Source organism: Lactuca sativa, chromosome 2 (genome assembly GCF_002870075.4).
Source record: "Lactuca sativa cultivar Salinas chromosome 2, Lsat_Salinas_v11, whole genome shotgun sequence".
Taxonomy (NCBI): domain Eukaryota; kingdom Viridiplantae; phylum Streptophyta; class Magnoliopsida; order Asterales; family Asteraceae; genus Lactuca; species Lactuca sativa.
In genome coordinates, this window is record NC_056624.2 from 212,687,599 (window position 1) to 212,746,823 (window position 59,225).

Here is a 59,225-nt window from a genome sequence, read left to right on the forward strand (position 1 = left end):
ATTAAGTGACCGACTTGGCGAGTCGGCAAGCGGACTCGGCGAGTCTGGTATGGGTTTGGAAACCCTAATTCCGAGACTTGGTGCCCTATTTAAGCATCCTATTCTCCTCCCTAGGGTTTCATTTGCGACCTCTAACGCCCGTAGATTAGGGCTAGTCAATTTAGAGACGATAAGCGTCAAAAATGAATTTTTGATGAAAGATTATTTAGAATGAATAATCTTAACTAAGTTATAATATATGTTACAAGGATTTCGTACATATAAAGAACGCCGAAATCCGAGTTATAACGAAGAAGTTATGACCTATCGAAGTTTCGCGACAGAACCGGCACGACGCTGAATGACGTAAAAAGTGAAATTTACGTTAGAGCGATATTTAGCCTTAGTGATCTAAACGAATGTTGTAGAGTTTGTTAAACCGAAAGCGTGCATAAAAAGATCGCCCAAATCTGACTTCGTATGAGGAAGTTATGATTTTTCGAAGTTTCGACTTAGCGGTATGCAGCCCGAATACTCGATTTGAGATCGAGCGGTTTTTAGCCGAAACAATCTCAACGAGAATCGAAGATCTCGTTAATAGTAGTGAAACGATAAAAAGACAGGCGGAAACGGACGTCCGATGAAGAAGTTATGAATTTATAACGGAGTTTTCCTGTCCCGGCCTACTAAAAATAAATAATAAAAAATAAATTCAAAATTAGCCTACGGAGTCTAAACAAAAGTTGTAGATCATAGTCTCACCTACGCGGGGATATAAAGAACGTCGAAAACAGAGTTCGTATGAGGAAGATATGAATTTTTGAAGTTTATTAAATAATTAAAATATTAAATTTAATTATAAATTCCGGTATTATACAAAGGGGGGGGGGAGTCAGCGATCTTATCCGGGTTACGCCCAGCGTAACTAGGATTTACGCCTAGCGTAAATCGAGGATCTAGACCCTATAAAAGGGAGTCGAGGCTTCTGAGTTTCTTTGCTCAATTCCTCTTCTCTCTCTCTCTCTCTCTCTCTCTCTCTCTCTCTCTTTCTCTCTCTCTCTCTCTCTCTCTCTCCCGTTTTACCTTGTTATTCATGCAAGAATTATCCTGAAGCCCCGGTATCCTTCCCGAGACCCGAAGCAAGTCCCGAAGCCCCGAAGATCCCGAGAAGTGAAATTCCCGAGCCGAAGCTCTGCCCGCAAGAAGCCGGTTTTTGTGAAGATCTTCCAAATCTACCGAAGAATACTACTTTTACAAGTCGTAGTGCTGTGAGGTCATTTTCTGATCAAGTGAGTGTGTGGTTACTTTCTTCTAACACATAAATATAAAGTATTAGCTATTAAATACGTGCTATGTGTTATATATTATTTGTCTATTTGAGATGGGCTTGGAATTGATTTTTTTATACGGGTGTTAAATGATTTAAACCGCGTTTGTATTTATATCTACAAAAATGTTGAGTAGAACATGGGAAGAAGGAATAGTTGGTGACGATGCGACTTCGTGCCTATTGAGTAAGCCTTGGTGATAATGCGACTCCGTGCCAATTGATTAAAGCCTTGGTGACGATGCGACTTCGTGCTTATTGTTTAAACCTTGGCGACTATGGAGTTAGCGCTTATTGAGTAAACCCTGGCGACTATGTGACTTAGTTCCTATCGAGTAAACCTTGGCGACGATGTGACTTCGTGCCTATTTGATAAACCTTGGTGACGATGTGACTTCGTGCATGTTGTGTAAACCCTGGTGACTATGTGACGTAGTGCCTATTGTGTAAACCTTGGTGACTATGAGACGTATTGCCTATTGTATGAACCCTGGTGACTATGAGACGTAGTGCCTATTGTGTAAACCTTGGTGACTATGAGACATAGTGCCTATTGTATGAACCCTGGTGACTATGCAACATAGTGCCTGTTGTATAAACCGTGGTAGCAAATGGACTTTGTGCCAGTTCCTTAGGTAAATCTTTAGGAATGAATGAATGAAGGATAGTTGGTTCTTAGGGTAAACCCTTGAGAAAATAAAGGAGATATGGGGATGTGTATTTGGGTTGATTGTTTGATAATTGAATATAATAAATGTATTATTGTGGGTTGAAAACCATATATGCTCATCAGGCTCCCAAGCCTGACCCACTTAGTTTTCTTTGCATTACAGGTAATGGCACAAGAGTAAATTGGTGGACTTGACGAAAGATTTTGGATTATAGATCAATAGTTATAAATAACTGTTGTAAAGTCTATTTTATATTGTTTATGCTTTTGGTCTGTATCGGAACATGACATCCCAAGGTTTTATTATTTAATGAAAACACATTCTCTTTGAGAAACGTTTTGATAAATTTTATTTTATTTTGGGAACAAATTCCGCAACTCTTTTAATCAAAGGGTTACTCTGATTTTATAAAACAAAGCATAAACAAATCGGTCTTTTCTGGCCGTGAAAATGGGGATGTCACAGTTGGTATCAGAGCATTAGTTTAAGCGAACTAGGAATTTGTAGGATTTCTAGACTTAAACTTAGAATGCTAAGTGAAGATTGTGAGATGAGTGTCTGCCATATTTTAGGCACGAGCACTAGTATATTTTAGGAAAGATGCCTAAAATACTTTTATGTGCTAAATGATATATGTTTGCCATATATGCTACTATTTGTTCGGATCTATGGTCTGTTGCCGACCGGATCTAGAAACCTTATATGTTTAGGATTCTAAGCGTTTGATACGATATTAGAACTAGCATGTAATTTTTCGGAGTAATAAGGAGGATTACACGTCTAAACCTTCCTCTATCTATTCTTGCCCGGTACACCGAACGTCTGCTTGGGTGTACAAAACGTTATGGTGAAGACTCGTAGAGAATTGACTAAATGAAGGAAATGAATGACTTATGATAGTGAATGTGTAACACCCCAAAGTTTGGAAAGCCAAGAAAAGAAAGAAAACCTCAAGTTTAGGGGAGACTCGGCGAGTCCATGGAGGGACTCGGCGAGTCCGAGCGGGATCCGGGTTGTGGTGAAAGCGACCGACTCGGCGAGTCGGCCAAGGAGACTCGACGAGTTGGGTCTGATCGAGGAAAACCCTAAATCCGGGACTTGGAGCCTATTTAAGCGTCTCATTCACCTTCCTAGGGTTCCTTTACTGCCTTTCTACCTCAGAACACCAAACCCTAGCCGCCATATCCGTTTTTGAGCTAGATCTTGCCTTGAAGAGTGCACTAAAGCTTGGAGGAGGAAGAAAGACCTTGGAGGTGCAAGAAGGGACTGTAGATCTGGGATTGGGGAGTCATTTCAGACCAATTGGAGGTAATAAGCTGTTGCTTGGACTCCCTTTGCATCTAGATCTATTCTTATGTGTGAGTTTTGGTCATTATTGGTATAATATGTAACCAATTCGAGTTGGAGGTTCAGATCTGAGGTTGCTACCTCAGATCCATGTTGATTTTGGTCTTGAATCCCCTAAAGTATCAGCCCTTGGTATGTTGAAGAGGCATGTTTGCCATAAACCCTAGTTTAGTGTGTTTTGAGCATAGATCTCTCAATCTACACGTAAAGTTTGCCACTTTACGTGGGGAATAGGCCCTAGAAGTATAGATCTATGAGTTGGAAGCTCTGTTTGGCTCGAAAAGCCACTGCATGGATTGAGGACTGGATAGACTCGGCGAGTCCTTCGAGTGGACTCGGCGAGTAGCTTGAAGATGAGGAGGAACTCGACGAGTAGGATGAACAGCTCGTCGAGTCGGATGAAGTTAGGCATGGACTCGGCGAGTTGGATGAACAACTCGACGAGTTAGTTGAAGATTGTCTAGGGCTCGGCGAGTCTGTTCTTGGACTCGGCGAGTCAGATCGCGAAACCCTAAACCCTTTGAGTTGAGACTCGAATCAGTGAGTCGGGTGGTGACTCAGCGAGTTGGACAGGTCAGGACTTGGAACTAGTTGGACTCGGCGAGTCATGGACTGACTCGGCGAGTCGGGTCGCGAATAAGAAAGACCCTGAGCTTATGAACTCGGCGAGTCTTTAGGAAGACTCGGCGAGTAAGGTTGACCTGGAAGGTTGACTTTAACCAGAGTTGACTTAGTTGACTGTCAGATTAAGTGTTATATGTATATTGATAGCTCGGAGAGCTAGAGGAGCAGCGGTTCAGGGGATTGTCGAGTAGCAGCCAGAGGTTTATCAGCAGGGCTCAGCAGTTCAGGTGAGTTCCTTTTCAGTAGATACGGGTCTAAGGCCACAAAGCCGGCCCGTTTAGCTAGCAGTAGTATCCGGATTCTTATCCGATGCAGTAGTTAGCATGTTTGATGCCTTCGTGACTCAGACAGGGTTATGTGTGTTCATGTTAAGTGATACGTTTATGTTATGATCAGTCAGCTTCGGACTTCGGTCCGATGTCAGCTTCGGACTTTGGTTCGATGTAGGGGACAAGGTCCCAGTCAGCTTCGGACTTCGGTCCGATGTCAGCTTCGGACTCCGGTTCGATGTAGGGGACAAGGTCCCAGTCAGCTTCGGACTTCGGTCTGATGTGAGCTTCGGATTGCGGTCCGATGTAGGGGACAAGGTCCCAGTCAGTCAGCTTCGGACTTCGGTCCGATGGAGGGGGGCAAGGCCCCAGTATGTGCTTGATATATATGTTATTGTATGGTATGTGGTAATTTGGGGGAGCTCACTAAGCTTCGTGCTTACAGTTTCAGTTTTGGTTTCAGGTACTTCCGCTTGTAGAGGGAAGAGCTCGGGATGATGGCATCGCACACACCACAGCTTCAGCTTTTATCCTGGGAGTTGATTTGGTTCTTGATTTTTATATGACATGGATATGATACAGTTTTCCGCACAGTGTTTTTATTATTATTTTGAGATACATCATGTATGGTTTATGATATGACACTCAGATTATGGTTTTTGGTTATGTTGAAAAACGAATTTTTTGGGTCGTATTTTTGGGTCGTTTCAAGTTGGTATCAGAGCCTTGGTTTGAGGGATTCGGGCGCACTCCTGAGTGTTTTTGAACTCAAACTAAGGAAGTGGTATATAGTTTTCAAAAGAAAAATCGTAGTTACAAAAGAATTTTGAGAAAAGAAAACAATTTTTAGAAAAAGCAAAAAGAGTTTTGAAAAGAGAAATGGGTGTGGTGCATGCAATCAGCCGAGCTCAAGTAAGTACTCCCAATTTACCCATACAAGTTATATTATGATTATCAGTATCGGTTTCAGTTTCAGTTTCAGTAGAACAGCATGCTAGAATAGGACTAAGGATCTAGGATGATGCCTTATGTGCCTGCTTTATGTGTTCAACTTTATGAGAATTGCATGCTAGTATTGAGTAGACAGCAGTAGGATAGCCTGTTTAGGTTATGCCTGGTAGCACGAGCTTAGCATTGTATGCTAGTGTAGTTTCTCGTTATGAGAATAGTTTTGCCTGAGTATGTCTCCTTTATCCGAATGCTGCTTGCTTTGTGCTCTGTGGGACTCCAAGTGGTGGGAGTTAGCCATTAGGTGAATACGTCACATCACATGTGAGCAGGGTTGAATAATCTCAGAGTGCTGGATTTGGCCCTACTGCGCAGCTCTCGTTTGAGTCCAACCGTTGTAGGGACGAGACTTTTACTCGAAGGATTATCCGAGCCTCATTACATGTGATGGTATTCAGGTGGTGGCTAATTGGCATAACAAGGAGGCCTTCAGCAGCTGAGGACTGGTTTGAGTAGAGTCAGAGGTTCCCTAGGGCAAGCCTAGGATGAGAGTAGCAGAGATCAGTTGAAGAGTAAAGGGGACTTGGTGGAGTTGAGGTAACTCTTGAGGAGAGTACGGATAGATGTGGAAGGTAGTAGGGGCCCATACTACTGAAAGCAGAGGATCCGTATTTGATTCAAGAGGGGCCGAGGCAAAATCAAGGAACTAGTAGAGTATACGAGAAATTCCTCAGCAGTAGTATGTTAATTGATCAGGATTTTGTTATATTTTCAGCATGGTGACGTTGCGCGAGATACCAGTTAGCAGTTCAGGTGTCGAGGAGGGGTCTGGCTCGGGCTTCAGAGTCGGGCAGCTTGATGATCAGATGAGGGATTTCATTTCCGCAGAGATTACGCGCAACATCATTGATCAGACTCCAGTGATTTTCGGTTCGGTTAGAGAGGCCATTGTGGAGCTCATGGACAGTCATCTTGAGGCCTTTAAGGCCGGGTTAGTTTCAGGACAGATTGGGGCTCGTCTAGGTCCCGAATCTTATGGGGTTCAGGGATCCATCAGGGAGGGAGATCCCATTTCTAGTTCCTGCCATCAGGGGGCAGGGGTGAGTGGGGAATTCTGTCTCCAAGAGAGACCATTGCATGATTGGATAGTTGAGGAAGTTTCGCGAGCCATTCGCGAGGATCTGCCCGACATGGTCGTGAGGATCACTGATAGATTGATAGCGAGGCTTCAGGGTCAGACATTTGTTGTTCAGTTAGCAGGCGTTGCCGTTGGGGTAACGCAGGAGCGAGAGTCGGGCAGGGAGTCAGAAGGGAAAAGGAAAATTGATGAGACTCAGGTAGCCACAGGTTCGGGTAAGAGGCCCAAGGGTCCAGATTTGAGGACGAGGAACTTTCAGAGCCGCAGTCGATGCGGGAAGTGCGGAAGGACGCACATGGGTGTGTGTAGGCGTAGAAGTGGTGGCGATGCTGGGTGTTTCAGGTGCGGCCATATTGGTCATTTTAGCAGAGACTGTGTTGTTACCATCGCCCAGGGGCTTGATCCGTTATGTTTCCATTGCAGTCAGAGGGGCCACAAGAAGGCCCACTGTCCGAGTTTGTATCCAGCAGGGCAGGTGCCAGCTCCTGCCCTTGGGACTTCGAGTACCGCCAACAGTTGTCGAGGCCGGGCAAGGGTGCCTACGGCTCAGAGTCGAGTTTTCCGGTAGATTTCAGCAGGGATTCGAGCAGCACTGAGTAATGAAGGTACGTAACTTTTGTTTTTCTGTCAGCTTATGTCATGATTATATTGTTATGGTTCTGCATCAAATTGTGGTATAAGTGTTGTGTTATAGTGTGGCTTGCTTGTGATTATGTTATATGCCATTTGCATACCTCGGATAATTGGTTGGTAGTTAGGGGATGTGCTCTTATGGAGAAGGTTTCGGAGGATGCAGTAACTGTAGCATGGTTGAGAGAGATTTGGTTCGTTTCACTAGTTCGGAGTGGTTAGTGATTGGGATGGATTGGTTAAATTCCTACTTGGCAGGCTTGGGTTCCCTAGTAGATGTTCCGGAATGGTAGTGAAGATCAGGATCTCTTTTGAGTGTGAAGCAGCAAGGGGTAAGTAGGATCGAAGTGGGGGAGAACCCTCTGAGTATTCATGGATAAGAGACACGTAGACCCAGAATGAGTGCGCAGCCTCCGAGAAGAAATGGTAGTAGCACAGCGATGGATGGATTGAGAAGTTCAGAATTGGGAGTTCGAGAACTTTTCCCAGCAGCTAGTTCATGTAATCGAGATGGTTAGAAGCTGGTTGGGAATCCAGGAATGGAGGACCACCTGTCGGACGCATGAGAGTCGGAATGAGGATCCTGAGAACGGGTATCAAGAGATGTTTTCGTATTAGTAGCCAGTGTCTGAGGCGGCATGCAGGTTGTGTAGATTCGGGAGTTGGGAGGTTGGAAACTTCCCAACAATAACTTCTTGTATCCGGACTAATAGACGGTTGGTTTGGGAACCAAGCCGAAGAATTCCTCGACGAAGCGCTAAGTATATCAAGGATATAAGATGTCGAGGATGATGCAGAATTCAAAGACTGAGGGCTGGTTTGAGAAATCGGGATGAGGAATCACTAGCGGAACTAGGGATAGTCAGGATGTCCTCGGGATAGAGTAGTAGTAGTGGTGTTGTAAGTCTGCGGGGGTAGCCGTAGCATTCACTAGTAGCCATATAGTACTAGAGAGTTGTAAGTCCGCGAGCGTAGTCGCAGCCTTTATCAGATTGGTAGGTGGCATGAGCGAGTGTGGACGCGGAAAAGTAGTAGTACCCACCAGTTCTAGTGCAGCAGTGAGGATATGGGAATCCACGGGTTAGATTTCGGATTTCCCAAATGGTTCAGTGATGGCTAAGTCAGCAATTTTGGCTATAGAACGTTGCATCAGTTATGAGATCAGAGTAGTAGTGGACCGTTGGGGTTCGGGTATGTTAAGGGCTACCGTCAGTCTGGGAGCCATCATGATGTTAGTCGTGAAATTGATGATGTCAGGATGTGACGTATGGACCCGATCGGTTGGATCGGAAGATTGTTAGAGGCGCAGTGACAGGATAACTAGTGAAAACTAGCTCCAGAGAAAGATTTTGTTCAGAAGTCGTAGAAGCGACTAAGTGAGGAGTCCCTTGACTCCACAGTTGGGTTGGAGTTCAGTGTTTCAGGCAGCTCAGTGTTTCAGCCAGTTCAGTGTTTCAGGCAGCTCAACGTTTCAAGCAGTTTAGTGTTTCAGGCATGTTCATTATTGCAGGCAGTTCAGTGTTTGGAAGGTTCAGGGTTTTGGGTCAGTAGTGTATTTGTGTTGGAATGCAAGTGTTGACGGTATAGTTGGTTGATTTGGAAATGGCAAGTACCTCTCAGCAGGATCAGTTGAGCCTTTTTGCCGAGTATAAATGATCTGTAAGGATAGCTAGGCAGGTAGCTTTTCATTCAGGAGGGAAGGCTCGAGTTAGTAGGAGATGAGTAATCAGGTGGGATAAAAGCAAGCTGGTTCCAGCAGCATCGTTTCTGTATGAGCGGCAGAATGGATAGAACAGTTATAGATAGTCAAAGTATCTTCAGAAGTCGCTGGAAGAGACTAGGAGTTTGCGATGGAGTGTAGTGACCGGTGGGAGTCCGGTAACTCAGATATCGGGAGATTGGTTAGACCAGAATAGTCTCAGTGCATCCGGTAGGCGGATGAGAGGCAGCAGGATTTTCAGTCGGAGGATGTAACGTTGAGGAAATTATGGAAAAGAGAAGGATCCAGTATGTTCCATCGGTAATGATCGGCATGGTGAGTGGCTGGAGTGTCGGACAAAAGGGTGTTAGATTTTCCAGACAGAGAGTTGGAGGCAGTTCGCAGGCAGTTGATCATAGCAAACTTCGAGGACGAAGTTTAGTTTAAATGGGGGAGAGTTGTAACACCCCAAAGTTTGGAAAGCCAAGAAAAGAAAGAAAACCTCAAGTTTAGGGGAGACTCGGCGAGTCCATGGAGGGACTCGGCGAGTCCGAGCAGGATCCGGGTTGTGGTGAAAGCGACCGACTCGGCGAGTCGGCCAAGGAGACTCGACGAGTTGGGTCTGATCGAGGAAAACCCTAAATCCGGGACTTGGAGCCTATTTAAGCGTCTCATTCACCTTCCTAGGGTTCCTTTACTGCCTTTCTACCTCAGAACACCAAACCCTAGCCACCATATCTGTTTTTGAGCTAGATCTTGCCTTGAAGAATGCACTAAAGCTTGGAGGAGGAAGAAAGACCTTGGAGGTGCAAGAAGGGACTGTAGATCTGGGATTGGGGAGTCATTTCAGACCAATTGGAGGTAATAAGTTGTTGCTTGGACTCCCTTTGCATCTAGATCTATTCTTATGTGTGAGTTTTGGTCATTATTGGTATAATATGTAACTAATTCGAGTTGGAGGTTCAGATCTGAGGTTGCTACCTCAGATCCATGTTGATTTTGGTCTTGAATCCCCTAAAGTATCAGCCCTTGGTATGTTGAAGAGGCATGTTTGCCATAAACCCTAGTTTAGTGTGTTTTGAGCATAGATCTCTCAATCTACACGTAAAGTTTGCCACTTTACATGGGGAATAGGCCCTAGAAGTATAGATCTATGAGTTGGAAGCTCTGTTTGGCTCGAAAAGCCACTGCATGGATTGAGGACTGGATAGACTCGGCGAGTCCTTCGAGTGGACTCGGCGAGTAGCTTGAAGATGAGGAGGAACTCGACGAGTAGGATGAACAACTCGTCGAGTCGGATGAAGTTAGGCATGGACTCGGCGAGTTGGATGAACAACTCGACGAGTTAGTTGAAGATTGTCTAGGGCTCGGCGAGTCTGTTCTTGGACTCGGCGAGTCAGATCGCGAAACCCTAAACCCTTTGAGTTGAGACTCGAATCAGTGAGTCGGGTGGTGACTCAGCGAGTTGGACAGGTCAGGACTTGGAACTAGTTGGACTCGGCGAGTCATGGACTGACTCGGCGAGTCGGGTCGCGAATAAGAAAGACCCTGAGCTTATGAACTCGGCGAGTCTTTAGGAAGACTCGGCGAGTAAGGTTGACCTGGAAGGTTGACTTTAACCAGAGTTGACTTAGTTGACTGTCAGATTAAGTGTTATATGTATATTGATAGCTCGGAGAGCTAGAGGAGCAGCGGTTCAGGGGATTGTCGAGTAGCAGCCAGAGGTTTATCAGCAGGGCTCAACAGTTCAGGTGAGTTCCTTTTCAGTAGATACGGGTCTAAGGCCACAAAGCCGGCCCGTTTAGCTAGCAGTAGTATCCGGATTCTTATCCGATGCAGTAGTTAGCATGTTTGATGCCTTCGTGACTCAGACAGGGTTATGTGTGTTCATGTTAAGTGATACGTTTATGTTATGATCAGTCAGCTTCGGACTTCGGTCCGATGTCAGCTTCGGACTTTGGTTCGATGTAGGGGACAAGGTCCCAGTCAGCTTCGGACTTCGGTCCGATGTCAGCTTCGGACTTCGGTCCGATGTCAGCTTCGGACTCCGGTTCGATGTAGGGGACAAGGTCCCAGTCAGCTTCGGACTTCGGTCTGATGTGAGCTTCGGATTGCGGTCCGATGTAGGGGACAAGGTCCCAATCAGTCAGCATCGGACTTCGGTCCGATGGAGGGGGGCAAGGCCCCAGTATGTGCTTGATATATATGTTATTGTATGGTATGTGGTAATTTGGGGGAGCTCACTAAGCTTCGTGCTTACAGTTTCAGTTTTGGTTTCAGGTACTTCCGCTTGTAGAGGGAAGAGCTCGGGATGATGGCATCGCACACACCACAGCTTCAGCTTTTATCCTGGGAGTTGATTTGGTTCTTGATTTTTATATGACATGGATATGATACAGTTTTCCGCACAGTGTTTTTATTATTATTTTGAGATACATCATGTATGGTTTATGATATGACACTCAGATTATGGTTTTTGGTTATGTTGAAAAACGAAATTTTTGGGTCGTATTTTTGGGTCGTTTCAGAATGACACTATCGGAAGATATCGTAAGAGTGGTATCTTGCCTTTAATTTATGTCTGATAAAATAACGGAATGTTTAGAGGAGTACGGTACGTCCGAAGTACACCTTCGATTAGCAGGATGATGGAACAATTAGTGTAGTTCTTGAAGTTGTCCCATAATCTGGAATTTCCATCACCAATCGAGTTGAAGGATGATTGATGAGTGAAGATGCGCATGGAAGAAGTCCTAGTAGAGTCTAGGAAAATTTTATGATTAATTGGGCCACTTCCAAGGCCAATCTGAGTATTGAGCCTTTGAGGACGAAAAGGACTTCAGATTTGGGCATTTCTGATCTTGAGGAGCTATGAGTGGGTAGCTTTATCCATCTATGGCTCCATTTCATGCCCTAGACCTTCATTTTAGCTTGGATTAAGAGTTTTAGCTCCATAGCAACTTGCATGCACGCAAAGTTAGCAACTTTACGTGCAATGCTAGCATTAGAAGTCCAGATCTATGGGTTGAAGGTGTTGGAATGGACTGTAATCGACAGAATAGAGATGTCACAAGGTGGAATCGGCGAGTCAGTTCAAACCCTTCTGTTTGTGATTTGGATCAGTGAGTGGAGTTAGTAAAGGATTCAACCAGTCTGGGTCCGTAATGGACCTGAAGATCATAGTACTCGACGAGTTCGAAGAGGAACTCGGCGAGTCCAAGGTAGTCTTCTTAGTTATGAAGATGAACTCGACGAGTTCAAGGATGAACTCGGCGAGTCGGTTGAAGATAGTCCCGAAGTGTTAGATGAAGGAGAACTCGTCGAGTTCTCGCTAGACTCGACGAGTGGAGTTGGGGTTGTTTTGGGACTTGAGGAGCATGAACTTGGCGAGTTGGTAGAACAACTCGATGAGTCGAGTCAACTGGAAGGTTGACTTTGACCATGACTTTGACCAAAGCTGACTTAGTTGGATTCTTGAGGACAGTTAGGCTAAGTGTTGCTATTTTTGGTATTGGTAGCTCAGGGAGCTAGAAGAGCAGCAGTTCGGAGAGTTTTTGGATAGGAGCTAGAGGGTTATCAGTAGTTTCAGCAGTTCGGGGTGCGTCTCCTCACTGTGTGCATGGGTCTACAGCCACAATGTCGACCCATTATGTTCATGTTCATGTTTATGCTTACGTATAGAAGGAAGACCTGGGGGTTAGCCCTAGGCACTTATTGATATATGTTCCGGGTTACGACCTGATGTCGGGCGAGGCCCGAGGAATGTTAGGATGCTAGAGGTCTTTGTGAATCTTGCATGTGTCGGTATGATAGGATCCGGACCGAGGGTCCGATGCCGGGGTAAGCCCGAAGTACGATAGATAATAATATGCTTCCGGGTTGGGGGTCCGATGTCGGGGTATTCCCGAGGAAGATTCTTATGTAGTGCGTTATATTATACTTGTTGTCTTTGTGATACTTGTATGTGCCTTGTAAGGAGGTGAGTGTGGGCGAGATCCCGTATCTCATCACTAGCTGAGTATGGATGGGGTTCCATATCTCGATGGTAGCAGAGCAGGGGCGATGCCCGTGATAGGAAGGATGTGAGTGTGGGCGAGGGCCCCTATCTCACTATTAGTAGGAGTGTGGACGGGGCTCCAATACTTCAGTAGCAGACCAGGGGCGGGGCCCAAGTTAGGCGAGGCCTTAGAGCAGGGTATGGTTAGGGAATGTTTATGTATGTTTCAGTATGTTATTTAATAGTATGTATGTGTATGGCGGGCGAGGCCCACAGTGAGGCGGGGCCTAAAGGAAACATATATATATATATATATATATATACCGGGCGGGGCTCGATGCCAGGTGGGACCTGATGCTAGGCGGGGCCTGATGACGGACGGGGTCCGATGGCGAGCGAGGCCCAATGCAATGGGCGGGGGCCCAGTATGTGGTTATGTGCTCAGAATTATGTATGACATGTATGGCTTAGTAGATATGTGTGGTATGTGGTAGGTTGGGGAACTCACTAAGCTTCGTGCTTACGGTTTTCAGTTTTGGTTTCAGGTATTCCCGAGAGCGGAATGAAGAGCTCGGGATGATCGCATGGTACACACCAAGAAGTTTAGCCTGGGATGTTTACTCTGATAAAATGAATAAGTGTTTTGGAAAAGATACTCTGATTTATCATATAACCCCTTTTTGTATGTCTGAATGACTTAATGCTATGGATTAGTGATGTTTTTAAAATAAATTTCTGGTTATGATTTTTGGGATGTTACAGACAGTTCGGGAACCTGTCAACCAGCAGCTAAAGTTTTATCCGCGGGACTTCAGCAGTGTCAAGTGAGTCTTCTCACCATACCAATGGGTCTAAGGCACCGACCCATTTTATGATATGTGGTACACTAGCTGTGGTAGAGATATGTGGTATGATAGTTAGCTTTATGCTAAGTGGTATGTGACATCCCTAATTTCACGGCCAGAAAAGACTTATTTGTTTATGTTTTGTTTATAAAATCAGAGTAATCTTTTAAAGAAAACAATTGCGTAATTCGTTCCCAAAACAAAATATGATAAGAATTTATCAAAGCATTTCTTTAAAGAAATGTATTTTTATTATATAACAAAATCTCAGGATGTCATGTTCAATACAGACCAAACGCATTAACAGAACAAAATAGACCTTACAACAGTTATTTATAACTACTGGCCTATAATCCAAAATCTCTCGTTATGTCAGCCAACTTATGATCTCGTGCCATAACCTGTAATATAAAGAAAACTGAGAGGGTCGGGCTTGGGAGCCTGGTGAGCATATAGGGTTTTCAACCCACAATAATATAATTATTATATTTAATTATCAAACAATCGATCCAATTACCCACCCCCATTATCTTCCTTTATTTCATAAAGATTTACCCTAAGAACCAATTACCCTTCTCCCGTTCATCCCTAAGGATTGCCCTATATGGTAAACTCATAGTTCACAATAATTAATGAACACCTAGTTCAAGAACATCCACTGAACACACTCCGTTCAATAATGCCTAATGAACACCTAGTTCGAAAACACTTAATGAACACTTAGTTCAAAAACACCTAATGAACACATTGTTAAAAAACACCTAATAAAACACTTAATGAACACTTAGTTCAAAAACACCTAATGAACACATAGTTCAAAAACACCTAATAAAACACTTAATGAACAATTAGTTCAAAAACACCTAATGAACACATAGTTCAAAACACCTAATGAACACTTAGTTCAAATATCCCTGGCGAACACATAGTTCAAAACATCTAGTGAACACTTAGTTCAAATATCCCTGGTGAACTCAATCACCTAAGGAACACAGAGTACGAAAGCTCTTAGTTCAAACCACGTGATAATAATGTATATCTCGATCCAGCAAAACCACTAATATTATTAACACATATAAATCATATTTCTGAAACAATCTATCTCATCCCGTCGATCCCCACATACTGACCCTATACAATGATCTTACGAGATCTAGCCTAAGGAATCGATATGAACAACAATTGACGAAGCTGCTTCGGAAATTCCCTGGAAGCAAACGAGGACCAATAAAGACATCAAATGATGGGAATGAAATAAGTTTCACCACGAACCTTCGTTCGTAAAAGAAAGAACCACAAGACAGTTAAGTCAGGGGTAGTTATCTAGATAACAATGCCTAGGCGTGGTCAGACTGTCATGAGGTATTATACCCCCAGACTCTACCTATCCAGACATCGAACTTTGCCTAGCAGTGGCCTGAATACATGAGGTATTTCACCCCCAGATGCACCCTATCCAGCAATATAACACCAGGCATACCTAGCAGTGGTCTATTACCGGCACACTTTATTAGGCAGTCTACGAAGTTCCCTTAATTACTTCGTGAAAGAAAATGCTGACATATGAAGCTCAATCGATCACTTCATAAAAGAAAAGTTAACTCCAAAGCTCTCTCAACATAAAAGTATGGGGAAATACTACTAGAGTACTCTTGTACGCTCCCGTAACCGATACACAAAATTGTCAAAAAGACTTTGTACATGATAATACTTCTGGTACATTATAGTACTCTGGTATGCGAAAGACTCGTACTCGAGAACATAATAGTACCCTGGCACAAGCAGCACCCAAGACACAGAGCTTTGAAAAGGACTTCGTACATAAAGTGTACTTTTGTACGTAGGACGTACTCCACCGATCATCAATCTTGCAACGCACATACTCTTAATAAGAGACTATCCAATGTCCAAACTTAATTGAAATAAACATCCCATTTAAGTCTTAACCCATCGCTAGGCAAACCTACAATGTTTATAATCAATTTTTTTTATACTATCTCCTTTTAGGCAACGCCAACTAGTGTATACTTAATACAAGGTTTTAAGTAATAATATCATATATACACATCTTAACACCTATTGAACCATATCTGATTCGCACGTTGTATATCATCAAATATATCTAACACGTATTTCGGACAATAACAAATACTTCACATACATATGTATATTTCATACTTTAATCAATACTCGTATTAAAATCACGTTCCTAAAAGGGACTATACACATGATACCTTATCGAATGATCACATAGTTCAAAAATACATAATCCGTACTCCCAAAATCTTAAATATGTCTCATTACCTAATCCATATTCCCGGATTTAAAACTAACCTCTTGATCTGATCCATACTCTCGGATCTAAAACTAACCTCTTGACCTGATCCATACTCTCGGATCTGAGGTTCATACTCTCGGATCTAAAACTAACCTCCTGATCTGATCCATACATCCAGATCTAAAACAAGGTTATCTCTTTATCCTTTTATCTCATGGTCCAACCCATCTATTATCACCTACCAACAACCTCATCTACCCAACATATTTGTAGATACAAAATACATATACAATTTAACTCATTAAAACTTATATAATTCGTCCATTCCACAATCATCTCAAATAAACAACAATATATTATACACATAGCACGTATTTCATAGCAAATACTTAATATTTATGTGTTAGAAGAAAGTGACCACACACTCACTTGATCAGAAGATGATTGGACAGCACTACAACTTGTAGAAGTAGTATTCTTCGGTAGATTTGGAAGATCTTCACAAAAATTGGCTTCTCGCGGGCAGAGCTTCGACTCGGGAATCGCACTTCTCGGGATCTTTGGGGCTTCGGGACTTGCTTTAGGTCTTGGGAATGATACCGGGGCTTCGGGATATTTCTTGCACAAAAACGAGAGAGAAGGAAAGAAAATTGGCAAAGAACTCGACTGTCCTCGCACCCTTTATATAGGGTCTGAATCCTCGGATTATGTTGGGCATACCGAGGCATTACGCTGGGCGTAATCCAGATTAGACCGGTGACTCCCCCCCCCCCCTTCGGTTAATATCAGATTTTATATTTAAATTTAATATTTTAGTTATTTAATAAACTTCAAAAATTCATATCTTCCTCATACGAACTCTGTTGTTGACGTTATTTATATTCACGCGTAGGCGAGACTACGCTCTACAACTTTCGTTTAGACTTCGTCGACTAATTTTGACTTTATTTTTATTATATTATTTTAGTAGGCAATAACAGGAAAACTCTGTTATAAATTCATAACTTCTTCATCCGACGTCCGTTTTCGTCTGTCTTTTTACCGTTGCACTACTATCAATGAGATCTTCGATTCTCGTTTAGATTGTTTTGGATAGAAATCACTCGATCTCGAATTCGAGTTTCGGGCTGCATACTGCTAAGCTGAAACTTAGAAAAATCATAACTTACTCATACGAAATCATATTTGGGTGTTCTTTTTATGCACACTCTCGGTTTAACGAACACTATGACTTTAGTTTAGATAACTAAGGCTAAAAATCACTCCAACGTAAATTCACTTTTTACGTCATTCAGTGTCGTGTCGGTTCTGTCGTGAAACTTCGACATGTGATAACTTATTCGTTATAACTCGGATTTCGGCGTTCTTTATATGTACGGAATCCTTGTAACATATACTACAACTTAGTTAAGATTATTCATCCTAAATAATCTTCTATCAAAAAGTCATTTTTGATGCTTATTGTCTCTAAATTGACTAGCCCTGATCTACAGGCGTTACATGGTATGCTAGTGATTATGTGATATTGCATGGAAGACCCCGGGGGGAGCCCATGACAGTTGGATATAAGACCATGTGGGGGAGCCCATGGCATTCCTAGGTAAAGACCATGTGGGGAGCCCATGGTATGATGGTATAAGACCCTGGGGGGAGCCCACGACATCCTTATATATTTATGTATATGTTATGTAGTATGATAGATACTTCTGTGATATATGATATGCTATATGATTATGTATGTTATTGGATGGAAGACCCCCGTGGGAGCCCATGGCAGTTGTATATAAGACCATGTGGGGGAGCCCATGACATTCCTAGGTCAAGACCATGGGGGAGCCTATGGCATGAAGGTATAAGACCTTGGGGGGAGCCCACGACATCCTTATATGTTAGTATGCATGACTTATGTGATATATGTAACTTTTATAGCTAATATGATATGTGTTATGTGGATTATGTGTGGGGTATGCTCTGGGGAACTCATTAAGCTTCGTGCTTACAATTTTGGTTTATGGTTTCGGGTATCATCATTTTAGAAAGGAATGGCTCAACGTGATCGCAGTGCACACACCCGTGATTTCCGCAATATATGATTTTGGGATGAACTCTGATGAATGTTTATTAATTATGTTTTTGGAATTTTTGGATTCAAAGATATATACATTTTGACTGTATTAAAAATGAAATTTTTACCCTTAATTTTTGGGTCGTTACATGTTGGCCGAGGCCATCAATAGGGATGGTTAGCAGAAAATCCTGAGCATGAGGTGCCCGAAGACACTAAAAAATTGCTTTCTGTCTAACAGTCATGTCGAAGTCGACTTCCATATTTTTGAAGATTTTGCTAAAAAGGGCACACACCAATGCTTTTTGGGATTTATTAGGGGCTTCTTATTAGTGAAACCGCTACAGTCGAATCCCGAAATCGTATCATGAAGACGAGTCAAAGCACATAAGTAATCAGAGTTCATACCACATATGCCACTGTCACGTAAGATATCGTCTTGTAATGTCCAAGATTGGGCCCTCGAGGCTACAAATGTGTATGAGGAAACCTCGTATGCTAAGTACAAACCCAAACCACCGAAAGGAATAGGTAAGGAAGTCAGACGCCACTGGATGTCTCCAAAGAAGGGGCCTCCACATACCACCATATCCTCGATAGACCCGTGCAATCCTTTGTCAAAGAACAAAGTTGCCTTTTATATGTGCACCGGTTGGAATGTCCTTAAACCAAAGAAAAGTTTTGCAGTGCCCATACATGATCGAAGCAAAAGAAGCTTACTTTGAGGGTCACATAGTTGTAGAAGAAGACTCATCAAATCAACAACATTGACCGCTCTTTTTATGACCAACCCGCTAATAAACCCTATGTCTCTACTAATAGCCGCCCACCCCCCACAGGAGTTTCACCTCCTAAGAAGGTCTCCCTATATCCATGGGGAATAAATCGACACGAAGCTTCCTACCATCACATGAGGGCCAAAAAATCTCCGTTTTCTTGATGTTTAACTCAAGACCCAAGTCTGGACCATTCACCCGAATAATATTCAACACTCTAGTCACCTCCTCTGAATCCCCAATGACAGTCCCATCATCTAAATACCAAGCATGGAGAAGGAGAAGATTTCAATAATGAGTTTTTTAAGCACAAAATATAATGTACATATTTTTCTTATTATTAAGCTATCAATTTTAATTATTTTAAAGTTTCCATTCATGAACACATAATAAATATAGTAGTTCATACAAATCATACAAAAATGAAATTATAATAAGGCACGTAACTCAAAATAGATTGGAGACATATATTTAACCCACCTCAAATGGTATTATCTTTAACTTCTTGAATCCATTAATAACACGATGATTTTAGATTCTGAAGTGATGATGTAATGTGTTGTTTGTTTTTATGAAGCGAAAATTCATAAAGTCTACGGACCACCTCTGCAACTTTTTGCAGCAGAAGACGTGGAACAAACGACTGTAGCCTATAATAAGAAACATGTTTGTTTTTTAACATCTGCAGTAAACTGAAAATTAAATAAACTAATTTTATTAACTGGAAATAGTTCTAGACGCCGAAATTATAATAATTTAGTTTTAAAACATTGAAAGAATACTAAAAAGAACAAGTAAAAAACAAAAATATAAAACTTCTAAAAAAATCTAAAAAAATATAAAATAAGCTATCAGTTTTATTCTAGAAAAAAAAACTAATTTTAAAAAACATAAAAAAGGAAATAATAAAAAAAATGAAAAAGTATTGCAAACGATGTCTACAAAACTCGTAAAAAATATACACGTTAAAAAAGATGTAACTGAAACTGAGAATATTATGAATAGAAGTTTAAAAAAATCAAAGTTTATAAAAACCACTTGGAAAAATGAAAGTTGAAGATTTAAAGATGCAAGTCAAGTGTTGCACCACGCAGAACACGCGGATGTTTTGTAGTCTGAAGTCTTCCAAAAAACAAATTGATGCGAGAAGACAAGTGTTGCGCGTTGCTCCGTCTCGCAGTAAAAAAATGGTTTGAAGTTTTTTTTCAAAGAGCACCTTATTGTTTCAAAAGCTTGATTATATTCACCGCAAATCACGTGAACTTCGAATTGAACATAAGCTTCATTTTTTTTTAAATGGATGAAATTTTCAAATATATATTAGAAAAAAAAAACACTAGCAAGAAGACATGAGCTTCAAGACAGTAGACTACCACCAAATAAAATTTGATTCATATTGAATTTACTGATATATCATGTAGATCGGGATTTGTTGTGTTTCATTTTTTTTTTAGAGATTTGTTGTGTTTCATTTTTTTTTTCAGATTCCTCAGCATAAAGTGCAAAAAATGAAATTTTGAAAGTAAAAAATAGTTTATCTTAAAAAACAGGGGGACCACAACCAGGACCATTTCGCACCCCGTTAGACCATCCGTTATGCCCACCACATACCACATATGTGGTGGGTGTCACGTCAACACCATATTTCCTACCACTAACCAAAGGATACCTACCGCTAAACACACTACTCCACCCCATTTTTTTAATTTAAATTTAATTCAAAAATACATTAAAATCATTTTTTAATACTAGTTTTCCATAAATTAAAAGACCAAATTACATTAAATAAAAACTACATTAATTGAAAAAAAAAACTAACAATAAAAATAAAAATTACATTACTTAAAATTAAAACAAAAACATTAAAAAAAAACTAAAAATTCCAATCATAAATAAAATAAACTACCCCATACGCCTACGTCGGGCTTGAACCGACTCTTTCATCGTGAGGAAAAGTTCAAAGTCTTCGCCCTCGAGGTCGTCCGCTTTCATTTTCAAGATTTCCATATCGGTTTTTATTTGGATCGTCGCTTGTGCCTCTTGAAATGATGTTTGTGCTTCAATCATTTTTTGCTCCATCCGAGTCATCACCTCAACCTCCGTTTCTTGAAGTTGCACATATCGATCAAATTTATCGCCAAACATATCCATAACACTAGAGTTCGAAGATGTTGAAGCCGTTTTTTTTGTTTTATTTCTTCCAACAGGCCGACGAAAAGGTTGGTCGTTTTCAAGATCTTGCTGATCGTCGTTGAAGTCGGTGTGTGTTCAGCCGTTTGATTGTTGAGAAGTTTCATCGGGGTTTCTCGAACGCTTTGAACCGGAAGATTGCGAAGTTCCTTCCGTTTGCTCTTTCCATTTTGGAGCCTCTTTCAATTTTAGTCACAGTTTCATATACGGAAAAGCTTTGTGTGTTAGCGTTGTTTTTTCAAATTGCTCCATGGCCACCTTGAAAACATCAAAATCGTTCGAGCCGCTTTTGCGTATGTTTAGGAGGTTGTTGTAGATTCCTCCAAACTCGGTGCATTTTAGTCGAATATCTCGCTATTTCGATGTAATTTGATCGGCATTTCGAGTTTCGCTTTCCATTAACTCGTAGAAAATGGCTCGGACTTTCTCCCAAAAACTTTCGTAAGGCTGACTATCTCCTACAATTGGATCTTCGGAAGCCGCCACCCATGCCTCCGCTAACTTTTCTTCTTCTTCTTCTTTTGTCCATGGGGCCCTTTTTTGGGTGGTAATGGGTTGAGCCGTTTTTTTTTTCCTTTTTTCTTTTTTGGTTGAGGTGGTGGTGAAGGTTGCGTTTACGCAACAAAATCCGGCGAAACTGGTGGTTGTGAGCTTAGTGGTTGTGAAATTGGTGGTTGTTGTTGTGATGATTGTTGTTGGAGTTGTTGTAGTTGTTGGAATTGTTGAAATTGTTGGTATTGTGAAATTTGTTATTGTTGGAAAGACGGAAAATGTTGATATTGTTGTTGGAAAAGTGGTGTTTGTTGGATATTGAAGTAGATTGATAAAACCGCCTTGAGGTGACTCCATAATCGGGAATTGGCAAGGTGTTGTATCTAACGCAAAAGCGTTATCGGATTTGCGATTTCTGTAGTTTGGAGGAGTATTTTGGTTGGGATCCATGGTTTTTGGTTGTGAAGATGTAGTGTGTAGTTTGTGTATAGAGAAAGAAAAGAATCGTGTAAAAAATAATGAGTAAAAGTGTTGTATTTATAGGTAAATAAATTGGTTATTTTTTTTTTTAAAACAAACTAGCCGTTGAACGGCTATAGAAAACGGTCAAGAAAAGGCTTCGATTTCATTGGTCGTGCAAGTCCATTGTGTCGAACACGAGAGTAAATGAAAACGAGCAACCACGAAACAACGGGGGTAGTGTGCACGCCTGTTGTTCTTGGCCAGCTCAACCACGAACACCCTCGTGGTAAGTATACCACTCGGCCTTATACAATTTCTCAACCCGTTTATGGGATACGATGTTGTTTTACAAATTTTACGATGTTTTACAAATTTTCGCATATAGCATGCCTTCTTAGCAGATGCCATCTAGCTACAAGAAAGGTGGCTATTTTGAGGATTTGCTTAATTTTTGATCAACTATTGAAAATTGGTATAGGATATTATTCTCATTTGTCATTTTCTCTTAAAAATACGTATCGTTGAGGGGAAAATCAAAAATGGTCTTAACTACATGCAATTACTCAAAGTACAATAATGAAGGACCAAAACCAAAGAGAACCAAACCACAATAATGAAGGAACAAAACCTACAGATTGTACTTAACTACATGCAATTTACTCAAAGTACAATATATGACTTCCAATAGTCTAGAAGAAGAACTTTATGTTACTAGAATTCCAAAAGATCCCATAAATTTGGACATCAAACGATTGCTTTTCATATTCCTAACCAGCCTCATCGTCCACCTTTATAAGCAAAGATTCGATCTTTATTTTTGACAGGTTCCAATCAAGAAGCAAATCCCCTAGAAAGAACAAAAAATGGCAGACTCTTCTTCATCTTCATCAAAAGTAAGCTTGAAGCTTCTGATCGACACCAAAACAAAGAAAGTTTTATTTGCAGAAGCCAACAAAGAATTCGTTGATTTCCTTTTCTACATCCTTTCTCTCCCTGTTGGTACTGTGATCAGGCTTCTAAGCAAGAACTCAATGGTGGGTTCACTCGGAAAGCTCTATGGCAGCATCGAGAGCTTGAGCGATACGTATATCCAGCCACACCAAAGCAAAGACTCTGTTTTAAACCCCAAGACCGTGAACTATGGGGCTAATGTCCCACTCTTGCTAACCGATGATGACATCCAGATGGATCAGAGGTTCTACAAATGTCAATACTGTAATTCAGATCATGTAACCAATGATCCTACTACTTTGTGTCCTAGGTGCAAAAACAGAAAAATGAACTACGCGATTGACTATGTGAGGGGTAAAGGTGCAGAGAAGGAAACGGAGGAGGGTGGTGGTTTTGTGAAGGGGGTGGTGACTTACATGGTTATGGATGATTTGGAGGTGAAGCCCATGTCCACCATATCTAGCATTACTATGTTGAACAAGTTCAATGTCACGGAAGTCGGTGGTCTTCAGGAAAAGGTTGTTTCTTTGGAAATGAAAGAGGTATGCTTTATAGTCTTGTACTGTACTACTCAAGGATACTACTTATAATAAACTCGTAACAATATAATAGCAAACTAAACTCCTGATTTTAACTGTATAAAATGATAATCTAGTACTCCATGCTTACTGTGTGATGATTGTAGGGTCTGATGTTACTGAAGGCCTCATTGCAGTGCAAGAACGTGCTTACTAGTGTGTTTCTCTCATAAGGGTGTATTGACTATTGACTGAATAAAATTTGGAACATTGTTTGTTTTCAAAATTGAGTGTGTTCGGTTTTAAATTTTTAATAATGTCTCGTTTCTTTATATGTTAATTATGTCCTTGAGTCGTTTATCTGATGAAATGTTATGGTTGTTGGTTTCCGGTTACATATGGGTAATTAAGTGTAGCAAAAGAGAACAGTGATTCCATGTTGGGCCTGAAATTATTATTAACGTACTTGCTATATATAATCAAGAAAGACGTACTAGTTACTACACAATTAAGAAGTCATTTTTATAGATCATATTTGTGGTTCTTGGTGGTTTCTTTTTTCAATCATAGCTTCTGGTCTTTCTTCCTTTTGCAAGACCATGTGCGCAAATTAAGTATATATATGAATGGCCTAGGGCATACCAACAGTGTCTCAGAATTTAACACTTTGTAATAAAAAACAAATGAGTTAGACCCTATATATGTCCAGAAGCTGACAAACGACAAAGCCCACTAATTAACGAACAAAGATGCATATTGACGACTTGGCATGTATTGTAGAAATCAAGGGAAAGATAAGAAGGTATCAGGACCACAAAAATACCGTAGGAAAGAGTACCTCTGGCTCTGACAACTGTCCAGTCAAAAGAGAGGTGAAAACTCTCTTTTAGATATTTACAAGGATGATCTTATCTTAGGCCGGACGGAGGGAAAGGAAGCAGCACTACAAAAAAAAATAGCCATTTAATGGCATACAAAAAGTGCCACAAAAAATCTAAAAAGTGCCATTAAAGACCCTTATAGGAATGAACGGCACACAAAAAAAGTGTCACTAAAATCGACACCACTAAAGCCTTTTAGTAGCACCTTTTGGTTTGCCACTACAAACATTTAAGATTTTAGTGGCACTTTTTCCTGCCACAATAAATAAAAAGGCTTTTGTGGCACAAGTTTTGTGTCGGTAAAAACTATTGTTATTTAAAAATTTATATCAATTTTAATGGCACATAGTTTTTGCTACAAAAAAACGTTTTACAAACTTAAATGCCACTATAGACATTTATCACATTAGCTTTGATTAATTAAAATCATTATTTATTTACAATATAAAAGATAAACAAAACAACAAAATGTAGAAATCATAATACCATCATTTCAATTAAAATTTAAATCGTGTTCCAAAAACATTCGCAAAATTTGGAAACAAATGGCTACAAATGTCAATTTAAGTCTAAAAATCTAACATAAAACACAAAAAATCATTACGCTCTTGAACCTCTCTCAAAATCTTCATGCGAGTAATGTGATCCTCATGTGAACTCTTTCTTAGCAATAATACTAGCGGTTACCTGTTAAAAAAACAAACACCTTTCAATATGCATCCAATGAAAACATGATTCAAAATGCACGTAAAAATATTGTCCACTACATATGTGAAATTTTGAAACAATAAATTATTTACCATTGTTATCCTGACTTCTTGTTGGTGACATCTGGTTAACTGATACAGATTTGTTAGGGACTGAAGAAATACTAGGGACCTAAAACATATTAATGAAAACAAATATGATTAATAAATAAAATATAAAGTCAGTGCATGTAATTACCTCTATGTTCATATTTCAGTACAAGGACCTATTTTGTAAATTTCATGGGACCAAATCTATAAAATCAATTCAACAAAAGGACATGTAGTTGATCATTAACATATCAGCAAAACGACAATTTCTGTATAAACAAGTCTACAAAAACATGGTTATTGTTAAAAAAAATTGTTAGATAAAATCTAATTTAATGAAGGTTTTAATAATATCAGAATTTGAATAAACTGTGAAACCTAAAGGGGTTAACTGAAAAGTTTGTAAACCAATTATGAAAAGAAATGCAGAATGAAGGGTTACATGGGAAATAAGAGTCAAAATCAGGGACCGATAGTGTAACTATAGAATTGAAAGGCAAAAGCAAATATCATATCATTTAAGCAGAAACAAAATCACGTCCTTCATTTTATATGCCTAATGACCAATAAACTTCTGTATTTATATGGACATTATACCTCTGTTTCTTTTATAATTTCTAACCTCTATTTTTTGTAATGACCACTATACCTTTGTTTGCTTTTAAATGTCATACTCATGTTCTTTTATAATGACCATTATAAACCTCTTTCCTTTTATATTTCAGTCCCCTGTTCTTTTATAATGACAGTTAATCTATTATAGCATATGGTAATTTTGTGTTGGAGTAACTAAAATACCTTGTTCATTTGCACCTATCCCACACTCAAAAGATTGTTGGTTTGATTGTTGATTAATAGACTGACATTCTCTAGAATTTGATTGAACACCTTATGTTTCAGTAGCCCCATGGTCTTCTATAAGCTCGCTGATTTTGGTAGAAGTGATACATAGCCACTTTAGTCTTCTTCCCATACTGTTATTTCAAAACACATGAAATGCAAACATCAATATTTACAACTTATATTATATTAAAAGAATATGCCATAAACAAAAGATACATTCCAAGTATCCTAAATCTAGAAAAATATGTCTATTATTAGATTCCATGTTTAAACAGTTTGTACATGGTCACTTTATCATCCCCCCCCCCCCCTTAAATTGACACTTGTTCTCTCAAGTGCAAAATTGAAGAAGCTTAGCACCCCATCAACAAAATTTTGACTTGATCTTGGGGCAAGATACATCCAAGATCTGTTCATGACTTAGAATGAGAAACAAAAGATTAACTATAACTAAAGAAATAGTGTTAGTATAAGATACTTCTCAAATATTTTATCAGGCATGAATATGAGTAATTACGCCTCACAATCAAAAACAGAAACGACAGTAGACAAACCACTGCAAAAAAGCAACAACAAATAAAATAGAATGAATACCTGCAAAACAGCTAACTCCTATGGAGGAAAAATGTAGTCGAGAAAAATCGTAGCTGCAACAAGGAATCAGTTGAATCGGTAGGCTTAGACCATAGATTGATGGTGATACCTGTAATCGAATGGTTAGTAGGAACCGGAGATCGATTGAATGTTAAAAGGTGTTAACGAACCCTAGTGAATGTGAAACTTAACCTGGAGTTCGGCCAGTAAGGTTGGTTTGCTGAAACTCTTTGAAGGATACGGAAAGCACGAATATAACCATTTAAACTAGACAAAATTGCAAAAATGGTCCCTGTGGTATGCAAAATTTTAGGGTTTTAGTCCAAACAGTGACTTTTTTGGTTTCATAGTCCTTTTGGAGTGGTTTGTATGTGAAAATGGTCCCTCTGAAAACTGAAATGACTATAATACCCTTGGGGTATTTATTTTTCATTTTTCTTTCATTATTCTTAAAATTTAATATTTATTTATTTATTTTAACAATTAAAAAAGTTAAAAAAGGGTCCATCTCTCTCTCTCTCTCTCTCTCTCTCTCTCTCTCTCCTAGAAGGGCGTGTCTTTGATCGCTTTCTCCAAGCTCTGTAAGAACTACCAGGGAAGCCATAGCCAGTAGCTCTTGGATGAGCTTGACCAAAACCTCCATTGTTGTGTACACAAGCACCACTTATTCCCATGGTTTTGCCTTCGTTTTCAGGGATAAGAGACAATGGTATCAAAGATGAATGTGAAACTGATGAGAAAGCCATTCGATTTTCAAACCCCTTTGATAAATATGGTACACTGCCATCATCAGTTCCAAATTGATCCATGGATCTCGCTCGTTCTTGCTTTATAGGATCCATAAATTGGGGGGGGGGTCGTTTCCCCGAATTTGACATATATTCTGATGAGAGCTTGAATTATCACCATCCCTGGAGATGAATCTCGATAAAATGCGTTCCGTTTCGGGGTATTATGCCCGAGGGTTGAAGAATGGGTCAGCATCTTCGTCTTCATACATGTCACTGTTTATCAAATTTGAGAAATACGAACTTGGTGTTGATTTGTATCGCGTCAAACCGGAGTTCATAGTTTGTTGACCCTGCCCCTGCTGTTGCAATTAATGTTGATGTTGTTGTTGCCGTTGATTATGAAGATCTGAATCCATTAGAACCCTAGAAGTTGCTCCATTTGCATATGGTGTTGTTTATGCAACTGTCGGAATCGATGGGTCTATATGGATTTGGGGGAAATCAAAACAGGGTAAATTATGTAAGGTTTTGGAATCGGAATCACAGAAGTATCTGGGTGATATATGTATTCCTTTAAGTTGAAAGTCCATTATGTGTGCGTTTTCTAAATTTTTAGTGTTTATATATATGAAATGTGTACAGATGAAGAATATGTGATGACGAAGAGAGAGAGAGAGAGAGAGAGAGAGCTGGAGCAGCCTCCCTCACCACCACAACACCCCCAGCTGCTGCTGCGGATTTTCTTCTGCTTGTGCGCTACTGGATCAACACGAAGGAAACCAAGGGAAGCCGCTGGAGCAGCCTCCCTCACCACCACAAACGACGACCGCTGCCTCCACCTCCCTTTCTCATTCATAGTTCACCAACGAAAACCTACCCCTTCTTCATTCTTTTTAGTCGATTGGAGCTACCAAACACCCCTAAATGTCGAAAGTTTTAGTTGTTTTGTTTCTCCCGGTTTATTGTTGCCAGCGAACAGGTGAGAGGACCAAGGAAAGCTCGATAGATATCGACTCCTTTCCCCTCCTCGGTATTTACCGGCCACACCAAAACTGTCATCGACTGCAATTACTTCACCTTCCTCGATATGTGGCTGCCAACGATGAAATCAATAAGGCCAAGGAGGAATTGTCGGTCTCGACAAACTCCTTCTCCCCTCGCCGCGATCTGTTTGACCCCCACCGGTGCCCTCGATTTTTTGACTAGTTTCGTTCGTGTCCATCCCCGATCGTTCGTGTTCAAGGCAGGACCTGGTTTTAGAAACCGAGAGAGAGAGAGAGGTGGGCCCTTTTTATTTTTTTAATTGTTAAAATAAATAAATAAATATTAAATTTTAAGAATAATGAAAGAAAAATGAAAAATAAATACCCCAAGGGTATTATAGTCATTTCAATTTTCGGAGGGACCATTTTCACATACAAATCACTCCAAAAGGACTACAAAACCAAAAAAATCACTGTTTGGACTAAAACCCCAAAATTTTGCATACCACAGGGACCATTTTTGCAATTTTGTCTTTAAACTATAATTTCATAGCAGGAGTTTTCAATGAAGGGATGGGAAATTTCCTTGGCGGTCAATTTACACTTTCAATGGAGGGAAAATGAAAATTTCATCCGATGCTGGAGGGAAAGGGGAAGTCAAGCTAAAATTTTCACTAGATGCAAAGCGAAGGGAAAACGAGCCCATGATGAAAGTTAGGGCTAAATTAGTGGCACATTAAAAGTATTTTATAATCCTTTACGACATTATTAAAAAGTGCATATATCTTTCGTTTAAAATAAAGATAATATACTTTTTTTTAAAGACTTTTATATATATACATATATATATATATATATATATATATATATATATATATATATATATATATATATATATATATATATATATATATATATATATATATATATATATATGTTTTGTGCCATTATTCTATCTATATATAATGAAATAAAATATAAAATGCCACTAAAACTAGTTTTTAGTGCCATTAAAAAGCTAAATTAGTGGCACAAAATCTAAATGCCATTAAAACTGTGTGCCACTGAATGATTTTTTTTTTTTTGTAGTGCAAACGCTTCCCGCCCGGCGGAACACCGCACCGTTGGTGCGGGGAAGGTGTGTGCGGGAAACGGAGAGGGGAGCTTCTCCCGCTCTCTCTCTCTTGCTGTGATTGGCCGATTTTCCAATTTTTTTTTTTTTTTGAAAAACTACCGTTGAATAACGGTAAAAAGTGATTTTTTTTGTGGCTGTAACGACTACTTTACTTTTATTTTTATTTTTATTTTTTTTCTATTATTATTTTTTTTATCTTTTTACCACTGCTATAAATATATACATATAATTTAAAAACATCACACTATTCTCTATTTTCTCTACTTTATATCAACAAAAAATAAAATGAATCCCGACAAGCAAACCCCAAGTTCCGATCGACGGAAAAAAAGTCATGGTTTGAGTATAAACATCCCTCCTCGCAACATTTTTGCTATCGATTAATCCCCGCAAGGAGTTTACCGCTCCCAACTCGATGCTCCCATTTAATCCCCACTACAATTTCAATACCAAAATGTTGACCAATATTACCCGATGCAAGTTCCAAATGTTCCGTCGCAAATGTTTTCAAACTTTGTTGTGTTTCCGGATCAACAATCGCCAAATCAACCTCAACCCCAAACTCAAACTGAAACTCAAACCCAAACCCAACACCACCACCAACTTGTCGATGAATCAGATGACGCGGAAGAAGAAGACATGGTTCCCGAAACTCAACCAACACCACCACCACAAAGACATAAAGGGAAAAAACAAGTGTGCGAGGGTGTCGCACAACCGGGAAGAAAAAAGCCGACACTATGGGTTTCACATGAAGAGATAGTTTTGGTCAAAGCTTGGGTTGATATTTCTGAATATTCGATTCAGGGAAACGCACAACCGGTATAACATTTTTGGTTTCGCATTTTACAACGATTTCGAGAGGAGCTAGGAAAATGTGACAACTACCGTACTAAACATCAACTTAACTCGAAGTTTCATGAAATAGCAAAGGGAGTTTCAAAAATTAACGGGTTGTACAACAACCTAAAAACCCAACGAAAAAGCGGCAAAGGCGACGAAGAAATACTTCAAGAAGCGTTGCAGTTTTACCTTGAGGAAGTCGGAAAACCATTCAAGTGACACGATTGTTGGAAATTATTGGTCCGAAGTCCTAGGTGGAAAACATACGAGCGGGATTTTATTTTTGGAGTCCAACAATCAAAGCGAACGAAAACGGGCTCTAGTGGTTACACAACCTCCTCCGATGCTCGGGTCGGTCTAGATTTAAATTAAGACGACGAACTCGAGCTAGAAAAAATTGAACGCCCAATGGGTAAGGACAAAACGAAGAGAAAGTGAGGGAAGGTCTGGATTTAATTAATGAAATGCTTTTTATTTTTAATTAAGAATATGTTTAGTATTAACTTAAAAGTTATAATTCATAACAAAAAAATTAATTTTATTTAAAAAAAAAAAAAAGTGAGGGAGGGTTTCCCACCCAATAGGGGTCGAAAATGACTTTTCGACAAAAGATTATTAAGAATAAATAATCTTAACCAAGTTGTAGAAGATGTCACAAGGTTTACGTACATATAAAGAACGCCGAAATCCGAGTTATCACGAAGAAGTTATGACCCGTCGAAGTTTCGCGACGGAACCGACAAGGCACCGGGAAGCGTAAATAGTGAATTTACGATAGAGAGAGATTTAGCCTTAGTGATCTAAAAGAAAGTCGTAGAATATGTTAAATTAAGAACATCGATAAAAAGAACGCCTAAATCTAACTTCGTATGAAGAAGTTATGATTTTTCGAAGTTTTGGACTAGCAATGTACAACCCGAAATTCGAATATTAGATCGAGCGGTTTTTGGCCGACACGACCTAAACGGGAATCAAAGATCTCGTTAAGAGTAGCGTAACGAGAAAAAGATGGGTGAAAACGGACGTCGGATGAAGAAGTTATGAGGATTTAACGGACCAGTCTAGTCCCGGCGTGTTAATAATATAAAATTTAAGATCGAGTCAAAATTAGCCGACGGAGTCTAAACGAAAGTTGTAGAGTACGTTCCCACCTTCGCGTGGATATAAAGAACGTCGAAAATAGAGCTCGTATGCGAAAGATATGATTTTTAGAATTTGGAGTGCAAAATTGCGAAATATGCGAGAGGTTGATGACGTGGCCGCTTCTGAGCCGTTGCTTGCTGACCAAGGCTTCGCTTCGGATCACGCCACGTATCCTCGCATTACGCCCCGCGTATGAGATCCGGTACGCCCCGCGTACCTTTGGCCTTATCCTTCCGACGAGTGTGAGACAACTGGATCCGAGGTGGCGACCCTATCCGAAGTTACGCCCCACGTAGCCAAGGATTACGCCCAGCCTAGTCCGAGGCCTCGCAGGGTATAAAAAGGGGGCGAGGGTCTCCAACTTTTTCACACCATTTTCTTTTTCTCTCTAGGTTTCTTTCTCTCTCTAAGGGTTTTAACCCTCCCCTAAGCCTAGGTGATCCCCTAGCACCCTAAGGAAGCCCCGAGGCTCCCAGAGTCCCGAGAAAAAGGAGTCTTTCGGTTTCGAAACGCTGCTCCAATTAAGTTCCGGTTTTCGATAAAATTCGTTGTAAGTGAGCTACGCTTACGCAATTTTTAATATAGCTTTCAAATAATTATAGGAATGTTATTAGGTCCTTAAAATAATTATTATGAATTATATTGAGTGTTTTAACGCTTATATAATAATAATAATAGTCAGACTAATTAATTTGTCGCGGTTATCGTTAGACTAAACCCTAGTGATATTGGTACTAGGTTTTATCGAAGGAAATTGTTTTGAGAGTATCGAAGCGTTGTTCGAGTGCTGAGTCACCACCTACTCAGGTGTGTGCATAGTCCCTTTCATCTTACACATAGATATGAAGTATTTTAATATAAATTACATTCTAGGCCGGATTTTCATGCTCAAAGACGGGCTGCTATCTCTTTGTAAAATGTATATTTTACAAATTAAAAATACACTTCAAAGTTTGTTTGAAATCTATGAAAAAGTTATCCTTACACATAAGCATTCAATTTTCTCATTGTGAACACCCCTTTCTTTTATGCTCCTTTACGCTAATCGAATTTCTCATTTCTTTAGCAAAAGAACCTCCACCCCTCTATATATGTAAGGGTGCTAACGTCTGAGAAACCAGGCCCTTCACGTTGTCGATTTTACAAGATTAATTAATTTGTTGATTTCATGTTTTAATTAGTTTTCCACTCAAATCTTATATATTGTGTTATAACTTATAGTTGTTCATTATCTGTGTTCCAAGCATCCATTAAATACAGATAAATAATTTTTCTAAATATATTTCATTGAATCTTTGTAGATTTAAACACATTAATTTGTATGAATAATAGAATAATAATTTGACAATACATTGTGGATGCACTTACATGCATCCTACACAATCTCATTGGTTTATGGAAAAATATAAATATACACCTTATGTTGGAAATCAGCTGCTTTCCCACATGATAAAGACTCCAAAACTTACACCCTGATAACGACTATCATGTATTACTCAAGGTTATTGGATTTTCTCGCTGCTATATTACTTTCAAGAAAGAAAACTGATTACATATATAATGAAAACTATCTAACCTATTTAGAAACTACATGCTAAATACAATAAAATAGCAAATACAATAACAAACTACCTAAGCCCACATACTCCTTTTTTGTCTCCATAAAACACGCCATTCATATATATATATATATATATATATATATATATATATATATATATATATATATATATATATATATATATATATATATATATATATATATATATATATATATATATATATATATATATATATATATATATATATATACTTGGTCAAACAAAGAATCAGTAAACCCCACTAACTCTTCTTCATTCCCGCAGACTAAATCAAGCAGGCCCATGATCTGTGACCCATAACCTGATTCACTCCATGCACTTAACCCATCAAGATTACCCAACACCTTATTTGTTAGAATTCTCAACTTCTCTTGACACTTCACTTACATACATTACTCTCACTTGCAAAAATGCATTTTCAAATTAGTGACTTGATCGTTTGAGCTTTTCTTCAAAAGGGCTTCCTTGGAACTACTACGTTTGTTTGCATCTTAATTAGATATACAACCAACTACCAAGAGCAGGTTCTTCTCCACAAGTGTAAAAATGATTCATCTTTATTTTCCCCATTTTACCATGATGCTTATTCCGGATTGCAGCATACAAAATCTTGAAGAGAAATTTTTGGATCTTTATGTCCAAATACATGCAAAGAAAATTCTTATTTGAATTTGAACAATCAATCTTATTTGTTTTGAACTCCAAGTCGACAAGGTCAGATAAAAAGTTTCATGAAAATTTAAAACTACATTATTGAAACTTTCATGTCCTTTTTTTTTGCTTCAAAAATACAATATTTGACTAACAATAGTCAAACAATAACTTTTATGCCAGCTGCTGGAATTCAAAAAAATTCCATAAATAATCTTACATCTATATTCTTATATATACTTATAAAAGAGACATTTTTTATTGCTCCACATGCATTTGAAACCTCCATGATGTGATAATGTGATAACAGATTAAAGAACCACACCCATAATCTCGTGTGAGCTTTGTATATATAATGAATAATTACAAAATAAAGGATAAGCTATATATAAAATACAAGATAAATACAACATTTAACAGTTGTAGATCGATATTATCTAATATCCCCCCTCAAGCGAATAGATGGTAGACCAAGACGAAGCATAGATCGAAAGAACTCAAACTGAGATTACGGAAGACTCTTGGTAAAAATGTCCGCCGCTTGAAGCTTGGTCGGAATGAACTTGGTGTAAAGTTTGCTAGAAGCAACAAGTTCACGAATGAAATGATAGTCATTATCGATATGTTTAGCACGCTTGTGTGCCACAGCCACCAAATTTTGAGACAAAAACAATGCACTTTTGTTGTCATAAAGTAAAGTTGGCCTTTCAGGTGGTAATGCATGGAGTTCTTGAAGGAGGCGAGTGATCCAAACAATCTCAGCAACAGTATTGGCCATTGCACGATACTCCGATTCACAACTAGAACGAGCAATGGTAGGTTGCTTCTTTGCACTCCAGGAAACCAAGTTGCCTCCGAGAAAAAATGGAATAGCCATAGGTGGAACGCCTAGTTTCAATACATCATGCCTAGTCAGCGTCAGAGTAGCCAAGAATGGTATTTGTGTGAGGGCGACGAAAAGAGAGGCCAAAAGCGATTGTGCCCTTAACATAACGCAAAATACGTTTTACAGACTGAAAATGAGCATCAGTAGGAGCATGCAAAAACTGACTTGCCTGGTTTACAGCATATGATATATCTGGTCTTGTAATGGTTAAGTATTGAAGAGCCCAAACAAGAGAGCGATATAGACTTGGATCGGAGAATGGAGTGCCTTTAGATAGAAACAGTTCACTTGACGCCAAAGGCATGGAGACTGGTTTGGAATCTAGTAAATTTGCCCTTGTAAGCACATCTGTAGCATATTTTGATTGACTGAGAAAGAGACCATCATCTATATAAGACACTTCAAGTCCCAAGAAGTAGCTTAAGTCACCAAGGTCTTTGATAGCAAATTCTTGATTTAGAAGAACGGTAAATGTAGTGATAACCGACTCATCGTTTCCAGTTAGGATTAAATCGTCAACATAGACCAGTAAGTACATAATAATAGAATGTTGAGAGAACACAAAAAGAGAGGTGTCAGCACGACTGCATTTGAACCCATAGGCAAGCAAGAAAGAACTTAAGCGATGAAACTTGGCACATGGAGCTTTCTTTAATCCATAGAGTGCTTTTGAGAGTTTACACACGTGGTTAGGAAACTAGGAGTCAAAAAATCATGGTGGTTGTTCCATAAAGACTATTTCAGTGAGCTGACCGTGCAAGAAGGCATTTTTGACATCTAACTGGTGAAGATGCCATTTGTGTAATACCGCAAGTGAAAGAACGATCCGAACTGTGGTTGCTTTAACTATAGGGTTAAAAGTATGTGAATAGTCAAGGTCTGGAATTTGAGTAAACCCTTGAGCTACAAGGCGTGCTTTAAACCTTTCCACAGTGCCATCACTTCTGAATTTTGTACGATAGACCCATTTAGAGCCAACAACATTTGATGAATGGTGTCTTGGGACAAATGTCCATGTACGGTTTTGGATGAGAGCCTCCATCTCGTCACGCATGGCTGCCATCCAATGAGGGTGCTTAGCTGCTGATTTTTTCCCTTTAGGTAAAATATCTTAAAGAAGTGAAACATGTAAGGCATGAGATACAAGAGAGAGAGAGAGAGAGAGAGAGAGAGAGAGAAAGAAAATCAGGAGTATGTTTGGTCATTGTAAGGCATGATTTTGATCGATTTTGCATTGGGTGGGTTGAAACAGGTCTGGTAGAAGCAGATTGCAAAGGAGAAAAGGGAGGTGAGGCATCATTATCGGATGATGGAGAAGAAGCATCTAGGCTGTCTGTATGTCTAGATACCGTCAAAGTAGGCCCAAGGGTGTAACGCCCGCAGATCCGAGCTAGTCAATTTAGAGGCAATAAGGGTCGAAAATGACTTTTAGACAAAAGATTATTTAGAATAAATAATCTTAACCAAGTTGTAGAAGATGTCACAAGGTTTCCGTACATATAAAGAACGCCGAAATCCGAGTTATAACGAAGAAGTTATGACCCGTCGAAGTTTTGCGACGGAACCGACACGGCACCGGGAAGTGTAAATAGTGAATTTACGATAGAGAGAGATTTAGCCTGAGTGATCTAAAAGAAAGTCGTAGAATATGTTAAATTAAGAACATCGATAAAAAGAACGCCTAAATCTAACTTCGTATGAAGTTATGATTTTTCGAAGTTTTGGACTAGCAATGTACAACCCGAAATTCGAATATTAGATAGAGCGGTTTTTGGCCGACACGACCTAAACGAGAATCGAAGATCTCGTTAAGAGTAGCGTAACGAGAAAAAGATGGGTGAAAACGGACGTCGGATGAAGAAGTTATGAGGATTTAACGGACCAGTCTTGTCCCGGCCTGTTAATAATATAAAATTTAAAATCGAGTCAAAATTAGCCGACGGAGTCTAAACGAAAGTTGTAGAGTACGTTCCCACCTTCGTGTGGATATAAAGAACGTCAAAAATAGAGCTCATATGTGAAAGATATGATTTTTAGAATTCGGAGTGCAAAATTGCGAAATCTGCGAGAGGTCGATGATGTGGCCGCTTCTGAGTCGTTGCTTGCTGACCAAGGCTTCGCTTCGGATCACGCCACGTAGCCTCGCATTACGCCCCGCGTACCTTCGGCCTTATCCTTCCGACGAGTGTGAGACAACTGGATCCGAGGTGGCGACCCTATCCGAAGTTACGCCCCGCGTAGCCAAGGATTACGCCCAGCGTAGTCCGAGGCCTCGCAGGGTATAAAAAGGGGGCGAGGGTCTCCAACTTTTTCACACCATTTTCTTTTTCTCTCTAGGTTTCTTTCTCTCTCTAAGGGTTTTAACCCTCCCCTAAGCCTAGGTGATCCCCTAGCACCCTAAGGAAGCCCCGAGGCTCCCGGAGTCCCGAGAAAAAGGAGTCTTTCGGTTTCGAAACGCTGCTCCAATTAAGTTCCGGATTTCGATAAAATTCATTGTAAGTGAGCTACGCTTACGCAATTTTTAATATAGCTTTCAAATAATTATAGGAATGTTATTAGGTCCTTAAAATAATTATTATGAATTATATTGAGTGTTTTAACGCTTATATAATAATAATAATAGTCAGACTAATTAATTTGTCGCAGTTATCGTTAGACTAAACCCTAGTGGTATTGGTACTAGGTTTTATCGAAGGAAATTGTTTTGAGAGTATCGAAGCGTTGTTCGAGTGCTGAGTCACCACCTACTCAGGTGAGTGGATAGTCTCTTTCATCTTACACATAGATATGAAGTATTTTAATATAAATTACGTGTTGTGTGTGCATATTATCTGAATACTTGTTGTCTATGCTGGGTGAAAGATTTTTATACATGTTTTAAATGATCTAAAGTGTATATGTATTTTATATCTACAAAATGTGTTGGGTAAAACATGGGTAGATGAAATAGTTGTTTTGTGATAACACGATGGAAGACATCAATGTTGTCAGTGATCCAGTCATCTAGTGGAGTATAGATGATGACCATGGACGATACTAAACAGTTTGGTGGAACGCTAGCAGGCTCGTAACATGTAGGTGTTTTTGAACTAGGTGCTCATTAGGTATATTTGAACTGAGTGTGTTCACTAGGTATCTTTGAACTGAGTGTGTTCACTACGTATCTTTGAACTGATTGTGTTCACTAGGCATTTTGAACTAAGTGTGCTCACTAGTTACTTTTGAACTAATTGTTTACCAGATATTTTGGACTACGTGTTCACCAGTTGTAATCTATAAGCTTTGGTAACGATGGACTTCGTGCCGATTCCTTAGGATGATCCTTAGGAATGTATGAACGAGGATTGGTTGATTCTTAGGGTAGATCCTTAAGAGTTAAGAAGATAATGAGGATGGGTAATTGGGTTGATTGTTTGATTCTTTGAACATAATAATTATATTATTGTGGGTTGAAAACCCTATGTACTCACCAGGTTTCCCAACCTGACCCACTTAGTTTATTTATATCACAGGTGTTGATATGAAGGCACATTACACTGAGAGATTTAAAGAGATGTAGATCACTAGTGTAAATAAATGTAAGTTCTGTTTATGCTTATGTTTCTGTATTGACAATGACATCCCAAATGTTTTAAAATGAATAAAATACGTTTCTTCGAAAATGTTTTAATAACGTATTTATCATGTTTTTCTAGGAACAAATTCCGCAACATTTTTATTAAAAGAAGTACTCTGATTTTTATAAAGCATAAACAAAATCGGTATTTTATGGCCGTGAAAATGGGGATGTCACAAACGTTAGTGGATGGACAAAGCCCACATGGAAGAGTGGGTCTGGGTAGAACCGTAGGTTGATATGGCGTCGACTGGGGTGATGCAGAAGAGGCATTTGGTGAGGAGGTGGCAGTAGGTAGCCTATCATCCAGAAATGAGTTGGGTTTGAGTGTAGAAATAGGCACATGAGATGCAGTAGTCAAAAAATGGGAATGTGGATTCATCAAACCTCGCATGACGTGTGATATATATATATGAGAGCTTTCCGGGTCAAGGCATTTATATCCTTTATATTGATTATTGTACCCAATAAAAATGCAAGGTATACTCCGAGGAGCCAATTTGTATGAAGAATACTTATGAAGGTATGGATACACAAGGCAACCAAAAGTTCGAAGGTTGGTGTAGGTGGGAAGCCGAGAATAAAGTAGCTCAAAAAGAGAGTGGTCATCGAGAACTTTTGTAGGCAAGCAGTTGATTATATAGGTAGCGGAGCTAAAAGCATCAACCCAATAAGAGGCTGGTATGTGCGCATGAAAGAGCATGGCTAGACCTATTTCGATAATGTGTATGTGCTTACGTTCAGCCCGACCATTTTGTTGAGGTGTATACGGACACGAAAGGCGATGAAAGGTTTCATTTTCTTCAAAAATTGTGCGTACAGTATTATTTACAAATTCCGTTCCTCCATCACTCTGAAAAACTTTGATTTTGCGAGAGAATGAGTTTGGACAAGAGTGATAAAAGCTTTCAACACATCATAGAATCCATTTTTGGTTTTGAGAGGATAAAACCAAGAGAAGCGAGAATAATCATCCACGAAAACTACATAATATAAATAACCATCAAAGATAACTGGTGCAGGCCCCCACAAGTCACAATGAATCAATCCAAAAGGGTGCAATGAACGTTTAGAATTTGCATCAAATGATAAATGTTGACTTTTAGAAAGTTGACAAGGTTTACATGAAACAGGTTTAGGCAAAACAGAAGTAACATGTAAAACACCCAGTTTATTTAGTAAGGTAATAACCTCAAAAGAAACATGTCCTAAACGATTGTGCCATAATTCAAAGGGAGCTTTCTTGGAAACACCAGAAGTTGCCATGAAAGCCATTGGAGTGTCTCGAAGAACATACAATCCATCTTCACATAGGCCCTGTGTGATCACTTGCTTTGTTTTTCTGTCCTGAATGTGAAAGAAGGGTTAAGAAAACAAGACATCAACTGGGTAATCCAAGGTAAGCTTGCTAATTGATAATAAACTTTTGGTCAATTTGGGAATAACAAGAACATCACGTAATAGAAGATTTTTCGAAATAGATGAGTGACCAATTTGAGAGACAAGTAAATGATTACCATTACCAAAGAGAACTTGCATGTTACCCATGTGAGGAGCCGTTTGAGAGATATTCTGAGTAGAGGGTGTCATGTGAGTTGTGGCCCAGGAGTCCACGTACCAATTGGGACTTCCATTATTGACATGACATTGAGAGGTCAATGCCTGTGCTAAGTTGGAATCATTCACAGGGGTATTATTGGCATAAGTGTGCAAGTTTGGGCATGAGGAGGCATAATGCCTGTTATTTCGACAAAGCTGACAGTGAGGAGGACGGCGGCCTCCTCTTCCTCGTCCGCTGTTGGAGAACCCTCGAGAGTTGCCACCACGAGAATTGCCACGACCATGATTGTTGGAGAATCTGGATTGTTGAGAGACAAAGGCAACTGGTGGAGTAGTGGTGGAGTATAGAGTTTGAAGAAATAATTCATGCCCCCCGACTTGAGCTACAAGATCACGAAAACTCAGTGCAGGTATGGAATTTCTTATGGCGGTGGAAAAAGTCTCAAAAGAAGCACCCATTCTACAGAGAAACCAATGGATTTAATCCATGTCATCAACCAGGTATCCAATTGCAGAAAGTTTGTCACAGGAAGTTTTAAACTTTTGACTATAATCAGAAACTGAAGAGGTACCTTTGGTCATGGTTCATAGAGAGTCACGGAGAGAGTGAATATGTTCAACAGAGGAGTTGTTGTATGCTTTTTCCAGAGAAGACCAGATGGCATGTGTTGTAGATAAACCAAGGATCTCAGCTGCTGCTTCTTCGGTGAGGGATGAATCGAGAAGGATCAATGCACACTGATCCAGTTCTAGCCATATAGAGTAGGCTGGGTTGGAGGTGGATTTACCTTCAACTTCAATATGTTCCGGTGGGGCAACAGAGGTGCCATCAACGTGGGAAGTGAGATTTTGATAAGAAAAATAAGGGAATCATTTGATTCTTCCATAGCAAATAATTGGTAGAAGAAAGTTTGATAGGAATCATGTGTAAGAGGGTATTCATGGTAAAAGTACCGTCCTGTGAAGTAGACATGATGAAGGTACCAGGGAAAAAAAAACAAAAAAACGAGGGAGGGTCTGAGGGAGAAAAGAAAAGAAAAAACGAAGAAGAAGACGATAAGAAAGTTTGTTAGGCTGATACCATGTGATAATGTGATAACAGATTAAAGAACCACACACATAATCTCGTGTGAGCTTTGTATATATAATGAATAATTACAAAATAAAGGGTAAGCTATAAAATACAAGATAAATACAACATTTAACATTTGTAGATCGATGTTATCTAATACATGACTTTTTAATTTATTTCTAATATATATTATAAATTGGTTAATAATGTTAAAGTAATGTAAAAACTAAAATTTAATTATAAATTAACTAACCAACAATATTAAAATATTTTATTTTATTTCTATTATAAAATTATAACTTTAACTTTTTAACATATTATAGTCAACTTGTTAGTTCATATATATTGTTGGATGTGAGCAGTTGTCATTTTAAAGTCATAAATTTTGCATAATTTATGATTTTATGCAAAATAAGTAAATTATTAATTTCAATATAATGTTAAACGGTTAACCTAAATCAAAATTTCAGTTAAAAAATCGAGAGACTATTTTTATAAATAGTTAAAAGGTATAAATTATAGTGTTAAACCTAAATAGTAATCATAAATTAATAAAAAAACATGAATCTATTTTTTTAATCATTAATAATTTTCAAATAGCTTAAAAATAACTTACAATAAAAATAGTTAAACCTAATATATATATATATATATATATATATATATATATATATATATATATATATATATATATATATAAAGTTACAATGTTATCTTTAAAAACAAAAACAATGTTTGTTGTTTTGAATAATTACAATCAAAGAAACTAACAATATTCATCGAATAAATTTTAAAAAAGTTAAATTTCTTAAACAAAATTAAAATAAATAAGAGTTTTCAAATACGTTATTTTAAATGACTCACAACAATAATAGTTAAAGGTAACATTATACACCAAAATTATATTGTTACCGTTAAAAACAAAAACAATATTTGATGTTTTAAACAATTAAAAGAGTAAATTACTGAAATCGTCCTTGTGGTTTGGTCAAAATTGCACGTTTAGTCCCTAAGTTTTTTTTTTGTACTCGGGTCGTCCTTGTGGTTTGATTTTGTTGCGTTTTTCGTCCTTGTGGTTTGATTTTGTTGCATTTTTCGTCCCTTTCATACATAAAGTTAGGGACCAAACATGCAACTTTTACCAAACCATAGGGACAAAAAACGCAACAAAATCAAACCACAGAGACGATCCGAATGCAAAAAAAAGTTAGGGACCAAACGTGCAATTTTGACCAAACTACAGGGATGATTTCAATAATTTACTCCAATTAAAATGATAGAAATTATAATTTTAAGCAAATAAATTTTTTTAAATTAATTAATTAATCAGAACAACAACTATAAATATCATTAATTCATATATTATATTTAATTTTATTATTGAGTAACCCGCAGGTAGATGCCATTAAGAAAATTGAGATAATACACTACAAGAAAAAAGGGTATTAGCGGCGACAAAAATCGCCGCTATTGCTCACCGAAGTCGCCGCTAATACCTTTACCCGCGACACGTCGCCGCTACCGACTCGTTGCTATTGCTCAAAAAGTCACCGCTAATGTTCATCGTCGCCGATAATTCTCCATGTCGCCGCTATTTCCTTTTTTTATTTTTTTTTAAATCAGCCATTTTCGGGTGTCCAAAAACTAATACATAATAACGTTAAATCCAGAAAAACCGATACGTTAAATGCAGAAAAATGATTACATAACATCCATGTTTTATAATACTATACATACACCAAAATAAATAACAAAATTCTTATATATTTATGTCATACTACAATCTCTAATAAAAGATCAAACTAATACGATGTGTCATAATCCCCGCCACCCACGTTCCCTCCTATAAGTTCCGCAATAAAGTCCAGATCATTTGACATTGATGGAAGATTCTCCAACCACATAGTAAATAACAACATATAAACTTATAAGTTAAAATATTAACATAAACCAAACTAAAAATTACCAAATGATAAGAAAACTGTCAATTACCAATTTATCTATATATCAAGAAACTATAAAATTAACAAACCAACTAACATTAACCTTTCAAGTTAAACTCTGGATCCTATTTGTTTTTCGTTTATTTTTTCCATTATGAAAATGTAGTTTACACACTGTATACAAATATACTCCAAATTGCATACAAATACACACATACATACATTGTACGCATATATACATATTTTTTATACACATAAAACAACCATCAACACAATCTAAATTGCATACAAATACACACATACATACATTATACACATATATACTTACTTTTTATACACATACATATATGAAATACACACATATTTCATACACATATATGAAATACACACACACACACACACACACACACACATATATATATATATATATATATATATATATATATATATATATATATAATGCACACATAAATGCAAACACATACAACAAATTACAAAAAATGCACCTGTGGTCCCCAAAAATTTGCCATCTTTTAATTGGTGGTGGTAGTCTTCGGTGCAACAATGGTGTGGTGGTGGTGTAACTTAAGATAACTAAAACCAACAAAAAAACAATTAGGTCTAGAATTCTGGTCAAAAGTGAAAGAGAAAGAGAAATGAGGGAAGAGGGAATAAGGAACATATCGTAGTCGGTGACAGCAACACCCGACAGTAGCCTCGGTCACAGTGGAGGAAAAATCTATGATGAAAATATTTTGTGCAACTAATCATAAATAAAAGTAGAAATCGATAGTAAAATAGAAGAAAAAGAAGAAATGAGGAACAAAAACACAAACCACAGAGGAAATCGACAACAATAGTGTCGAAATTAATGTCACAGTGGAATCATTGGAGATGTGGAATTCGGGAGTTTCCAGTGGTCTATAGGCGTTGTTGGTATGTCTTCTAGCCTCCGGGAAACTCGATTGAGTGAAAATGGTCGAAGACAATGGATAAAAACGCGGACAAATGAAAGTTGTGAAAGCAGAAATAGGGTGTTATTTATGTCGACCTTTAGCGGCGACATCAATAACGGCGACAATTTTCAACCTTTAGTGGCGACAAATTATCGCCGGTATTGGTTTTGCCCGAAAAGGAGGTCCCAATCGTTGGATTAGATACTCAATCGTACAATTGAGGTTTACCAAAAGGAGATAACGCGGATTCGGACAACAAGGTATTAGCGGCGACACAATTAGCGGTGACAGTGGCATTTAAGGGCGACAAAACATAGAATTTTAAAAATGTCTATATTATCATATAATTTAAAATAAACAATCCTCATACAACTTCACAGCCATCAAAAACACGAGCGGTAGAAAAAATTCATCATACTTACCATTCTGTTTATTTCTGATTGCTAGCTACATAGAGAATCTTAAAGAGAAAAATTGAAATCTTTATGTTAAACTGCCAAAAGAAAAAAAATCAAATTTGTCTCTGAACAATCAATAAGATTTTTTATGAACTTCATTATCGATATGGAAAAAGTTAAACTACTATAAACCTTTCATGTCGTTTTTGGCTTCAAAATAATCCATGGTTGTAAAAACCGGTCTAAGGTGGCCGATTAATCGGTGCCTAGACGCTTGACGGTTCCCAACCGCCTACAAATAAGTGTTTGAAGGTTGGCTAAGCGCTTTTGGTCAATATCGGTCAAACTCGGACCAAATCGGACATAATCGGCCAACTCGGGCTTCAAATCGGTCCAAATCACTCTAGCCCACTCTAAAGAACTCGTTGGCCCAATAGAGCCAACTAGCCAAAAGCTCAGCTGATTTTATTTTTAAAAGAGATAGATCCCCCTTTTATAAGGTATTTATGCCTTCTTTTATTTTCCCACCATAGATATGGGATATGTGCAATACATTTTTTTGTGTAAACTTCCCCTGCTACACCTACTTAGGGGTCGTTTGATAGTTGCTGACTAAGAAAGTGCTGATTGAGAAAGGTCTGTCTGAGTAATAAGTTCTGACTGAGTAAGAAACTATGCTGTTTGATTATACATCTGAGTGAATGTGCTGACTGATACAAAATGACCATTTTACCCTCATGCTCTTTATAATAATAATAATAATAATAATAATAATAATAATAATAATAATAATAATAATAATAATAATAATAATAAAAGTAATAATAATAATAATAATAAAAGCAATAATAATAATAATAATAATAATAATAATAAAAGTAATAATAATAATAATAATAATAATAATAATAATAATAATAATAATAATAATAATAATAATAATGTATACAAAAAACTTCCAGCATAATCGACATTAAATATACTATTTTAGAGATTAAAACACAAAAAACCCTTTAGCTTGCTGGTAAACATCATTCTATGTATAGAGGAGACCCGAGTTCAATTCTCGTAACCCTCAATTACACTTGTTTTTATCCAAGGCCAAGGGTATTATTGTAAAGTCTTGCTTTCTTTCTCAGTCAGCCTCCTGCCAACTCCTTTCTCAGTCAGACATTTCTTACCGAGTCAGATGACCAGAATTGGATTATCAAACACATTTTGCTGACCGAGTCAGCAAAAAATGTCTGACTTGACTCGGTCAGACGCATATCAAACGGGGCCTTAGTCGATTATCACCAATTGTCGGCCACCATCACTGGTTCAACTTCACAGCAGAGAAATCAACGTCACCACCTTCATCCGCCATCACCACCGTATACCATCCTCACCATAGTCCCACCGAACCACCTCAGAACAACTGAAAGGTCATTTCCTGAACATTTCCATAGGAGCAGCCTCCTTACAATCACACGAACCAAGAAATAAGAAGAAAAAGGGATAAGGAGGTTGGGTTGTTCTCTTTATTTCATTAGGAAGACGGGAAAGCCATCGACATGATCCTTGTTGTTGCAGGTTTCCTTGTTGAAGACGATGAATAATGGCAGTAGGTTGTAAGCTCGGATGAATTAGGTTGCACAAGTGGAGGGCTCTACGAAGAGAAATGTAGAGACAACCTCTTTTTTTCGTGGGTAACCAAAAACCAAGGAATCTAATTTCTTTCATTTTGTTTCCTTTAATCAACAACTTCATAAAACAATGAGATGAAATATCCTTCCTCATTTGTTCTTTCTTCATCTCTTTCTGGTTCGAGGTTTAGATTTTTTGTGTCGGTTGTAACAGGTAGGGCAGAAGTGGTGGTGATGTTGGTTGGAATGAAAACGAAAAAAAAAAACATGAAAGACGCACACAACCTGTTTGATGAAAATCCTCAAAGATTTTATTGTTGTTCTTGGCTTAAGAATAGGGGTTGTTTGAACCATACTTTTTGCTAGAGTTTATTGAACATGGATGTTGATAGGAGAATTGTGTTGGGTTATTTGTTTATCAAAAAATTTCTTACCAGATTGAATCTTGTTGACTGATTATCAACATTCTAACTCGTGATTGTGTTTAACCATCAAGTTTAGTTCTTCTTTTGTTTTCAATTTTAATATGTCTTGCTAGTATTACCATTTAATGTTATGTTCTTAGGATATTTATTATTTTTTTTAATAATTTGTTTAATATTTAATGGTCCCCGATTAATCTCCGCCTAGCCGATTAATCCCTTGACCTAGTCCACCGCCGAACCTACGTCGAGCAGCGTTTTCTGCAACCTTGAAATAATCATAATAATACTAAAAATGAAAAAAATATTTTTGACCTTCAAAAGTTAAACAGTAATTGTATAAGTTATTGGAATTACAAAAGACCCCATATATATATATATATATATATATATATATATATATATATATATATATATATATATATATATATATATATATATATATATATATATATATATATATGTATATATATATATATATATATGTATATATATATATATATATATATATATATATATATATATATATATATATATATATATATATATATATATATATATATATAATTTATGCTCATCAATTGCTTTTCATATTCCTAACCCAACTCATCATCAAGTTTATAAACAAAGAGCTAATATTTACAATTTCAAATCAAGAAGCAAATCCCCTTGAAAGAAACAATAATGTCAGCCTCTTCTTCATCATCAGAAGTAAGCTTGAAGCTTCTGATCGACACCAAAGCAAAAAAAGTCTTATTTGCAGAGGCCAACAAACCGTTCGTGGATTTCCTCTTCCACGTCCTTTCTCTTCCTATTGGTACTGTGATCAAGCTTCTCAACAAGACCTCGATGGTGGTCACTCGGAAAACTCTATGAAAGCATCGAGAACCTGAGTGATACATATATGCAACCAAACCGAAGTAAAAAAAGTTCCGTTTTGAACCCCAAAACCGTGAAATATGGGGCTTATGTCCCACTTTTGCTACCACCCAATGATCACAATATTCCAATGGCCCAGAAGTTTTACAGATGTAATAGTAGTTGTTATTCCAATGTAACTGATGATCCATTGATCCTACTATTCTGTGTCCTCGGTGCCGACTTTATTACATGAGCACTCAGTTGACCTTTGTCGGTGGTGGTGGTATGTTGAATGGGATGGCGGAGGGTGGTGGTTTTGTGAAGGGGGTGGTGACTTATATGGTTTCGGATGATCTGGTGGTGAAGCCAATGTCCACCATATCTAGCATTACTATGTTGAATAAGTTCAATGTGAAGGAAGTTGGTTGTCTTGAGGAAAAGGTGGTTTCTTTGGAGATGAAAGAGGTATTTAGTTGCATAGATTGCTTATTTCTTTATCGGCTAATAGCTTGTCAAATTCATCGGTTCTTGTAACTATTTTTCAATGTGTTATTAATGTTTTACCAGTTTATGTTAACCATTTGGTAATATAATGCATGCTTTGGTAATAAAACGGTGGCATTGAATTATCTGTTTGAATAAATTAACTAGTAAATATCCGTTGTATTTAAATTTAAAGTGGTAGCATAAACAAGTGTTTTACTTTGTAGGGTCTGATGTTGCTCAAGGCCTCATTTCAGAGCAAGAATGTGCTTACGAGTGTGTTCCTGGAGTAATGGTTAAGGGTGCTTGTCACTGTTTCCTCAATAAAAGTTAGGAAACTTGTTATAGAGTTTCTAAAATCAGTATGTTTGGTATTCAATCTTCAGAAATGTTCTGGTTTTTCACCTTTATGTTCTTGATTCCAACTTTATTTTGCAAATGCGATGCATATGGTTGTTGATTCCTAGTTTTATTCAGTTTTTACTAGTTGCACTCTGTATATGCCTAAAAACTATCCACCAGAATCATCTTTTTTGCCTTAAAAATCTGCATAGATACTAAGTTCTTTCTTTCGATGTTTCAAAGTTTCATTCAAATGCCGGTAGTTCTATACTTAACTATTATCGTGTTTTATTTTTATAAATTGATATTTGTTCTCAAAAAATGTTATATCTAAACAAATGCTTTTGAATAATAGGAAAGTAAAAACTGTTTTCCCTTGTGTCTAAATTTATGGTCAGTTTGATAATCTTTTTAAATTGGGAGGCTATGATTGGCCTCTTAGCTAAAAAGGTAGCTAAAAGGGTATATTTTGAAAGTTTCAAAAAGTTTCTAAAAACTATTTAAGTAATTAAAAAAAAATAGTTTATAAATTATTTTTTAGTTTGATAAACATAACAACTTATAACACTCAAAAAATAACATATCTTATCATCTAGTTGTGACACGCCTAACACAATCTAAATTTTGGATGATTAAAAGATTAGTTATTTGTGAAATAATATAGATTTTTAAATATCTAATATAAGTAAAATCATGATTATGCAAAATAATCATCGACTATTTCTTTTAAAAACGTAAAGACAAAATTGCAAAAATTGTTCCTGTGATATGTAATTTTTTGGAGTTTTAGTCTAAACCCCGAGTTATTTGGATTCATGTCTTTTTGGAGTGGTTTGTATGTGAAGATAGTCAATTCGAAATTGAAATGACTATAATACTCTTGGGGTATTTATTTTTTATTTTTCTTTCATTTTTTTAAAAATTTAATATTAATTTATTTATTTTAACAATTAAAAAAATAATAAAGGATCCATCTCTCCCTCTGATACGTATTCCGGGCCATACCGAAGGTCTCCTCCATGGCCGGACCCATCAAAGATGTTATACATTAAAAACGGAAGCCCTTTTGTGATACTCTTGCAACACTCTCCACAATGTCATTAATGTTTTGCATGGATATGCACGTAACACCCACGGATCCATTTACTGATTTATAGATTTCATGCATTTGTTTATTTAGTTAGTTTTATTTGTTTATGGCATGTGTTCCATTAGCTAGCATTATCTCCATTACTTCCTTGTTTTTAGTTAGCACAATTTCTTTGTTATTTAAACTAATGTATGTTGGTTAATAGAAACGGAGAGAAAATTGATCCAAATTTTAGTGTCTTGATTCTTATTTCTTTGGGAGATTAGCCATCTCAAACTAGCCCTTTCTTGGAGATTGACCATCTCGAATCGGTCTCTATCAATGGTACTTTCATTCTCGTTCATCATGCCTCCCCACGAAAATCCGTCAACCGACGACACACCGCCAACTATCCACGGGCAACTCTCCACACTCATTGTTATTTCCATTGCTAATCTCCACCGTCTTGATGCAATTATCACACAAATGGCCACCATCAGCACCCTCATCGACATTCAAACTGGAACCATGGCCCAACTCATCCCGCTTCCACCAACGAATCAACAACCAAGATCACTAACAATGTTATCCCCACCGCTACTGCCTCCACTAAATTCGATGTCATCAACTCGGTCACCACAACAACAACTGACATCGTTGCAGCCACCGAAATCGAAAGCGATCTTGGGGAAAATCCAACCTGTCACATTCAACATTCAACCGAACGACCAAAGATTTTCCAGAATCATTCCTCTACAAACGAACTAGTTAGACCTCGAGAACGAGGTCAATTTTAAGGGTAAGGGAATTGATACGTATCTCGGGCCATACCGAAGGCCGCATCCATGGTCAGACCCATCAAAGATGTTATACATTAAAAACAGAACCCTTTTGTGATACTCTTGCAACACTCTCCACAATGTCATTAATGTTTTGCATGGATATGCACGTAACACCCACAATTTCATTTACTGATTTATAGATTTCATGCATTTGTTTATTTAGTTAGTTTCATTTTTTATCGCATGTGTTCCATTTGCTAGCATTATCTCCATTAGTTCCTTGTTTCTAGTTAGAGCATCCACAATGGTGATTTCAATAGGAGAGTTGTATAAGGTGGCAAATCTAGTTGTCATTCAATGGATGAAACTTTACCATAGTGAGATGCCACCTTGGCATTCAATGAATTTGGAGTTCAATGGCCATTAAACTCTTCAATGGGAAAAAGGAAAGTTTTTAATCTTAAATACATACTATAAATAGCTTTTGTAACTTTCTATTGAACTTTGTAGAGTTGAATGCATTGTAGGAAAAAATTGATTGAGTTGTATGGAATTTAGAAAAATGATGTGGCAATCCATTGAACTCTATAAAGTTCAATGCATTGTGGATGCCCTTAGGACAACTTCTTTGTTATTTAAACTAATGTATGTTAGTTAATAGAAACGGAGAGAAAATTGATCCAAATTTTAGTGTCTTGATTCTTATTTCTTTGGGAGATTAGCCATCTCAAATTGGCCCTATCTTGGAGATTGACCATCTCAAATCGATCTCTATCACTCTCTCTTTCTCTTTCTCTTTCTTTCTCTCTCTCTCTCCCAACACCCAAGAATACCTTCATAACCTCAAGAACACATCTTCATAATCTCAAGAACACATCTTCATACCACAACCAACACCCATTGACCACCATCCGCCACCACTACCACCCTTTGACCACCGTCTGCCTCCACCACCTTAGTCTGCCATTACCACCGTCTGCCACCTCCACATATGGTTCCACCATTACCCATAATCCCCTTCCCCTCCATCGTTCATCTCTTCCGACAACCTCTTTTCAACCATCTCCGACAACCATTCGCCTTTGAACAGGACCATTGTTCACCTCCAACAAACACCACAGTTCATCTCCGCCAACAACAACCAACCACGACATCCACCACCTTTGTTGAAATCTAATTCTAACCTCAAATCAAAACCAAGAGCTTAAACTTAAAATCTAACCTGCAACTCAAATCTAAGCATGATAATTGAAATTAAAAAGAATCTACCACTTGACTTCAAATCCCACCTCGATTTACACGATTAAAACAAGAATAGGCTTGTTGAATCGATTAAAATATTGAAACCTAGATGATAAAGGTTCAGACCCAGATACTTTGAAGCTTGAACCATGAAGTTGATCAAGGAAACAACGTTCCAGGGATACATGACCATCGATCTGATATTCAGAGATCAACGAGGAGGAGAGTGATGAACACTGTCTGTAACGACCCAATTTTCACGTCCAAAAATTTCGTTATAAAACATTACATAAAAGCATTAATAGTTAAAACATTGTTTGATTAAACCATTTCACACCGAAAACCAAATTGAAAACCACAACATTCGATCAATCAAATATCAGAGTATCAATCCTAGAATAAACTCGTAACTGCGGAAACAAGAGAATGTGTGTGTGACATGCTGCTACCGCGTCGGCTCCTTTCCCCTAGCTGAGGAGGTACCTGAAACCAAAACTGAAAACCGTAAGCACGAAGCTTAGTGAGTTCCCCCACTGTACCACATACCATATAATCTCATAACATACACATATTGTCAGGCATATCTAGGTGCCCGACCTACCCCTTCGGCCCTCTCGACCGGATATTGCCTAGCATATATGGGTGTTGGCCTCCCCTTCGGTCCTCTCGTCCGGATACTGCCTAGCATATATGGGTGCTAGCCTCCCCTTCGGTCCTCTCGACCGGATACTGGGGAACTATTTCTCCCCTCTACTACTACTACATAACATGTAACATAATATCAGAATCTATCTAACATGGTTGGGTATGACTACCCCTTCAGCCCTACCGACCAGATATCTCGGGGACTATCTCCCCCTACTGTCACTAGCACATAGCATCATATAATACTAGCACATAAACACAACACAGGTAGTAGTAATCCCTAGATGAATATCACAGAGACAATCATCTACATTCAACTCCTATTGGTGGGCCGGCATTGTGGTCGTAGACCCACCGCTACTAGAAGGTAACTCACCTTGAAGTAGCTGCTGATCTGATCGGGAACTGACTGTCTATTGCTGCTGCTCCGGAAATCCTCCGGCTGCAATTCCCACAACATACTCAATCAAACACTGCTAACTGTCCTTTGGGTAAAATGACCATTTTACCCCTGATCATGCCCTAAGTCAAAGTCAGAGTCAACTTTCAGTTGACCCAACTCGCCGAGTTGGCTTTCCAACTCGCCGAGTCCCTACCCAGACGATTGTCCTGAAACCCGTTTCTACTCATCAAGTTAGGCGATGACTCGACGAGTTCTCCTTCTAAATTGATATTAAAGTCTTTCATTCTACTCGCCGAGTTGTATGAACAACTCGGCGAGTTCATCTCCATCCGATGAACACTTATGCTACGACTCGCCGAGTTGTATGAACAGCTCACCGAGTCCATCTTCATCCGAAGAACACTTATGCTGCGACTCGTCGAGTTGTATGAACAGCTCGCCGAGTCCGTTCTTGATCTAAGGAGATTGCCTTGAACTCGCCGACTCAGGGCATTGACTCGCCGAGTTCCTCCATAGATGAGTTCAGCATCCGACTCACTGAGTCACACCCCGTGACTCACTGCTCACTCGACACTACAAAAAGGGGACAAACTCAGAGACTCGCGAACCGACTCGCCGAGTTAGATGAACGACTCGCCGATTCGTTGCCATGCAACCATTAACTACACGGATTTGCTCGATTCCAGCCCATGTCATTCACAGATCTGGGTTCCTAGAGCATGAATCACACGTAAAGTTTCCAACTTTACATGTAGATATTCACCAATAAGGGTTTTAGGGTTCAAAATGCACCCAAAATGGTAGATCTAGGGTCTTCATGCAATGAGGGTCCATAAAGGTAACAGATCTGAGCTCCTGGAGCTCAACCATGCCTAGATCTAAGGGCCAATTAGCTTATTACGAAATAATTTGCACATACAAGCTTGGGGATTGGCTCAAGAATGACTTAAATGAAGTAATAAGCATAGAAACAGGGGGAAAACGGGTTATACCTCAAAGGAACTGTTGAGAGAGTACAAAGATGCTTGGATTCCTTCCCTTCCTCTTGATCTACTTCCCTTTTGCCTCAAAACCTTCAAGAACACACAACAATTGCTTCAAACTCTCAATGAATAGCTTAGAACGAGGGTTGTAAGCTCTGGGGGGTGAATGGGGGCTGGCTTGGGGCGGATATGTTGTTTAAATAGGGTGAAAACCCCTGAAACTTAGGGTTTCATCCAACAGCGGTGACTTGTCGAGTCCGGAATATGGACTCGCCGAGTCACCAACTTAAACGTGTCCCGGGGTCCCGTCTCTACTCGACGAGTCGGACCTATGACTCGTCGAGTCCAAGGCTAAAAATTGAAAATACACAAATAAGATTTACGTACCAAGAACCAGGTGCTACAAATCTCCCCCACTTATTTTAGACTTCGTCCTCGAAGTCTGCTGCTCGATCCTGAAACAGCTCGGGGTAATGCTCCATCATCTCGTCCACCGGCTCCCAAGTCCATTCCGAACCCTTGCGGTGCTGCCATTGCACTTTCACTAGCTCCACCCTCTTGTTCCTCAAATCCTTCGACTTCCTGTCGAGGATTGCGATTGGGCGCTCAATGTAATTCAGGCTGTCATCAACCTGAATATCATCTAACGGCATTACTGCTGAGTCGTCCACTAGGCACTTCCGCAGCTGAGAAACATGGAAAGTGCTGTGGATCTGGCTGAGCTCGGCTGACAGATCCAGCCTATACGCCACCTTGCCCACCCAGGCTACAACCCTGAACGGCCCAATAAACCTCGGGCCCAACTTGCCCCGCTTCCTGAATCGAATGACGCCCTTCCAAGGCGACACCTTCAGGATAACCATTTCCCCAACCTGGAACTCCAGGTCGGATCGGCGCTTGTCGGCGTAACTTTTCTGCCGACTCTGAGCAGTCCGAAGCCTGCTCCGAACCTGCTGGATCCTCTCGGTCGTTTTGAGCACCACTTCGGTGCTCCCCATGACTCTCTGGCCTACTTCACCCCAGCATATCGGGGTCCTGCACCTCCGACTGTACAACATCTCGAATGGGGGACGGTCAATACTCGCGTGGTAGTTGTTGTTGTAGGAGAACTCAGCCAAGGGAAGATAAGTATCCCAGCTACCACCGAAGTCTAGCACGCACGCCCGCAACATATCCTCCAGAGTCTGGATGGTCCGCTCGCTCTGACCATCCGTCTGCGGGTGAAAGGCGGTGCTAAAATACAAACGAGTGCCCAACTCGTCATGAAATTTCTTCCAAAATATGGAAGTAAAACGCACATCCTTGTCTGAGATAACCGATACTGGCACCCCGTGCCGCGCTATGATCTCCCTGATATAGATGTTGGCCAATTTCTCGGCCGATATGCTCTCCTGAATCGGGATAAAGTGAGCACTCTTGGTCAATCGATCCACGATGACCCAAATCGAATCCACTCCACGCGCGGTCCTGGGAAGCTTCGTGATAAAATTCATCGTGATATCTTCCCATTTCCACAGTGGAATATCCAATGGCTGCATCTTGCCATGCGGCCTCTGATGTTCGGCCTTGACCTTCCTGCAGGTCAAGCACCGCTCGACGTACCAAGCCACATCCCACTTCATGCAGGGCCACCAATAATCTGGACGAAGATCCCTATACATCTTCGTCGCCCCGGGATGAATAGAGAATCGGGACTTGTGCGCCCGAAGCAAGTCCCGAAGATCCCGAGAAGTGCGATTCCCGAGCCGAAGCTCTGCCCGCGAGAAGCCAATTTTTGTAAATATCTTCCAGATCTACCGAAGAATACTACTTCTACAAGTCGTAGTGTTGTCCGATCATCTTCTAATCAAGTGAGTGTATAGTCCCTTTCATAAACACGATAATAATACAAGTATTGTTTGAGTGTATTAAGTATATTGTTGTTTATATGTGCGAGTGTGTGGTTACTTTCTTCTAACACATAAATATTAAGTATTTGCTATGAAATACGTGCTATGTGTTTATATATTGTTGTTTATTTGAGATGTTGGTGGAATGGATGAACTATATAGGTTTTAATGAGTTAAACTGTATATGTATTTTGTATTTTACGAATATGTTGGGTAGGACATGGGTAGATGAGATCCGTGAGTAGGAATCAGATCAAGAGGCTAGTTTTAGATCCGTGAGTATGGATTAGACCAAGAGGTTAGTTTTAGATCCGAGAGTATGGATCAAGTAAAGAGATAAACTTGCTATTAGTCCGGGAGTATGGATTAAGACTAAGTTAATTGTCCCTAGTCCGGGAGTATGGATTGGGCACAGTTATAGATCCGGGAGTATGGATCAAATATGGATTAAGACTAAGTTAATTGTCCCTAGTCCGGGAGTATGGATTGGGCACAGTTATTAATCCGGGAGTATGGATCAGATCAGGATTAGGGTATAGTTAATTGTCCCTATTCCGGGAGTATGGAATGGGTACAATTATTGATCCGGGAGTATGGATCAGATTAGGAGGTTAGTTTTAGATCCATGAGTATGGGTCAGGTAGTTTTAGATCTGTGAGTATGGATCAGGTGAAAAGGTTAGTTTTAGATCCGTGAGTATGGATCGGGTGAAGAGGATAGTTTTAGATCCCGTGAGTAGGGATCAGGTAAAGAGGAAAACTTTAGATACGAGAGTTTAGATCGTGTCGTTGTGAGGATCGATGGGGTGGGATAAGAGTTGCCTTTATATGGTGAAATTGTACAAGTTTGAATGTTCTATATTTATAAATATATGATATAACATTATGGGATGAAAACCCTATATGCTCACCAGGCTCCCAAGCCTGACCCACTCAGTTTTCTTTGTATCACAGGTATCGATACGAAGACATATTTCACAGAGAGATTTAAAGGAGATATAGATCATTAGTGTAATTGAATGTAAGTTCTGTTTATGCTTATATGTCTGTATCGGAACATGACATCCCGAGGTTTTATTATTAAATGAAAATACATTCTCTTTGAGAAATGTTTTGATAAGTTATTATCATATCTTGTTTTTGGGAACAAATTCCGCAACCGTTTTATTTAAAAGATTACTCTGATTTTATAAAACAAAGCATAAACAAATCGGTCTTTTCTGGCCGTGAAAATGGGGATGTCACAGGGCCTTTCATACTTTTTAATTATTTAAATAAATAAATAAGTATTTTATTAAAAAAATGAAAGAAAAATGGAAAATAAATACCCCAAGGGTATTACAGTAATTTTAGTTTACCGAGGGACCAAATATGCAACCAAACTAGCTCAAAAGGACAATGAATCCAAAAAACTCGGGGTTTGGACTAAAACCCCAAAAATTTGCATACCACATGGACCATTTTTGCAATTTTGTCAAACGTAAATGATAAACACTTAGAACATTATATACAGTTATATTTTAAAATACTAAGTAAAAACATTTATATAAAGGGTATTTAAAAAATAATCATTTGTACTAATCAATTATGTATAATCATTTGACCGGTACATATCTGTGCATAATCATTTGACTAGTATTTTAAAAATGTCAAAACGAACAAGTTCGGAACTTGGCTGGTTGTACTTCAGACTTGATATTAAATAATCTAATAATTAGTGTTATGAACAAATCACAAATTATTTAGAATAGACAAACAAATGAATGGATATATAATGGAGTATTTATGATTAAATATCCAAACGTTTTCACACACAACCAACAATTAATATAGATGAATTTATGATTAAATATCCAAACGTTTTCACAAACAACCAACGATTAATATAGATGATTAAACGTTGATATGTTGCGGAAATAATAAATCCAATTATCATTAATATTGTTACCAAATTTCATCTAAAAATCAGATTGATCATTTCCGATCAGATCTAACTATAAGAAATGAGTAAAAGCAAACTGTCGTGTTATTGGACGAATTTAAATGCGAAATAATAGAGTAAAACTGATATTTTTTGCAGTTGATCGAGATTATAGAAATTGCACGGATCTGACTCCTATTTTTAAATGTTTTTTTGTCTTCGCTTCTATCGGCTATAAACAACAAAGTAAAACCTCAGGATTTAATGCAAATTTATGTGTTTTCCAATAACAATGGAAAACGATAAATACAAATCGAATACTCAGAAACAGAAAAAAATGCGACTGCTTGAGAGGGGAGAAAGCTACGAATTTCGGGGTGGTATAAATGGGACCTGGGAGGTCCTATTTATAGTGGATGGAAACCCTAGAGATTCCAAAAAAAATCAGACTTGGTGACTAAGTCGGCCCACTCATAGGCTGACACATGGCAGTTTAAATTCGAACCAAATATCGTTATCTGCTCTTATCCGATTTCTAACTCGAAGTCTATCTTATCTCTTTAGAGGATTCTAGAAGGTTTTGTTGCATTTTTCACGAAATCAACAACGGTCAACCCATCTTGACCCTAACTCGTCAAAATAAAAAGCTCATTGGCTCTCAACGAAGTGCCAATGCGCCTAAATCGTGTCATTTCGTGCACTCGTGATATCGGCTAGGCTAGGCTAGGCGCACACGTGGGTTTGGCCCATCTTTTTGATCCACTGAAGCCTTTAAAAGCCTATCAAGTGAATAAGCTTATAAACCTACAAAAGTTTCTTCCTCCCACCAATGTTTCTTCCTCCCAACAATGTCAGATAGAAGGAAATTACCAACTTTCAATTATCCTTCATAATTAGTTTCAAAATATATTACAAGTATTGATATCCAATATTTTGAATTCTCTTCTCTAAAGTGTTAACCTTTTCACTTGTTAAATGTGACTTAAAAATTGACAGCCCAAACAGATATTGACCGGTGGCGAGTCGAGTCAAGAGTAGAAAACCATATGGTTCTGTAATTTTTCTATAGAAAAATTACTATTCAAATTCAAAAACTCTATGGGTAAGGTATAGCACTATAGGTAGGTCCCTAAAAGTTCTATAGAAATCTCATATATATATATATATATATATATATATATATATATATATATATATATATATATATATATATATATATATATATATATATATATATATAAATTTAGGTGGGTGCCACCTTGCATATGGCTAGTCACGCCCCTGATATCGACGTGTGTTTGAGCAAAGCAAAGAAACACGACATCCAATACTAATGGGATAAGTGTGTAGTTGTGCCTAACTCTGTTCTAGCTTGGGTTTTGTTTTTTAGTTTGCCTATAAAATATGGCTGATAACTAGGGTTTTAACCTCATTATCGTTTTCAAGTTCGTGAATAAGAATGATCCCTCTTGTCTGAACATAGGTCAACGGAACCACGCTAAATTTGTGTCTTTGTATGTGATTTGTTCACATTAATTCCTAATATTACTCGTTTTGAGGCTCTTATGCCTAGTAATCTCCATATACATCTTGAAACTACGTCTTATACGGTTGATAGTTTTTTTTTTCCAAAAATTAGCACAGACGAAGTAGGATCTTCACTCTTTTTTATCTTTAAAGTTTTGAAAGCTTGTAAATTTTTAAACTGGTGTATTAGAATTTCAAAAGTCTTATTTCTCTTAATTTTAATTTTGTGTATAAATATTGTATATATAGGGTGTAAGGTCATCCCCAGTTGGTAGGTCAATGGGGCGTATAGTGGTCCTAAGATGCATATATATGTTGATAACCCGATTAGTAACTTTTGCTATAACATGTAACAACTTCGAAACTGGTATAAACAATTTGGAAACTCATATATAATTAAACTTTTGGATGTTGGTATGACCTTGTGTTTTTGGATGTTGTGTGCATAAAAACTTTCAGGTTGTTTGTGTTTGCGTTTACCAACAAACTAAGAAGAAGAAGAACACACAAACAATTAATAAAGATTTACAGGGTATACTTGTTCTGCAACATGTGAGTACACACAACAACGACATGAAACTTTCCTACAATTTTTGTATTCATGTCCATTTGGTCGGTAAGGAATGATCATAAAAGAAAATCATTAGACAAGGCATCTGCGGTGCAGTTGATTGAAGATGACCACAACTATAAATCCTAAAAAAAAGACATGAGTTGAATTTGGAGACATGTTTCCCTTAAAGACCGTAGAATATGACTGTAGAAGTAAGGCAAAAGAAAGTTCTTAAAATCGGGTATAATATGGTTGTTGAAGGGCCCATTCGTTCCAAACATCCAAAAATGGGTATATGCACTTGGTTTAATAGCAAATCAGGTAGAAATGTGTAGAAAACTAATCCTTCATTTTTCCTCCGTTCGTTCCAATCCACTCTCATTTTCCATTTTTCCCCGTTCTTCTTCAACCCTCTCCCATTTCTTCCCCCATTTTTGGGGATATGAATAGTATTACATCAAATATGGTGTTATACTATTCATTTCTCCCAAAATGGGAATGAACTTTGCATTGTCGGTTTTAGTCCCTCTGTTTATATATTTATACATTTCTAATTTGTTTTTACCTACCGATTATAATTTAAATGTAATATTTAATACTTATTATATTTTGCTATATATTAAATTAAATTAACTAACTA

At 38.5% G+C, this 59,225-nt stretch overlaps 2 protein-coding genes and 2 long non-coding RNA genes across 4 annotated transcripts; 2 read left to right on the plus strand and 2 right to left on the minus strand.

The window, feature by feature from the left end:
- Window positions 1-22,389: 22,389 nt before the first annotated feature.
- On the plus strand, window positions 22,390-23,601 carry LOC111912243 (uncharacterized). Its single transcript, XM_023907965.3, has 2 exons — window positions 22,390-23,230; window positions 23,374-23,601. The coding sequence occupies exons 1-2, from the start codon at window positions 22,601-22,603 to the stop codon at window positions 23,437-23,439; spliced, it is 696 nt and encodes a 231-aa protein (XP_023763733.1). The 5' UTR covers window positions 22,390-22,600; the 3' UTR covers window positions 23,440-23,601.
- Window positions 23,602-24,583: 982 nt separating this feature from the next.
- Window positions 24,584-26,433, minus strand: LOC111912245 (uncharacterized). Its single transcript, XR_002857120.3, has 4 exons — window positions 26,322-26,433; window positions 25,683-25,858; window positions 24,888-24,966; window positions 24,584-24,774 (listed from the first exon to the last, which is right to left on the minus strand). It is a non-coding gene; the product is annotated as an uncharacterized LOC111912245 (long non-coding RNA).
- Window positions 26,434-34,316: 7,883 nt separating this feature from the next.
- On the minus strand, window positions 34,317-34,832 carry LOC111912208 (uncharacterized mitochondrial protein AtMg00810-like). Its single transcript, XM_023907931.1, has one exon. The coding sequence runs from the start codon at window positions 34,830-34,832 to the stop codon at window positions 34,317-34,319; it is 516 nt and encodes a 171-aa protein (XP_023763699.1).
- Window positions 34,833-45,125: 10,293 nt separating this feature from the next.
- On the plus strand, window positions 45,126-45,969 carry LOC111912244 (uncharacterized). The gene is made up of 2 exons (XR_008230435.1): window positions 45,126-45,344; window positions 45,412-45,969. It is a non-coding gene; the product is annotated as an uncharacterized LOC111912244 (long non-coding RNA).
- Window positions 45,970-59,225: the final 13,256 nt, after the last annotated feature.

Bases quoted from the DNA above. Each gene is read 5' to 3' on its own strand.
- LOC111912243 (XM_023907965.3), top strand. From the start codon at position 22,601: ATGGCAGACTCTTCTTCATCTTCATCAAAAGTAAGCTTGAAGCTTCTG. The intron at 23,231-23,373 runs GTATGCTTTATA...TGATGATTGTAG, and splicing joins TTTCTTTGGAAATGAAAGAG to GGTCTGATGTTACTGAAGGC.
- LOC111912208 (XM_023907931.1), bottom strand. From the start codon at position 34,832: ATGTACTTACTGGTCTATGTTGACGATTTAATCCTAACTGGAAACGAT.